At 35.9% G+C, this 72,089-nt stretch overlaps 1 protein-coding gene across 8 annotated transcripts; it reads right to left on the bottom strand.

Moving 5' to 3' along the window:
- Positions 1 to 28,290: 28,290 nt before the first annotated feature.
- PWWP2A (PWWP domain containing 2A) lies at positions 28,291 to 65,539 on the bottom strand. 8 transcript variants are annotated; one of them, XM_074212496.1, is made up of 5 exons: positions 64,855 to 65,539; positions 44,174 to 45,141; positions 32,430 to 32,550; positions 30,427 to 30,469; positions 28,291 to 28,994 (listed from the first exon to the last, which is right to left on the bottom strand). In XM_074212496.1, exons 1-5 carry the CDS (start codon positions 65,481 to 65,483, stop codon positions 28,917 to 28,919), a joined length of 1,839 nt encoding a protein of 612 aa, XP_074068597.1. In that variant the 5' UTR covers positions 65,484 to 65,539; the 3' UTR covers positions 28,291 to 28,916. The 8 variants fall into 8 exon arrangements, with proteins under 8 accessions (XP_074068597.1, XP_074068598.1, XP_074068601.1 ...); XM_074212497.1 differs by lacking the exon at positions 30,427 to 30,469 and having other exon boundaries at positions 64,855 to 65,538; XM_074212500.1 differs by lacking the exons at positions 30,427 to 30,469; positions 32,430 to 32,550 and having other exon boundaries at positions 28,909 to 28,994; positions 64,855 to 65,537.
- Between the last annotated feature and the right edge of the window lie 6,550 nt (positions 65,540 to 72,089).

The raw sequence follows: 72,089 nt of genomic DNA, 5'->3' as shown, positions 1-72,089 counted from the left end.
GAAATTCAGAACAAGGTCTAGCAAGGCCCCAGTCAAAAGCAAAGCAGTGGCAGAAACTTGACCTGGTATAAAATTCCAAATTAGAAACTAACATTGGAGAGATAATAAAGTAAACATCAATCAAAATCAGTTATTTAAATCAGAGACTCAAGAGAGGGAAATGGATTTTCCACAAGAATTACTTGAATAGATCAAGGAATAGTTTACCTGTCAGATCTATGGAAAGGGAAGCAGTTTATGACCAAGGAAGAGATAGATATCAACATCATTAAAAATATACTAGACAATTTTGATTACATTAAATTAAAAAACTTGTGCACAGACAAAACCACTGTAACCAAGATCAAAAGAAATGTAGTAAATTGGTAAACAATTTTTCTAACTAGTATTTCTGACAGACAACTATTCTAAAATATTCAGAGAACAGAATCAAATTTTCAAAAAAGGGGCAGAGCTAAGATGACAAGAGCGGATGGTGTCTTGGGTGCTCTCTCATAAAACTTCTAAACTAAGGACTCTTAACTAAATTTTTGAGAGACAGAACCCACAGAGGGACCCAGGGAGGCAGTTCTCCTATTCAAGTTAACCTGGAAAAGAGCAGAAAGGCTCTGATCCCTGGGGTTGGAGGGGCAGAACTTCAGCCTCCCATCCCTGATCCAGGAAACAGAAGTGGGGCAAGGCCGCCCCAGGGCATAAGCATGTTGAACCTAGGGAGGGGAGTGAAGAGAGACTGCAGAGCTCTGCCCCTGGGACAGGACTCTGGGGTTCTGACCACATTCAGATCCTGATTGCAGTCTAAGCCCCCCCATAGGACAGCAGGGCCCCCCCCCACCTCAGCCCCGTGGCAGAGGGGGGTGCATATGGTCAAGTCATTCACAGACCAGGAGGGAGGACAGAGCCTCATACACTGAGACCCTTGTGGGAGTGTCCCAAAAGCTCAGGAAGCACCCCAAAAACAGGCTAAGGCTGGGAAAATGAGCAAACAGAGAAACAAGAGGAAGACAATTGAGAAATATTTTGCCTATGAGCCCAAGAAGGATCAAAACACTCAGTCTGAAGATGAGGAAGCACAAGCTCCTGCATCTAAAGACTCCAAGAAAAACAAATTGGGTTTAGGCTATGACAGCTCAGAAAAGACTTTGAAAATCAAATTTAAAAAAAAAAAGTCATTCCCCCTCTTGACGAACAGTCAAAGGATATGCAAAAGCAATTTACAGATGAGGAAATTAAAGCAATCCATAGTCATATGAAAAATTGCTCTAAATCAGTACTTATTAGAGAAATGCAAATTAATGCATCTCTGAGGTACTACCTCACACCTCTCAGACTGGCCAGTATGACCAGAAAGGACATTGATCTATGTTGGAAGGAATATGGGAAATCTGGGACACTAATACATTGTTGGTGGAACTGTGAACTCATCCAACCTTTCTGGAGAGAAATTTGGAATTACGCCTAAAGGGCAACAAAAATGTGCATACCCTGTGATCTAGCAATAACACTACTAGTCTATATACCCTGAAGAGATGATGAAAAAGGGTAAAAACATCACTTGTACAAAAATATTCATAGCAGTCCTGTTTGTGGTGGCAAAGAATTGGAAATTAAGTGAATGTCCTTCAATTGGGGAATGACTTAACAAACTGTGGTATAATGTATGTCATAGAACACTATTGTTCTATTAGAAACCAGGAGGGACAGAATTCAGGGAAGCCTGGAGGGATGTGCATGAACTGATGCTGAGTGAGATGAGCAGAACCAGAAAAACACTGTACACCCTAACAGCAACATAGGGGTCATGATCAACCTTGATGGACTTGTTCATTCCATCAGTGCAACAATCAGGCACAATTGGGATATCTGCGATGAAGAACACCATCTGTATCCAGAGAAAGAATTGTGGAAATTGAACAAAGACCAAAGACTATTACCTTTAATTTAAAAAAGAAAAAGCCTGTTATCTTATTATGTAATTTTGCTATCCCTTATACTTTATTTTTCTTCCTTAAGGATATGATTTCTTCCTTAAGGATATGATTTCTCTTTCATCTCTTTCATCACATTCAACTTAGATCAATGTATACCATGAAAACAATGTAAAGACACAGATTACCTTCTGTGGGGGTTGGGGGAGGGAAGCAAGATTAGGAGAAAAAAATTGTAAAAAATTCAAAATAAAAATCTTTCTTTTACTTAAAAAAAAGTACTTGAATACTGAGAAAAATAGAATCGAGATTTTTTTTAAATGACAAAAACTTGAGGAAAGAATTTAAAGAATAAGTAGTTTAGAAGAGAAAATGAACTGAAATCCCTGAGAACTAGAATAGACCACAATGATTCCATCAGACAGCAAGAAATAATAAAACAAAATCAAATGATAGAAAAAATAGAACATTTGATATCAAAAACAACTGACATAGAGGAGGCTAGGTGGTGCAGTGGATAGAGCGCTGGTCCTTGAGTCAGGAGTACCTGAGTTAAAATGTGACCTCAGACGCTTAATAATTACCTAGCTGTGGGGCCTTGGGCAAGCCACTTAACCCCATTTGCCTTCCAAAAACCTTAAAAAAAACTGACATAGAAAATAGGTAAAGGTGGGGAAAAAATCATTGGATTCTTGAAAACCATGAGAAAAAAAAAAACCTGGACACTACACCTCAAGAAATCATAAATGAAAGTTGCCTGCTTCATTAGAGCCACAAGATCAAATTAAAAATAATCCATCAGTCTCTCAAAATGAAAAGTCCCAGGACTGTCTCAGCTAAAATCCAGAGTTTCCAATTCAAAGAAAAATGCTGGAAACATCTAGTAAAAAGCAGTTCAAGCACTAATGAACCATAGTATCACACAAAATTTGGCCATAACTCCTCCACCTAAGGGTTAGGAGAAGCATCTTATTTTCCACCTGGCTGCACTTGTAGTAACCAGGCATTTTTTTTCAGAACATCCAATGTTTTAATTTTTTTTCCTCCTTTATCTGAGGGAGAAGGGGAAAAAGTTCAAAATGAGTGTTCCCAGAAAAAATCAAAGGTCAATCTCCTCTTATGCAGAAAAGAAAATCCAAAATGAACTGTGAAAAATATGATAATATTCTTCTACTTTTCCATCTTAGGTTAGGGCATAATTAATGCATTTGTATAAGAGGTTAATGGACTTGTGTTAGAAGAGTGCTTGGGGCACCATGTTTGATTGAATGACAATTAGTTCTGGAGCCTTCTTGGATTTATACTTTTGAAATAACTTAAGGTTACTGTGTTTGGTAAGTGCTATTCTTATCCATGGGAAAACAGACAACCATGCTATGACCCATGTTTATTCTTTCTCAATGCCTGTTTACTCTTTTTCCTTACCAGAGGCTGTATTTCTGTGAAAGCTGCTATCTAATTCTATCCAAGATCCCAAAGAAAAGTACTCCTTGAATGTGTCATCTAATTTCTTATTTTTTTTGTTAAATAAAATTTTATTGATTTTTTTTGCTTTTTCCATTATCTACATTTCTCAATGTAGCTTTCCCTTCTCTTCACAGAAAACCATCCTTTGTAACATAGAATAAAAATGATAAGAACAGTTCAGCAAAACTAACCAACAATCCAATTTCATCTGAACATTCACTGTTTTAAAACAATTGTTTTTCTTCCAAGAAAAGTCACATCTTTCTAAAGTAGCTTCCAGTCACATCTTTCTGAAGTAGCTTTGCCAAACACTTTCTCAAGCCCCCAAAACTAACCACAAGCCATCCACTTCTCTCTCCTATTATATGACTTTTCCTCCCACTTCACTGAGAAAATAGAGATCATCCATCCTAAATTCCTGGTCTCCTCTACTCCATGACTCAAAACTTTCACCTTTTCATTCCTTTATTCCTATTTAGAGAAGGGATAATCTTCCTTGAAGATACTAATCTCTGTGTGTGCTTTTTATTTAGTCCTATTCTATCCCATTCTATCTCATCATTAATGGAGAGTTTTCCCCATCAATCATCTCATTTTTAATCTCATCTATTTTTCCCCCAGTCTCCACAAATATATTCCCATATCTTCCCCATTCTTCAGGAAAAAAAAATTAAAAAGTTAATTTAACTCTACTATCAAGTTCTTGTCTTAGATCTCTCTTGCCTTTCACAGCCAAAATCTTAAAAATCATTCATTTTTGTATGCTTACTTTTTCAACCCCTTGTCATCCGATCTTTGATTCCCATTGTATTAGAGTTGTTTCAGAAGTAGCAGTGATCTCTTAACTGTTAAATTTGATGACAACTTCACAGTCCACTTCCTTCTTGATTTCTCTGAAATTTAACAGTTACCACCCCCTCCTCCTGGATACTTTCTTTTTACTTGGTTTCCATGACATTGCATTCTCCTGATCCTCTAGTCTAATCACTCACTATATAATCATTCTCCTGCCTCCTAATTGAAGTAAATTTCCCTGCTAATGTTGTATCTTTAGCCCTTTCTCTATATCTGCTTCTATTTTCACTAATTTCCATGAGTTCAATTATCTCCATGTAAATGATTCACAAATACAGTTTTTCTCCATGTATAAGATGCACCCTTTTTCAAAAAAGTTGGGGTCTAAAAACTGGGAGCATCTTATTATACAGTGGTTGTAGGTTTTTTTACTTACATTTCCCACTTTTTCATGTTTATTGTCTTTGTGCTCATTGTTTCACATTTGTTACTGGTATTTTGGGTTACGTTTTGCCACGTTCTGCCCAGAAATGACTCAGAAAAGATTTTCGTACAGTGCTGAATTCAAGTTCAAAGAAATCCAGTTTGCAAAAGTGAATGGACATTGCACTCCTGAACCTCAGTTTGATCCTCCTCCAACTGAGAAAACAATCCGAGACTGGCTACAGGAAGAAATCCTACTGAGAACACCCAGACAGAAGAAGGGCAGGAGAGGCAAGTCAGCAAAATGGCCTGATTTAGAGAGGGAATTGAAGAGATGGATTGAAGAGCAAAGGGCCAGTGGAATTCTTGTATCCCCAGAAGGTTCAGCATGAGGCAAGAAGAATTGCTGATGAAAAAAAATAACTGATTTTAAAGGAGACCACAATTGGTGCTTCAGGTTCATGAAACAGAATGGACAAAAGAGCAACAAAATTGACCATGCCCTTTGGCCCTGCAATTCCAATTCTCGGTTTATATCCAGAAGAAATCATAAAAATTGGGAAAAGTCCCACATGTTGCAATATATTCATAGCAGCTCTTTTTGTAGTGGCAAATTGGAAATTGAGGGGATGTCCATCAATTGTGGAATGGCTAAACAAATTATGGTACCTGAATACTATTGTTCTATAAGAAACCATCAATGGTCAGACTCTAGAGAAGCATGCAATGAGTTATGGGAACTGATGCTGAGTGAAGAGAGCTGAACCAAGAAAACAATGTACACAACAGCAACAACACTGTGAGATGAACAACCTTGATGGAAGCAGCTGCTCTCAGCAGTTCAGAGAGCTAGGACAACTATATTAGACCGGTTATGGGCTATATTATCCCCATACAGAGGAAGAAAAATAAAACAAAACACAAAAAAAACCCTTCAGAATCTGATGAACACTTTATAAAAATGATCTCTTATGTATATCTTTCCCTTAACCCTAATTCCTCATACTGAAAAGCAATCTGTAAACATTTTTATCAAAATATGTATGTTCAAAGCTAATCTGACTATTTGCCACTGAGAGCAGGGGGTGGGAAGGGAGGGTGGAAGGAAATTTTGTAACTTAAAAATATACATGTGCATATAGAAAAGTTCTCTTTTCTTTGGGAATGGGATGGTGCTCTGCAATGGTTTCACCCAGACAGAGGGGTCTACTTGCCCAGTGAGCTCAAACTCTGGGGAATGTACCAACAGAGCAGAGAAGGCAAGCAGTTCGATATAGGTTATATATATATATAATCATGCAAAGCATTTCTTTTTTTTTTTTTTAGGTTTTTGCAAGGCAAATGGGGTTAAGTGGCTTGCCCAAGGCCACACAGCTAGGTAATTATTAAGTGTCTGAGACCGGATTTGAACCCAGGTACTCCTGACTCCAGGGCCGGTGCTTTATCCACTGCACCACCTAGCCCGCCCCATGCAAAGCATTTCTATAATTGTCATATAAAAAATGAAGACAAAAAACCTTCAAGAGAAAATTTTTTTAAAAGTATGCTTCACCTGGAAAGATTTGCATGAACTGATGTTGAGTGAGATGAGCAGAACCAGAAAAACATTGTACACCATAATAGCAACATGGGGGTGATAATCAACCCTGTCACTCATCCCTTCAGTGCAACAACAAGGGACAATTTTGGGCTATCTGCAATGGAGAATACCATCTGTATCCAGAGAAAGAATTATGGACTTTGAACAAAGACCAAAGACTATTACCGTCAAATTAGGGGAAAAAAAGCATTATATTATTATGCAATTTTACTATCTCATATTTTATTTTTTCTTCCTTAAGGCTATGATTTCTCTGTCATCACATTCAACTGAGATCAATGTATAACATGGAACCAATGTAAACACTAACAGAATGCCTTCTGTGGGGGGTTTGGGGTAGGGAAGCAAGAATGGGAGGGAAATTGTAAAACTCAAAAGAAATCTTTCTTTTCAAAAAAAATGTATACTTCATAGGGGCAGCTAGGTGGCACAATGGATAAAGCACTGGCCCTGGAGTCAGGAGGATCTGAGTTCAAATCAGACCTAGCTGTGTGACCTTGGGCAAGTCACTTAAACCCACTGCATTGCAAAAAAACAAAAAAAATTATTTCATTCCGTATTCAGACACCATCATTCTTTCTCTGAAGATGGCTAGCATTTTTCAAAATCTTTCAGAATTGTCTTGGACCATTGTATTACTGAGAATAGCTAAGTCATTCCCACCTGATCATCTTACATCTTACTGTTACTCTGTACATTTCACTTTGTAACAGCTTGTGTAAGTCATTCCTGGTTTAACAAAGAACATTCTCATTTTCTTGCTTGGGTATTAATATCTTGTTTTTCCCATGTCCCCTCCAACATTTGTCATCTTCCTTTACTGCTCTGAGCTAATAAGGATGGGATAATATCTCAGAATTGTTTTAATTTGCATTTCTCCAATCAATAGTGAGTTAGGGGAAGGCTAGGTGGCGCAGTGAATAGAGCACTGGCCTTGGATTCAGGAGTACCTGGGTCCAAATCTGACCTCAGACACTTAATAATTACCTAGCTGTGTGGCCTTGGGCAAGCCACTTAACCCCATTTCCTTGAAAAATCTAAAAAAAAAAAAATAGTGAGTTAGAGAATTTTTCCCATATACCTACCTATAGATAACTTTGATTATTCCATCTGAAAATTATTCAAATCTTTTGATTATATTATTAATTTTGGGAATGACTTATTTTTATTAATTTGAATTTGTTGTCTATATGTTTGAGAAATGAGGCCTTTATAAAAGAAAAACTTGCTTCAAAATTTTTTCATAATTACTATTTCCATCATCTTATTTCTCCCTCTCCACCCCATTTATTCTGTTCTCTCTCCTTTCACCTTGTCCCTCCTCAAAGGTGTTTTCCTTCTGATTACCCCCTGAATCTGCCCTCCCTGTATCACATTCCTTTCTCTTATCCCCTTCCCCTCCTACTTTTTGTACAGTAAGATATATTTTTATCTAGTATGCATGTTATTCCCTTTTTTGAGTCAGTTCTGATGAGAGTAAGGAACTCTCCCTCACCCCCCCCCTTCTCCTTCACTGTAAAAGCTTTTTCTTGCCTCTTTTATGTGAGATAATTTACCCTATCCTAATTCCTCTATCAATCATCCCTTAATTTTATGTCTGTAGCTATCCCTTCATATTCAACTCTCATCTGTGCCCTCTGTCTATATAAACTCCTTCTAACTGCCCTAATGATGAGAAAGTTCTTATGAGTTATCAGTATCATCTTCCTATATAGGAATATAAATAGTTTAACCTTATTTAGTCCCTTATGATTTTCCTTTCCTGTTTACCTTTTTTATACTCTATTGATTTTGTATTCAAAGATTAAATTTTCTGTTCAGGTTTGGTCTTTTCATCAGGAAAGTTTGGGAATCCCACAATTCATTGAATGTTCATCATTTCCCCTGAAAAATTATGCTCAATTTTGCTGTTGATTCTTGGTTGTAATCCCATCACTTTTGTCTTCCATAATATATTTCAAGTCTTCTGATCCTTTAATGTGGAACTTGCTACCTTTTATGGTTTCCTGACTGTGGCTTCACGAAATGTGAATGGTTTCCTTTCTAACCACCTGCAATATTTACTCTTGATCATGGAGCTTTGGAATTTGGCAATAATATTCCTGGGAATTTTCATTTTAGGATCTCTTTCAGGAGGTGATCTGTATATTCTTTCAATGTTTACCTTTTGGTAATATCAGAGGAGTTTTCCTGGACAATTTCTTGAAAGATGATATCTATGTTCTTTGTTTTATCCTTTGTTTTATCAGCTAGTTCAATAATTTTAAAATTATCTCTCCTTGGTCTATTTTCAAGATCATTTATTTTTCCAATGCATTCAGTATGTATAATCTAGTGATTCCGTGAAACACCAAGAAAAATAAAGTCAAAAGAATAGAAAAAAAGAAAATATAAATTATCTTTTCAGAAAAGTGACTGAAAATAGTTTAAGAAGAGATAACTTAAGAATTCATGATCAAAGAGCCTAGATATCACATAGGACAGCTAAAAGTGCAGTAGATAGAGTGTTAAACCTGAAGTCAAGAAGACTCATCTCCCTAAATTCAAATCTGGTCTCAAATATTTGCTAGCAAGTCACTTAACCATCTTTGACTCAGTTCCTCATCTTTAAAAAGAGCTAGAGAAAGGAATGGCAAACCACTATTGTATCTTTGCCAAGGAAACCTCAAATGGGATCATGAAGAGGTAGACATAACTGAAAAACAAAGATACATTTCAAGAAAATGTCAAGGAAAAGTGCCTGGATATCTTATATCCAAAGCATAAAATAGAAATTTAAAGAATCCACTGATTCCTTCTAGAAAAACATCTCAAAATGAAAACTCCCAAGTTATAGCCAAATTTCAGAGCCTCCCAGCTCAAAAGAAAAATACTCAAGCAGCCAGGAAGAAACAATTTAAATATTGAGGACTATAGTCAAGAATACACACACAAGATTTAATGGTTTCTACATTACAGTAGTGGAGGACTTGAAATATGATATTACAGAAGGCAAAGAAGCTAGCATAACAACCAAGAATCACCTACCCCCCAAAGCTTGGCAAAAATGGACTTTCAAGCCTTCTTCATGAGAGCTGAAGAGAAAATTTTAACATACTCAAGACTCAAGCATAAAAAGATAAACATGAAAGATTAATCATAAAAATCTCTAAGTTAAACTGTTTACATTCCTATATGGGAAGATAATGCATATAATTATTATTGGGGTAGTTAAATGGGTATGAGTCAATTATACTGGAATGATACCTCAAAAAATGAAGGGCAGAAAAATGAAAATGTACTGGGAGAAGGGTAGAAAGGAGAGGAAGAAGAATGGAGAAAAATTTTCTCACATAAAAGAGGCATACAAGGAAGAGCTTTTACAAAGGAGAGTGAAATGAGAGGAGCAGTGCTTGAACCTCATGCTCATTGGAATTGGTTCAAAGAGGGAAGAATACCCACATACATATACTCACAACTCAGTTGTGTATAGAAATACAACTTACTCTTAATAAGAAATAGAAGGGGAAAAGGATAAGAGAAAGGGGATTATAACAGAGCAGGTAGATTGGTAGTGGTTAGAAGCCAAATAAACCTTGAAAAAAGACAGGATAAAAAGATAGAAGAAACAAGAAAATGGGATGGAGAGAAATACACAGTTGTTATAACTCTGAATGTAAAGGAGATGATAAGTTCAGAAGCAAATAGCAGAATGGATTGGAAACTAATATGTTCTTTATGAGAGACAAACTTGACAATGTTGTGTGAGGCTCAACTATGATGGATTTAGATCCTCTTAGCAATCCTACAATTCTAAAAGAATTGTGATAGAAATACATACAAAGAAAAAGTTTTGGAGTCTGCATACAGATCAAAGAATACTATTTTTCACGTTTTAAAATGTTTTATTTTTTTTCTTTTTCTTGTGATTTTTCCCTTTAGTTATTTTTTTTAAGTTTTTGCAAGGCATTGGGGTTAAGTGGCTTGCCCAAGACCAGCTAAGTACAGCTTGGTAATTATTAAGTGTTTGAGATTGGATTTGAACTCAAGTACTCCTGATTCCAGGGCCCATGCTCTATCCACTGCGCCACCTAACTGCCCCCTTCCCTTTAGTTCTGATTCTTCTTTTACAACATTACTAATATGGAATATGTTAAATAAGATTGTACTATATCATAGGAGGGGGGAAGGAAGGAAGGGAGGGAGATAGAAAAACATGAATTTCAAAAGCTTAAAAAGAAAATTATTTTCCATGTAATTGAAAAAATAAAATACCAAAAACTAATCAAATAAAATAAAGTAAGAGACATACTTGAAATAGAAAGACACAGTTAAAGTAAAGGGTTGGATCTAATATGCTTCAGCTAAACTAAAAAAAAAAAAAAGGCAGGGGTAGCAATCATGATTTCAGACAGCAAAAACAAAAATGAACCTAATTAAAAGAGACAAGTATGGGGCAGCTAGGTGGCGCAGTGGAGAGAGCACCGACCCTGGAGTCAGGAGTACCTGAGTTCAAAATCGGACATCAGACACTTAATAATTACCTAGCTGTGTAGCCTTGGGCAAGCCACTTAACCCCATTGCCTTGCAAAAATTAAAAAAAAAAAAAGACAATAACAAAAAATTTTATGACAAGTTTGTCTAATGAAAGTCTTCATTTCTCAAACATATACTGAGTATAGAACTGAATCAAATTTATAAAAATTAGTCATTCCTCAACTGGTCAAAAGGATATAAAGAAGCAGTTTTCAGAAGAAATCAAAGCCAAATCACTATTAAGTTGAGAAAGACAAACTAAAACTGAGGTGCCACTTCAAACCTATCAGAAATGACAAATGCTACAGAGAGTGGGGGAAAAAATAGGTACACTTAATGAACTGTTGGTGAATTTGAAAATGGTTGAACAAGTTGTGGCATGTGATTGTGACAGAGTTCGCTATGGCAAATGATGAAGGGAAGTGGCTTCCGAAAAACATGAAAGGGAAGGATGGAAAGCAGAAAACTTTACAGAATGAATGTTGAAAACTATCTTTACATATAATTGGGAAAATTGTTTTAAAAAAATTTAAAAAAGGGGTGGCTAGGTGGCACAGTGGATAAAGCACCGGCCCTGGAGTCAGGAGTACCTGGGTTCAAATCTGGTCTCAGACACTTAATAATCACCTAGCTGTGTGGCCTTGGGCAAGCCACTTAACCCCATTTGCCTTGCCAAAAAAACCTAAGAAAAAATTTTTTTAAAGAAAAGCATGGCAAGATCTATATGAATTGATATAAAATGAAGTGAGAAGAACTGGAAAATCATTGTGCACAGTAATAACAAAGTTGTAACAATGATCATCTGTGAAAGATGTGGCTACTCTGATCAATATAATGATCCAAAGCAATTGCAAAGAATTCTTTTTTTTTAGGGTTTTTTTTTGCAAGGCAAATGGGGTTAAGTGGCTTGCCCAAGGCCACACAGCTAGGTGATTATTAAGTGTCTGAGGCCAGATTTGATCCCAGGTACTCCTGACTCCAGGGCCGGTGCTCTATCCAATATGCCACCTAGCCACCCCTCTACAAAGAATTCTTAATGAAAAATACTAATCACCTCCAGAGAAAGAAGTGATGCACTCAAAGTACAAAGAAGTCTACTTTTCTCATATCATTTTCCTGCATGTGTGTGTATACATATATATATATATATAATATATATATATATACATAGTTAATAGTGAAATATGTTTTGCATGATTTCTCATGCATAACTGACATATTGATTGTCTTCTCAGTGGAATGGGAGAGAGTAGTAGAAAGGGAGAGTATTTGAAATTCAACATCTAAAAAGAATACCAAAATAAATAAATAACAAGTGGAAATTTTTTTTATTTGTGTGAATTTGGCACTCCTCCTAATAGAATGCGAGCTCCTTAAAAGGGAGAATTGCCATATTTTTCTACTTGTTTTCCCAATACCCTAATGCCTTGCTCATAGAAAGGAATTAACAAAAATTTGCTGAGATTTTAGAGGATGGGAATACATAAGCATCTGAAACTAAACTGCAGGTTCCAAACCAATAATTCCAGTTTGTGGATTTAATCCAACCTTTGCTAGTACCCTGAGTTCCTGCCTGATCTCCACTGCTGATTATGATGAGCTAAAGAGATTGTCAAGGAAACAGCCAACTGAGAGATGGAGTTGTCAGGTGCAGGACTTCTGTGGTTCTCTGTCACTAAAGTCATTCTGACATATGTGAAGAAACCAAGCCAGAGCAGTTAACATGTGAAGGCGTCTGAAAACTATTGGCAATTTTGTGCCTCTTAAAAAGTAATTATATTATCTCAAACTAAAAAATGTTAATGTAATAGCTAACATTTTTACTGGGCCTAGTATGATGCAGGCACTGTACTAGCAAAGTGCTTTTACAAATGGCTCATTTGATTCAACACCCCTGGGAGGTAGATACTGATACTTTCCCATTTTATAGTTGAGAAAATTGAGGCAAACAAAGGTAAAAGAGACTTGCCCAGGATCACACAGCTAGGAAGTGTCTGACATCACATTTAAACTTGGGTCTTCCTAACTCCAGGCCAGGCACTCGATAGCTACCTGTGTCTGAAGGTCACTCTTATCATTGAGTCACCTACATGAATATTTGAATGTGTGCTTTTGGGTGGCCAGAAGGGCCATATTTTGATTCAAATAATTAATTTGGCAAGGGAATCTTAGAGAAAAAAGAATTTTGGAATTCAGCTTCACACTGTGTCATGAGGACAGAATGGGTACAGGTTGAAATTTTGAATCTTTAAAGATAACAATCAATCATGTTCATATGCCAGGGACAACCCCACTAGTCAGTGGTTCTTTTCAGGGTAGAATGAAACAATAATACAATTTGAGGGAAGAAATGAACACCTATTTCAGCTGTGAAACTTAAATTTTTGATCTAAAATTGACTAAGTCCCATTACCAGACAACAAAAATATATCACAAGCTTATCAAAAGCTAGAGCTGTCATGATGTGAAGATCTAGTACAAGCATTTATATCTATTTCACTGTAGGGTTTGAATAATTCAAACTGTACCACCTCCTGGTCAATGAGCTTTAAACATACTTAACTTAAAAAGCGAGCATTCTTTCCCATTGCACCTCCCAGAGTGCATCTGCCAAAATAGCATCCATGTCAATTGAAAAAGCAACAAGTAAGAAACAAGGAGTGTTCCTTAGTGCTTTTTATTCCCAATTAGTTTTATGATGAGAACTTGCATTCATCCTTCAAGCCTTTCAGTTATGCATTACAGAATACCTAAATGACCTTCCTTTTATTGTTCCCAAAACTACATTAAAGTAATGAACTGTGAACCTTAAATTCTCTATAAGCAGAGGAAATATTATGATTCACAGGGAAGGAATATGCATTATGGAATGCCCTAAAGCTCTGTCTGTGTGTGTTTGTGTGTGTATGTGTGTCCAGGGAAACTTTTAAAGTACTTGTGTTTGAGTAAAACCACCCTTCTGCATGATGTCATAACTCATGTAACTACAGTTAAAAAGTACATAATTTCATTGATCCTTTCTAGTATTGGATAGTAACTGATGGTTTAAAATGCCCAAAAGTGCTTGGGGCCTCTTGACCCCAGGACTGATGATCAGTCTGCTGAACCACTCAGCCACCCTACAGCACATTTTAAAAGATGGACAGAGTGAAAGGAGAGAGAAAATATAATATATGGTAGTGGGGAAGAATAGATGGAGGGAATTAGAATCAGCAACAGCAACAGTGCAAAAAAACGGAAGTAATTTTTATGATGGATTTATCATAAAGAATGTGATACAGGGGTGGCTAGGTGGTGTAGTGGATAAAGCACCGGCCTTGGAGTCAGAAGTACCTGGGTGCAAATCCGGTCTCAGATACTTAATAATTACCTAGCTGTGTGGCCTTGGGCAAGCCACTTAACCCCATTGCCTAGCAAAAAAAATTAAAAAAAAAAAAGAATGTGATACACCCAAGACAGAGATGATGGTACCAGAACAGACTGAAACACATTTTTTTTTCTCTTTACTTTATTTCTCATGAGATTCTATATTTTTTGGGGGGGAGGGGATATTATGTTTACTCTTAAATAACAATATTTTAGTAATGTATAAAAAAAATCACTTGTACAAAAATATTCATAGCAGCTCTATTTGTGGTGGCAAAGAATTGGAAATTAATGTAAATGTCCAACTGGGGAATGGCTTATCAAAATGTGGTATATGTATGTGATGGAACACTACTGTACTATTAGAAGCCAGGAGGGATGAACATTCAAGGAAACCGGGAAAGATTTGCATGGACTGATGCTGAGTGAAATGAGCAGAACCAAAGGAACATTGTGCACCCTAGCAGCAACATGGGGGTGATGACCAACCTTGATGGACTTGCATTCCATTAGTGCAACAATCAGGCACAATACTTTATTTTTCTTCCTTAAGATATGATTTCTCTCTCATCACATTCAACTTAGATCAATGTATACCATGGAAACAATGTAAAGACAGACTTCCTTCTGGTGGGGGTGGGGGAGGAGGGAAGAAAGATTAGGGGGAAAATTGTAAAAAAATTCAAAATAAAATAAAATTAAAATTAAAAATAAAATAAAATGCCCCAAAGTGGTATAGTTTCTCTTCATGAACCAACTCAGAGTGAATCATGATCACTTGTGAATGATCTGATGAACGCAAATTCAAGATTCCTGATTCTCCTATCTGTGAACCTTTGGTTGCTAATTTTGGCTCTAGTTGGTTCAGTTTGTGGTGTTAAGGATAGCAATAAAAAGGCTTTGTTGGAAGTAATCAAAACTGCCTGGCACTGGTTAATAAATAGAGTAATAGATAAGTGGATTAGAGTAGATACCAAAAAAAAAAGGTGCAAATTACCTTAGTTATTCATAGTACACTATATACATAGAATTTACTAATTAATAAACCCAAAGACATTAATTTTTCAAAAAAGAATTCACTATTTAATGAAAACTGCTGGGAAAACTAGGCATAGACCCATATCACACAGCCTTTATCAAAATAAGGTCAAAATAGGTACAGGATTAGGGGTGGCTAGGTGGCATAGTGGATAAAGCACCGGCCCTGGAGTCAGGAGTACCTAGGTTCAAATCCAGTCTCAGACACTTAGTAATTACCTAGCTGTGTGGCCTTGGGCAAGCCACTTAATCCTGTTTGCCTTGCAAAAACCTAAAAAAAAAAAACCCCAAAAAATAGGTACAGGATTTAAACAGAAAGGGCAATAACATAGACCATTTAAAAGATTAATAAATACTCTGTTGGATCTAAATAAAGGGGGGGGAGAATTTATGACCAAACAAGAAATAAAGAAAAGTCTCACATGTTCAGGAATATTTATAACAGCTCTTTTTGTACTGGCAAAGTATTGGAAATTGAGGGGATGTTCCTCAATTGGGGAATCACTGAACAAGTTGTGGTATATGAATGTTTTGGAGTACTATTCTATAAGAAATCATGAATGGTGGGACTTTAGAGAAGTAAGGAAAGAATTAAATGAACTGATGTTGAGTGAATTGAGTAGAATCAAGAGAACATTATACATAAAAGCAAAAACATTGTAAGTTGCCAACTATGATAGATGCAGTTCCTCTCAGCAGTTCAATGATCAAGGACAACTCTGAGAGACCTATTATGAACAATGCCATCCACATCCCAAAAACTCAAGGAATCTGAATGTATACTAGGTTCATTTTTTAAAAACTTTTCTTACATTTTTCCTTCTAGTCTCATGGTTTTCTTTCTTTCTCCTTCCTCTTACACAAAATGACTAATTGTGAATATGTTAAACATAAATGTACAAGGTACAACTTTTAACAGACCGTTAGCCATGGAGAGGAAGAAGGGAAGGAATGTTGGTAAAAAAAAAATTGAACTTAAAAATTTATAAATGGATGGAAGTTGAAAAACTACTATGGCATGTAATTGGAAAAAGATCAATTTAGAAAAAAATGTAAGAAAATTTTAAGTATCTCACAGCAAAAACAACTGACTTGGAAAACTGACCAAAGAGAAAAAAAATCATTGTAATATGCCAACAGCTTGATCGAAAAATGAGCCTGGTGCAGAACTGTTGAAAGGAAACTACTCACATCTTCTAGAACCAGAGAGCAAAGTAGAAACAGGATCCAACAGTTTCCTCCTGAAAGAAATTCCAAAAGTAAGACTCCCAGGAACATCCTAGTAAAAATCCAGGACATCTAATCCAAAGGAAAAAAAATAATATATGCAGGCAAAGAAAGAATTCAAGTAACAAGGAACCACAGTCAGGATCTTACATGACAGCCATCCGTAAGGAATACAATATTCCAAAAGATAATATATTATCCAGCTAAACTAAGTATAATGAAAACTATGGGGAAAATGGACCTTTAATGAAATATAGAGCTTCCAAGCACTTCTGATGAAAAGATCAGAATTATGGAGAAACTTTGAAATGCAAATACAGGAATAAAGATAAATATAAAAGGTAAACATCATTGACTCAGGAGGACCTGAGTTCAAATCTGGCCTCAGACACTTAATAATTACCTAGCGGTGTGGCCTTGGGCAAACCACTTAACCCCATTGCCTTGCCAAAAAACCTAAAAAAAAAAAAGTAAATATGAATGAACCAAAGAAGATAAACTGCTTACATTCAAATATAGAGATATGATATGTGCTTTACCTCTGAACCCTATCATAAATAAGAGTTCATAAAGGGAGTCCAATTAGACCTGGGAATAGTTCTATTACGTCTTGATGATTTTAATGGAAATTAAGATGAAAAGGGAAAAAGAGTGCATTTTGAGGTGGAGGAAGAGAAAGGAGATTAGGGGTAATTATCTCATATAGTCAATATACGCAAAAAATCTATACAAACAAGGAAGGGGCTAGGAGGGAAACTGTCATTTGAACCTCACTCTCATCTGAGATGATCGAAATTAGAAAGAATTTACACACACACACACACACACACACATATAATTGGATACAGAAATACATTTCATTCAACAGTTAAAGAGGAGGGAAAGGGAAGAATAGGAGCAGAAGAATTAGAAGGGAGGGATTAATTCTAAGAAAAACAAACTCTTAAAGATGTATAAAAATATTTATAGGGTCGCTAGGTGGCGTAGTGGATAAAGCACCGGCCCTGGAGTCAGGAGTACCTGGGTTCAAATCCGGTCTAAGATACTTAATAATTACCTAGCTGTGTGGCCTTGGGCAAGCCACTTAACCCTGGTTGCCTTGCAAAAAAAAAAACAAAACCTAAAAAAAATATATTTTTAGCTCTTTTTGAGGTGACAAAGAATGGGAATTTGAGGATATACTCACAAATTTGGGGAATGGATGAACAAGTTATGGTATAAAAATGTGAATAAATACTATTTGTTGAAATTTTTTTATCTGTATAATGATCACCTTGGATTCCAGAGGCCTACTGATGAAACATACATATTACCTACTTCCTCATAGAGAGGAGGACTCAGAATGCAAAATGAGATAAACACTTTTTTGGACATGGCCAATGTAGAAATTTATTTTGTTCAACTATATATATTTGTACTGGGTTGTGTTTTTGTCATGTTTTCAACTGGGGGGGGGAGGTAAGAAGATTAACATATAAAATTGAAAAAATGGATCTAGGATGAAAAAGTATTTTTTAAATATCAAAATTTTAATAAAAATTTCCAAAATAGGGTTAAGCAGAGGATAAGGGAGGGAACCTTGAAGGGGAGGGTAGATTAAGAAATAAGAGGGCAAAGTAGTAACTAGTAGGAAGCAAAGAAGTAAGGGATAAATGGGTAAGAATAGTGAGGAAAACTAGGAGGAAAATACACAAGTAGCTTAGAATATAAATGGGATGAATTTATCCATAAAATGGAAATGGATAGCAGACTAAAAATTTGAATTCAACAAAATGTTGCTTTTCAGAAAACACTATTAAAATAAGAGATATACACAAAGATTAAAATAAAAAGGCAGAAGTGGAATTTATTATGTAAAAAAAAAAGGCTAGTAATCATGATCTCAAATAAAGTTAAAGCTAAATTAGATTTAATCAAAAGAGAAAATAGGATAAACTGTTCTGTGTCAACAATATTATTCTATATTGTTTTTAGGCCCTTTAAAACACAGAATAAAAATACATGAGAATATACCTGTCAAAACAAGCACAAGAACTACATAAACAGCAATATATAACATTCTTTGTACAAATAAAGTCAGATCAGGGGCAGCTAGGTGGCACAGTGGATAGAGCACCAGCCCTGGAGTCAGGAAGACCTGAGCTCAAATATGATCTCAGACACTTAATAATTATTTAACTGACATTGGGCAAGTCATTTAACCATATTTGAAACAACCAAAAAAAAAGTTGTCTTACATCATTTTTTTTCTCTCTGATGTTCTTTTCTTCCATTTGGATTTGAATCTTCTTTTACAGCATGATTAATATGATTAAAATAAAATATACTTTGCTTCTACATGTAGAGCTTATATTAGATTGCTTTCCATCAGGGGAAAGGGAGAGGGAAGGGAGGAAGGCTGAAAAATGTAAAACTCAAAAACTCGCAAAAAATTGAAAACTATCATAGCATAGTGTTGGAAAAAATAAATAAAATATTTAAATTAGAAACAAAACAAAAAAATTAAAGTCAGATCTAAGTAACTGAAGTAATATTCATTGTTCATTGATAAGTAAAATGGTATAATAAAAAATGATAATTTTATTTAACTACTGTTTGTCCTTCATTTTCAAAGAAGACAACATCAGGGTGGTGATACTATGACCAGTATGAGAACTGGATTTGAGTGAGGGGGTGCTGTGCAGTCACCAGTCTCACTTTCTCCTCCAGAACCATCTGGGTCCAGTGGTCAGAAATGAAGCAAAACAACTGGAAATGATCCTGGATGTGAGGCATCAAGGTTAAGTGACTAACCCAAGATTACTCAGATAGTGAGAGTAAAGTGTCGGAGGTCAGATTCAAACTCCTGTCCTCCTGACTCCAAGGCCAATGCTTTATCCATTATGCCACCTAGCTGCCCTTTTTTGTAAAACTAATCTATTTATTCAATGCTGTTCCAATTAAATTACTTATAAAAAATCTACTTGAATTAGAAAATATAACAAAGTTCATCTGGAAAAACAAAAGGTCAGAAATTTCAAAGAAAAACAGGGGGGAAAAGTTGTAAATGAAGCAGATTCAGTAGTATCAGACCTTAAATTCTATTCCAAGGTGAGACCATTACTGAAGTGTAAAATGGGTAATTTTTATAATTTCATATTAAAATTTTCTTGTGACTTGAGGGGGGCGGAGCCAAGATGGCGACATAAAGGGATGGAGTCTTAGGAGCTCTCTGATAAAAACTCATAAGCTAAGGACTCTAACTAAACTTTCGAGACACAGAACCCACAGAGGGACCCAGTGAGGCAGTTCTCCTACTCAAGGTAACCTGGAAAAGAGCAGAAAGGCTCTGCTCCCCGGGGTCGGAGGGGCGGCCCACCAGAGGGGTGGCCCGCCAGAGCAAAAGAACTTCAGCCTCCTGGAGGCAGCCCCAGGGCGCTGGGAGCCACGGCTCACAGCAGCTGGGGAGTCTCCTGAGCTGCACCCCAGGGAGCACTGAGCACAAAGTGGGGGAACAGCGGGGGGGGGGGGGGGGGGGGGACCTCTGCCAGAGCGAGCACGTGGAGCCCAGCCCTCAGGGCACACAGTCAGCAGCCCAGACCTGGAAACCAAAGCAGGTGGAGCCGGGTAGCAGGAGCCCCGAGGGCATGAGCCCATTGAGCTGAGGGAGGGAAGTGAACAGAGACTGCCAAGCTCTGTCCTCTGCCCCTGGAACAGGACTCTGGGGCTCTGACCACATTTAGATCCTGATCCCAGTCTAGGCCCCCCCACAGAACAGCAGGGCCCCCCCACCTCAGCCCCGTTGCAGAGGGGGGGCGCTTATGGTCATTCACAGACCAGGAGGGAGGACTGAGCCTCACACACTGAGACCCTTGTGGGAGTGTCCCAAAAGCTCAGGAAGCACCCCAAAAAACAGGCTTAGGCTGGGAAAATGAGCAAGCAAAAAAACAAGAGGAAGACCATTGAGAAATATTTTGCAAATGAGCCCAAGAAGGATCAAAATACTCAGTCTGAAGATGAGGAAGCACAAGCTCCTGCATCTAAAGACTCCAAGAAAAACATAAATTGGGCTCAGGCTATGACAGAGCTCAAAAAAGACTTTGAAAATCAAATGAGGGAGTTAGAAGAAAAACTGGGAAAAGGAAGGAGAGAGATGCAGTAAAAACATGAAAATGAAGTCAGCAGCTTAGTCAAGGAAATCCAAAAAAATGCTGAAGAAATAACATGCTAAAAACCAGCTTAGGTCAAATGGATAAAACAGTTCAAAAAGTTATTGAGGAGAAGAATGCTCTCTGAGAACAAATCCTTCAGACAGAATAGAATTCAGGGAGATTGATGAATTTACCAGAAATCAGGAATCAATACTTTAAAACCAAAAAAATGAAAAATTAGAAGAAAATGTGAAATATCTCATTGAAAAAACAATATGGAAAACAGACTTAGGAAAGATAATTTAAAAATTATTGGAATACCTGAAAGTCATGATCAGGAAAAGAGCCTTGACATCATTTTCAAAGAATTACTACAGGAAAATTGCCCTGATATTCTAGAAGCAGAGGGCAAATGGAGAGAATCCACCAATCCCCCCCCCGAGAAAGAGATCCCAAAAAACCAACCCCCAGGAATATTATAGCCAAGTTCCAGAACTCCCAAGTCAAAGAGAAAATATTACAAGCAGCCAGAAGGACACAGTTCAAATATCATGGAGCTGCAGTCAGGATCACACAGGACTTAGCAGCAACTACATTGGAAGCTCATAGGGCTTGGAATATAATATACCGGAAGGCAAAAGAGCTTAGAATGCAGCCAAGAATGAACTACCCAGCAAGGCCGAATGTCCTCTTCCAGGGAAAAAGATGGATTTTCAATGAACCAGGGGAATTTCAAATGTTCCTGTTTGAAAGGATCAGTGCTGAACAGAAGGTTTGATCTTCAGATACAGGACTCAGGTGAAGCATGGAGATTGGAGGAGAGGGGGGAATTATGAGGGACTTAATGAGGATGAACTGCATGTATAGAAAAATGATACTGATAATATTCATATGAACCATCTCAGTTAATAGAGCAGGTAGAGGGAGCTTTTATAGTTGAAGCACAGGAGAAAGCTGAATTCAAAGATAAAATATGGTGTAAAAATGGAGTCAATAAGAAAAAAAGGGAAATGGAATGGGAGAAAGAAAAAGGAGAGGGGGAATAGTCCAAGCCATTTCACATAATAAGATTTTTTTTTATTACAATGAGCTATTGCAATGATACGGAAGTGGGGAGGCAAGGGGGAATGAGGGAACCTTTGCTCTCATCAGAGATGGCTAGGAAAGGAAACAGCAAATATACTCAATGGGGTATAGACAACTGGAATAAGAAGGAGGGGGAGCAGGGGGAAGGGGTGGGGATGTGAATAAAGGAGGAGAGGTTAGACCATGGTGGGACAGTGGTCAGATATAACACATTTTCTTTTTTTACGTCTTGCAAGGGGCTGGGATTGGATGGCCTGCCCAGGACCATAGGGTCAGGTGGATTCTGGGTCTAAGGGGTGGTATGGGGGCTTAGGGCTTCTTGGCCCCAGGACCAGGGATCTGTCTGCTGCGCCACTCAGTGACCCTATAGCAGAGTCAGAGTGAAAGGAGAGAGAAAATATAGTACATGGTAGTGGAGAAATAAGAAAGGAGAGAGTTGCGATCAGCAATGGCAACGTTGGAAAAATATGGAAGTAACTTTTGTGATAGACTTATCATAAAGAATGTGATCCACCTATGACAGAGTTGTTGGTGTTGGAACAAAGACTGAAGCACATTTTTTGTTATTATTATTTGGGGGAGGGTGCAGGGCAAGTGGGGCTGGGTGGCCTGCCTGGGGCCATATAGCAGGGTGATCTTTGGGTGTCTGGGGCCGGATTTGGACCCAGGTGCTCCTGGCTCAAGGGCCAATGCTCTGTCTGCCACCCAGCCACCCCTACTATTATTATTATTTTATTTTATTTTATTTTGGGTCTTTTTTTTCTTCTTTTTGGTTTTTGCAGGGCAGTGGGGATCGGGTGGCTTGCATGTCACACGGCTGGGTGATTGTTGGGTCTACGGGGCTGGATGTGGGCTTGGATGCTCATGGCTCCAGGGCTGGTGCTTCATCCATTGTGCCACCTGGCCATACCTACAATTATTACTATTATTTTTTTATTTTAATTTTTTTCTTTCCCCTTTACTTTTTTCACCCAAGCAAGTCTATCTATATTCATGGGGGCAGGGGTATTTTGTTTACTTGTAAACAAGAATATTTTATTAATGTAAAAAAAATTTGTACAAAATGAGAATAAAAAATAAATTAAAAAAAACTTTCTTGTACAAATAAAATATGTATCCAAGAATAGAAGAAATGCAAAAAAAGGTATATTACTGTGTTGTATGAAATGATGAGAAAAACACGGACTTGGCTTTATAAAAGATGCTTTTCACTTTCAGAGAAGCAGATAACAAGTGGAAATAAGCATTAGTATAGATTTTAGATGTATGTATATTAATGTGTATACCTATACATATGTATATGTATATGCATGTGTATGTATATATATATATATATATATATATTATCCGTGCTTAATTATAACCTTATTTATGATAGGGGAAGAGGTAAGAAAGAGGAAAAAATAAAGTAAAAGGGGCACAGCAGAGAACAAAAGAAAACCTACAAGAAAGCAAAACTGGGAAGCATTAAAAGCAATGTATGTTATTTATTATCTAGGTTTTCTTGATAAAGAAATTTATTTTTATATTCTATGTACATAGCAATATTTATTTTTTCTTTTGTTTTCCATTTAAGTTTAAAATAAATTTTAAAATTTACCCCCCAAAAAGAAAAGAAAAAAGAAGGATATTTATAGCAGTTCTTTTCTGGTGGCAACGAAACTGGAAATTGAAAGGATGCCCATCATTTGGGAAATAGCTGAACAAATTGTGGTATGTGATTAAGATGAGCCACTATTCTGTTATAAGAAATGAACAGGATGCTATCAGTAAAAAGCTTGTATGAGCAATGGGAAGTATACTACATATAAAATAATAGCAATGTTGTAGGATGATCAGCTGTGAATGACTTTTTTCTCGGCAATGCTAAAAGAACTTGGAAGGACTTATATAAAGAATACTATCCCTCCCAAAGCAAAACAAAAAAATTCCAAAAAAGGGTTACAAATAGCAGTTTTAAGAACCCCTCCTCTATAGGTAGTATTGACTTTTAAAATTTTTATTTTAAAATGTTAGGCTCTGGAAGATAATACAGATTATAAGACATTTGAGAACTCTAATAATCAAATATAAAATAGAATGAAGCAGAATTTTTACATCAGCAGAGAATTTTTACCACTAATAGAGAAATCTCTGCCTAGGGACAAAGTGATATAAATACAACATTCAAAGGCAGATAACAAAACTATTCCTGTCATTTCAACTGACTGAGGAATAGCATTAAAAAAAATCAACTGTATGCATGATACTTTAAATCTAATTTTCCAAGTACATGTGGAAATAATATATATGCCTATTATGATGAACATTTTACAGATCTCATTTATTTTATTAAAGATTAACATTACAAAATGAATCAAGAATCTGCAGTTACCTTTTTCTACCTCAATTTACTCATCTTAAAAAAGCATGAAAGATTACACTGCAACAAATTTATCCAAAAACTAGTGAAAAGAATGTTGGTTTTACTACTTACTGTGTGATCTCAGAAAAAGTCATTTAACCTCGGAGCAGCTAGGTGGCGCAGTGGATAGAGTACTGGCCCTGGAGTCAGGAGTACCTGAGTTCAAATGTAGCCTCAGATACTTAATAATTACCTAGCCTTGGGCAAGCCATTTAACCCCATTGCCTTGCTAAAGGGAAAAAAAAAAAAGACAAGAGGACCTGAGTTCAATTTTGACCTCAGACACTTACTGTGTGATCTTGGGAAGTCACTTAACCCTGATTGCCTCATATCCACAACCATCTCACGGCCATCTCCAGTCCAAATGACTCTAGAGGAAAAAGTGGGTCTGGTGACTTAGCACAACATTACCTCACTCAAATCCAATTCAATGTGCTTGTCATGGCATCATCTCCCTGATGTTGTGGTCTTCTTCAAAAGTGAAAGACATTTCTAGTGAAAAAGAATGCTTATTCTACCTGAAGTTAATAATGTGGTGACATTGATGTAATACGTAAGTTGCAATGTGCTTATTTTTCATACACTAGCTTATTTAATCTTTTTTTTTAACTTTTTCCAATTACCTGTAGAGATAATTTTCAACATTCAAGAGTTCTTAAATGTTTGTTAAGAATTATCTCTACATGTAATTGGTTACCATAGAGCTTGGCAATAATAGACATTTAATACTTATGGACAAAGGAAGTTATCTACAAAGTATCATCAGTTACATTCCGAAACAAAACAGAATTTTAACAAGTAGAGAAATCTCTCAATTTATACAGCTCTGATGGATATATCCTATCCATCAAAAAGGAAGGTTGAATTAAGAAACTTATAGAACTTGCAGTTTTTTCCTGTTTCAAACACTCCATCTCAATGGTAAAATGATCCCTTCTCTGGGCTTTATTACCATATCTCTAAGAGGGTTCAACTAGATCTTCAGTTCATAATCAAGATCCATTAACTTGGGGGGGGGCTATTTTGATGTAAATTTCAGTATACTTGGTTTTCTTTGTAATTCTACTTAGTTCTATGAATTTAAAAATATGATTTGAAGGGGTCTACTGATCAGCTTGTCCAAAGGATTTGTGACACCTCTGAACCAGATAATCTCTAAGGCTCCTTTCAGCTCAAAAGTTTTGAACATTTTTGCTGCAGTTCTCATTTTATATATGAGTGAATGAATCTACATATTATGTAATGCAAATTTGCTCTCAGAATGGGAGAGAGGAGGCAGAAAGGGAACTGGTACATGGTTCCATGGCCAAAGCCAGTTGTGTGTGGACCCTGGCCAGAAACAAGAGGAAAAGCATGAGCTGACACATGGGGGCTAGACAGATAAGAGGAGACAGGCAAACACAGGATCCAGAGACAAACATGCAATACCTGAGCATAGCATCCTCAGTATAGACAGAGGGCAGACACCCAGGAGGCTGGACAGAGTAGATAGCAAAGGTCTCCTCTTTCAGGCTGGAGGTCTTAAGCCAACCTACCCATTGGCAATGGAGGGTCATTCTGCTTTCTCTTGGAGGGTCTTTTTTTTTTTAAGAATTTATTTTGAGTTTTACAATTTTTCCCCTAATCTTGCTTCCCTCCCCCCAATAGAAAGCAGTCTGTTAGTCTTTACATTGTTTCCATGGTATACAATGATCTAAGTTGAATGTGATGAGAGAGAAATCATAGCCTTAAGGGGAAAAAAAAGTAAGAGATAGGAACATTATATAAGATAATTGTTTTAAAAGTTAAAGACAATAGTTTTTATTCTTTGTTCAAACTCTACAATTCTTTCCCTGGAAACAGATGGTATTCTCCATCACAGATATCCCAATTGTGCCTTATTGTTGCACTGATGGATTGAGCAAGTCCATCAAGGTTGATCATCATCCTCATGTTGCTGTTAAGAGTGTACAATGGGGGCAGCTAGGTGGTGCAGTGGATAGAGCACCAGCCCTGGAGTCAGGAGTACCTGAGTTCAAATCCAGCTTCAGACACTTATTACCAAGCTGTGTGGCCTTGGGCAAGCAACTTAACCCCATTTGCCTTGCCAAAAAAAAAAAAAAAAAAACCCTAAAAAAAAGTGTACAATATTTTTCTGGTTCTGTTCATCTTGCTTATTAGCATCAGTTCATACAAATCCCTCCAGGCTTCCCTGGATTCCCATCCCTCCTGGTTTCTAACAGAACAATAGTATTCTATGACATACAGATACAGTTTGTGAAGCCATTCCCCAAATGAAGGACATTCACTTGATTTCCAATTCTTTGCCACCACAAACAGGGCTACTATGAATACTTTTGTACAAGTGATGTTTTTAGGAGATTCTTTTTTAAAAGATTTTTTCTTTTAGGTGTCTTTTTTTGGGGGGGGTGGGGAGGAAGGGTCAAAGAGCAGGAGTGGAAAGAAAGCATAGCACTATATAATATAGTTAGCATGGTGATGGATTTCTTTCAGAATTCTTTAAGTAGAATTTGCATAATGGAAATTTACATAAAACCCAAGATGTCTGTAGTTATAAGGTATATTTCTAGTCTTCAACTTCCTTAAAGATCAATCTCAAGATTCTTTCATACTTGAATGTGCTTTTAAAAAAACAAGGAAATTTCAAAAGAAAACCATTTATTTTAATTTTTAAATATAAAAAAATTCAAGACTTTATTGGAATAAATGTTACATGACATTCTTTAACATTAAACTCTGAGCAAACAAGAGGTGATGCATGTGACCATTTAAAATACAGATAAAAGTTAGCATGAAATAAAGCTTAAATATTAAGCAACTAAAGCAAAGAAAGCAAAAACCAACAATATAGTACAACTACATTTTAAATATCATTGAATTTCATTTTTAAAGAAAATGAAAATCTGATTTGTATTAAAACAGCTTCAGTAACTGATCATTATAAAAATTTGTGTTCATTATCTAATTTGTCAGTTTTTTTTCTTATTATTTGTTCATCCCCCCCAAGCCCCAATCAAGAATCCTTATTCTCCATTAAAAACCATGATTTTACAGTCTCCATATAAGTCAAACTCCATCAAATCCCCAAGAGTTCTGCCTGTGTGAAAGAATTGCAGGAGTCAGATACAGCCCCAGTAATGGGTGCTATTGGTTAGTGCTGGTGAGAGAACAAGACCACCTGAAGTTAAGCAGGTAGGAAAATACACTGCAAGGTTGTCTTCCTAAAATGTGCATGATTTAATCAGGGTACTTCATTTGTATTATTTAACATTCCTGCTGTTCCAGGCCCTGAGCTTACCTTCCATTATATCAAAATGGATACTTTTGTAATAGGAGAAAATATCCAGGAGGCCAGAACTAGGGCAAAAATTCAAAAAAATTTTTTATTTTATAATCTCTAAGCTTTCCAGAAGCAAAAAACTGGACACACCTTATTTGAGATGCAAAAATAAATGCTCCAGAACTCATCCAGAACCTTAGATATTCATTCCCGAGCATCTGGGCATTATTTAAAGGTAATGCCACATGGACCAAAAAGAATCAATTTCCAGATTTATAATAGATTATGAAATTTAAGTAATTTGAGCTAAATGCTCAGTTATCTGATATGTTGCTTTAAATGAAATGGGTTTTAAATATATATATATATTATTTATTTATTTATTTATATGTGTACATGTGTATATAAGTAGGTGCTACAGATTCTCTTTCTGGTTTTAAAAATAATTTGATATTACCACTAAAAAAATTTCACGTTTATTATAAAGTATGGCACCATTAAATATAAAATTGATTTAGAAATTTAGTACCTCTAATAGGTCCATCTGGTTATTCTAATAGTTTATTATGTTTTACTTCTTCAACAAAAAGGGAAGGGAGATGGAAATGGATTTCCATCTACATACTTACCTCCCCCCAAAAAGCAAATAATTATGATCATTATCATGAGGGATTCATGCTCCATGCATGAAAGGTTTGAAGCTATCACTATGGGTCCATTATTGCAGTCTTCCAAGAGGCTTAACTCCCACTGAAGCTAGTAGGAATTTTTCTTGCATTTAGAATGGAAAGACTTCTTCCCAAAAGATGTTCTCTCCAGATATATCTTCTCCAAAACCTAGAAAAAGTAGATTTTTCTCCAAACTAGGTAAAATCATCAAATCCCTTCAGAAAAACAGAAATTAATTCTGTACACATTTTAATTCCCAAATACTAATTCTCACCAGTGAGAAAAACCATCTCCTTACTCCTATTCATAATTTGGATTAAAAAGGTATTTAATTGTTAAAAGGTGCACAAAATGTTAAATACTGGTGGCAAATAAATAAGTTTTTAATATTTTTTAACACACAAACCTTTCTATTTAGAATGCTACATCCCTGCTTTGGAGAAAGGGGGGAGGAATTCCCAGGAGATGTAAAGTTGATCATTATCTCTCTACTAGGAAACCTTGGTCTTGGCTAAACCGACTTACAGCTTCAAGTACTTTTAGAAGCACCATTTGCTCATATCTTCATTAACATAAGCATTGGAGGAAACACAAAATGTAACAAAATCAAAGAAAGTTGAAAATGAAAAACAAAAGTCTAACAGTTTTTGCCAATATCCCATGTCTTGATCTTCAGGGATTTACATCTAAATGGACTGATAAGAACTTCACAAACAAAAGAAATTCTGTCAGTTTTTCTTCAGACTTAAAATTCAAATTAGTCCTTGTGTGTGCACTTCATATCATTTTCCTCCTCATCTCATGCATTATTTATTGCAAAAAGTTTTATCAAATATTCCCAATACCATTTCTTCAGGGAATATAATAGAAACAATTTACAATTTACAAGTACCCCTTTCAGGTACATTGGATTTGTTTTAGTCACAGCTCTTAATATTTACTTCTTGTTAAAGATGTAAAAAAGGAAAAAAAAATCAGTCACTAATTTCTTTCAGTCCTGAAGAGCTAGTATTCTCTTGTGGCAGTGTAATGAGTTCCAGGAATCCAGCCTGCTGTTAATGTCTTTGTGCTGAAAAAGAGTAAAAAGAAAAAATAATTATAAATTTATTTAAAAACAAAGTCCTACTTAATTCAAGATTTAACTCTATTTTAACTCCAACAACCCAGGTTAATGTCATCTAATTTATAAAACCAATGAGTGTGTTCAGTTAAACTTCAAGTGTCTAAGTTTTACATTAAACTCAAAACACATCTGATAAAAAGAACATACATTGCTAAACAAAAGATATCAACAAAGACAAAACAAATACTCAAGTTGCACCTTTAAACTTCGTCTTTCTACTGGGCATCTAACCAAACAACTAAAATATTTGTTCCTGCAGTAGACTTTTTATGTCAACATAGTCAGCAAATATTCTATTTTCCAATGTTAAAATGCATTTTACATAAATTTTTGCTTATTAAAAGCCACTATTATTAGCTATCATTGAAAATTTTGAATGCAAAATTTTTGTTCAAATATTATCTAAATATTTTTAAAAGGGAATTCATCCTACTCTTATGTATTAAATATATAACAATATAAAATACATAACAGGACCTCCTATAGGCCTGAGCATCTATTTCATATAAATATTGTGTATACCAGCTTTGTACACATATATTTACCAATATTTATCTTTTAAAAATATATTTATGTACATTAATATACATACATACATACATACACACATAACAAGATATAAAAGATATTAAATACAATAGACATCCTCAACTACTTGGTACTTCTGGGAAGCAAAAGCAACACATCAACCCTTAAGTGCAGCAATAATTGGCAATCAGTACACAATTGTTGGATGGTGATATTCATTGAATTTTTATTTAAAAAGACTAGCCATAAATCTTAAAAGCAGAGCAACAAATGACAAAAGCCTCCATAAAATCAGCTAAAAATTAAAGGATCCTTGTGTGAGTGATGTAGAGAAAGGATAGCAGCTTGCTTCGCAATCTCTTGCAACATACAATAACATACTTAGAAGCATCACCATCTAATTATATTATCTTCTAATGCCAAGACTGAGAATACATAGATAAATCTAGAAAGCAAGCTAACTGCCTTTAGCTACTTTGTTTTCATCTTCATTAATTTGTAGGCATTTTATCCCAGCAAAGATATCCACTGAAACAGAGAACCTTTGACTATAACAAATACAAAAGCACATAGCATAAGCATGTGTATACCTTATGCTGATGTGGTAAACCATCCCTATCAGAAGTAGCTTTTTCTCATAGATCTCACTAGAATGCCTAAATGTTATCTCTATCCCACCTCATCCCCATGGGAGAAAAAAAAATACAGCATGAGTATTTATAATATTTCCTCAAAAAACTATTATGGTCACTGAATGGTTCTCTTTATATAATATAGAATAATGACGACTGAAGTCAAGACAGTAACATAAGAAATTAGATATTTAAGGGAATTATTGCTATATCATTACCCCTTCCAGGATACGATGATCCACACAAAGCTGAGCTCCAAAACTGAAGGTCCAAGAGAAAGAAAGAGAATTTTGAAGCATATTTTCTAACAAATTAAATGACATTTACTGCTACCTAAGAAAAATAAACTAGACATGGTACATAGGATTTAAAAACATCCCCACAATATTATATTTCAAAAGTTTTAAAACTGATTTATCATTTCTACTATTTGCCAGATTGCTTGATGTTACTGCTAACACGCAACAGGGGCCTTGTGCTTCATCCGTTTGCTGGCTCAAGGCCTGTAAAAAATAAGGCTACCATGAGAGAAATATTACATAGCACCCTGCATCATTTTCTACCCAGCTAATGAGAAATATGTTTCTGCATACTATGAAGTATTGGGTCCAAGTTTAATCAATAGATCCAACCCACTCAAAAGGACTACTCCTTTTTGGTCGTAGTATTATTTCTGGAAGCTAAGTTCATAGATAGCATGTAACAAATAACTTCTTCTGAAAAAATATATTAGTAGGACAATTCAAAAGATTTTTGTCCCTTGACACACAAGTCACAATTTTAGGAATGTAGATGCATGCTTTATTATTATAATTATAATGCTAATAGTCTTTTATTCATATAGACCTTAGGTTCAAATGTCTCACGAGGCCTAGAAAACTTTTTTTTGTTGTTGTTGTTTTTGCAAGGCAAATGGGGTTAAGTGGCTTGCCCAAGGCCACACAGCTAGGTAATTATTAAGTGTCTGAGACCGGATTTGAACCCAGGTACTCCTGACTCCAGTGCTGGTGCTTCATCCACTGCGCCACCTAGCCGCCCCTATTTTTTCTTTATAATAAATGGAAAAACAATACAATGAAGTTAAATGTCATGCTTAAATCACATTAACAAGTCATGATAACATCCACAAAGCTAGTGATTTCCAGTGCCCCCATTTTGCTTAAAAATTGCACCACATCCAGTTGTGCATACACACACACACACACACACACACACACACACACATATAAACACACAAGTTCTTCCCATGTGTTTCTCAGTGACTATTTTCTTCATGAACCATTTGGTTTCAAATTCAGTTGAAGGAACTGAGTGCAAAAGATTCATGCAGTTAATACTATTTTGGAACAACTAAACAAGCTTATTCATTCTAGACCAAACAAATCACCTAAAAGCCACCTTATATGGATCACACTTGATCCAGGATGTTCCAATTCATCTTCTTACAATTAGAGCCAATATGATTTTATACTTCCAATAAGGTGATACTCTTAAAAAGCTTCTCAAAAATTCCAGAAAGTAAGCAAGTATACAAAGCATATCCAAATCTTAGGACAACAATTAAATTCAAAAACCTTTCCTACCAAAGCAAGAGCCTAAAGTTAGCCTAACAAAGTAAGAACTAATCTCTTGCACCAAAACCTTTCAGTCATTTATCAGGTGTCTCATTTAATAAAATAAAATATACAAACTAGATTACAACAAAAACATTTAATAAAGTAAAATTAAAAACTAGATTTTAACCATTACCCTTTGCCACCCTCTCAGATTCTATCCCTTTTATGTAGACTTCCAAAGACAAATGACCAAGAATATGCACAAGTAATTCAAGCAAACAACCAAAGAAAGCAAAACCTGTAGTGATATAAAGAATATCAAATTAAAATAAAAAATAAAATGGCATTTTAGAGAGTTGAACTAGGACTCCACTGTTATTCATTATGATTATATGACATAAGGTCCTGCAAACCAACAAAAACAAAGTCCAAATTTTCAAAAGCACACACACAAAGACTCCAGTCTTATTCTCTGAGCAAGGCAGCTAGCCTCAAGTAGACTTTTATCAGTCTAAAATCTACATGAGGTACAGAGGTACCAGTGTCAATGAAAACAAGAAAAATAACTGATGAATTCATCAACTCTACCCTAGACTATTTGGGGAATGATTAAGTGATGATATGAAGCCCCCTTCATTTTGGGGCAGGGCTTAAAACAGACAGACCTGCCCGTTTCACTGTTAACTTCAATGCTCCCAATCTGAATCCACAGTGGTCTGTCAGACACTGTAAGGGAGCAGCAGGACTCGTCACTGTATGATGTAATATGCTGCCATTTGTTGAGACCTATGGTAGAAAAAATCAAGTTAACAAAAATAAAGTATTCATTCAAAAAAAATTTTAACTCATTTTACAAAAAAAGAAAAAAAGGTTTTTCTTTTTTTAAGTGACTAGACTTCAGTTGTCATTATGCATTTATGCTGAGTAACTTTTTGGCTTCACAGAATGTGAATGATGCTATACAGAACACTAACAAAAGACTATAAGGGACCTATGCATATAGTTGCAACTAAACTATAGAATAACATGGACCAATCTGCTTCCATAGCAAGACAATTGGTATAGTAAGTTGCTCACAAAACAAACTTAGAAATACAGGAAAAGTGGCAACTGTCCAATTTAAAGTATACTTTTGACTTGAGTTTTGTTTTAACCTAAGAATAATTACAGCATATCAACACAGGATGGAATGTCTTAAATATCCATGAATATGCTTAGAGTGTCTGTTGCACAAAATGCCCTGACTACTTGAGGCCCTTTCCTCTTAATCCAGTAACCACATAAGCATATTTTTCCATGCCTAAAATTCTTATCACATGAAGTAACAATTTTACTGGGTTTCCCTAAGTTTTTCTGAACAAACTTCTACTAAATGAAAATAATGAAAATAAGTTATTCATGATGATTAAAATGACACTAAATAAAGATATTGATGTTGATGCTTTATTTTATAAAACAATATATAAACATAATTCCATGAATTTGCATGTATCCAACAGATATGGGAACAAAATTTTTATTAAGAACTCATTTCCTTTGCCTTTTAGAAGCCATTATGGAAAATAACCACTGCCCATAGCTAATGTGACAATTATTTTTAAAACAGCAGAAATTCAAGCGAGAAAAAAGTTTTATCTCCCCACAAAACAAACCTTAAAAGGAAAAATTTTAAAAAACCTGAACTAAAAATGGAATTTAGCTAGAAATATAATAATTACAGATCCTAGGAAGAATCTTTTTTAAAGGATTTTTTAAAAGTGACTAGAAAAATAGCAAGATTTCATCAAGGAAATTTTGGTTAGGTATTTTATTTTCCCTAAATCAACAATAATCACAACAGGGTTTGAAAGGATTTGAAGGGGGCAGCTAGGTGGCACAGTGGATAGAGCACAGGCCCTTCAAATCCAGTCTCAGACACATAATAATTGCCTAGCTGTGTGACCTTGGATAAGTCACTTAACCCATTGCCTTAAATTAAAAAATAAATTGTTTTAAGGATTTGAAGAACTCTATAGCTATTGCAAAATTTGTTTTACAGGTCCCCCTCACACCAAGTAGTACTAATATTGATCACTTAAGATAGTCCATAAGTATTCATTGTATTGCTAAACTTCATTGCCATCCCATTGGCTTTTATAATTTTACTGAATAAAATGCAATTGAATACAATGTTGGCAATATACAAAGTGAAATCCACTTTTGGTTACTAGGTATAAAGTAGTAGAGGTAGTATTTAAATATAGCTAGACAACAGAACAATCATGCTAGTCCCGCCATAAGCCCAAAGGAAAACTAAACTATAGAAATGAGAATAAAAGTAATCTCTTGGTCTCAAAACGACTCCAACTCTCTAGGAAGTTATTTTTCCCATCTCTAAAAATCAAGGTTTAGGTCTAAATGAAATCTGAAAGCTTTTATATCTCATTCTCTCAGTAAAACAGTGAAATGGCAAGGACTCACTGATTGGAAGTTGAGATTTATCCTATTAAGGTTTGTGACAGGTTTCACTTCACTATAATTTGAGATCAAAAAGCCTTTGCCTAGGGGGCAATCTCCTGTGTTAGCCACTAAAAGGAAAAAGACCCCCTGGATGGGCAATACTTAAGCAAAGTGGTCATAGTATGAGAAGATCACTTTTTTTAAAGAGAGTTTTAGGGAGAAAAAGAGCAATAGTAGTAGAGAAGAATGTGATTTAATAGATGCTACATACTGAAGCTTACTGAGTAAAACCAAAAATAACAATGGTAGTTATTGCTGTGCTAGAAAGAGAAAAAGGGGCAGTGGGGAGTAACAAAGAAGACTACAAACCAGTCCCCTTCCAATGATGGGGGGGAAAAATAGAGAAGGCCAAGATCTTTGGATAGGTCCAGAAGTAAAAATAAAACTTTAAAATATATACAGGAATTCTTCTTATAATTAAAATGCAAAGATATCATAAGTATTCTCTGCTCCCAACAGTATAATTGAAGATGGGCATGCAAAAGCAACCTTTTAATTTACAACCCATTTTCAAAAGGTGGACTTTTCTATACTGTAGTAATCAGTTATTTCCTCAGATTTAAAGAACATTGAATGTAGTTCTACCCCACCCCAGGTTCTAACTTGAAATTAAGCACTTAAAAGAGAATCAAATGTTAAATAAGTAGTCCTCCCATTAATACTGTCTCAAAATTGGATCCGGTCCTTGCCAACAATTAGTACTTCCCATGAAAAAAAAGAAAAATGTTCTTTCCTATTTGTCAGCTCTTCCCTCCTTAATTCATGAGGCTAAAGTTCTTGTGATGTGTATGCATCTCGGGAAAGAGGGAAAGGAATCTTCCACTTAATCCTGACCAATGACCAAAAAAGGGGAAAGGGTGAGTTTACAGGGCTTTACAAAGAATTCCTAAGAATAACTACCCTGTTGTTTTTAATCACTCTTGAACCAGTAATATAATTTAGAATAATGAAATATCAAATTTCCAGCTGAAATGCCTTGATTCATCCATCTAGCAATATTTGATAGTTATATATATACATATAATCATATTTGTTAACAACCTGTTTAAAAAAGGAATTTTGTCATCATCCCTTATTCTCTCCAATTTTGCAGTGGATGAAACAAGTGTAATACTACAGAGCTGAGATCTGAAAAGTGAAAAAAACTTAGAACACATAAGTGATCTGTAAATTGATACTACAATAGACAATACTCAATTTCTACCTACTATATTCTTCAGCAGTCTTTGTAACTGGACCCTGGCCATCTTTTTTATTCTAGTCCTTAGCTTCCACTTCAACTTGTAGGATTTTATCTTCAGTTCTGGCAAATTTTCCTAATTTTTTCTTTTCTTCAGGTTTCCAGGAAGATGCTTGATAAAATAAAATACCTCAGATACTAAAATAAGCTATCTAAAGACAATTCAACAAAAAGGAAAAAAGAGTGTGGTACAGTAAGAAAGAGTGCTAGATATGGAGTTGGAATCCCAAGTCTTCCAAGCTTTGACCTTTGACACACAGATCATTTAACTTCTCAGGACCTGCTTCTTCACGTCCCAAGTCTACATTTCTGCTCCCTTTAAAAACAGTTTAAGGAAGATATAAGGCAGTCATGAAGAGTAAGTACAATGGATCTGAGTTGGAGAAACTAGGCTTAAATATCATTTTTATCATTAACTGTCAAAGTCAATAAATAAATATTAATTAATCCCCTACTATGTGACAAGCACTATGCTAATTTGAGAATATACAGAAGGCAAAAAAATTAACCTCTGCTCTCAAGGAGCTCAGTCTAATTGAAAAGACACCGAAAAAAAAATATCTAGTATTAAGGGGAATGGCAAAAGACTTTATAAAAGCTTTTATTTAAGTTGAGACTTGCAGTCAGGAAGCAGAGATAAGGAAGGGGAATATTCCAGACTGAGGGGACCTGAGCCAGTGAAAATACCTGTTTGACCTTGAATAAGTTACTAAAACACCCTGGGAATGTTTTCTCATCTATAAAATGAGAATAGTGATCAGATGACATTTAATGTCATTTCTAGGCTAAATCTATCCAATGATCAAATAGACTTTTGCCCCAAAACATCTCAAACCTCCCCTGAACAGAGATATATAATGTGCAAACACTATTCGGGAACAGATCATATGTTCTTCCCTTCTGTGGATATATACAGTCCATTATCTGACCCAAGTTCAGTTATATATGAATGTTTTATATAGATTGGGGGAAACAGGTTAATGAATAGGCTACTTGACAATAAACTTATTTTGGACAAAGTGTCATATACATCTTTACAAACTCACTAGGCTTTGGATATAATGTTCAACAAATATTTTTTGGATGAAAGGAGGTGGAAGGTGAAATTTGCAATGTCCATTTTTTTAAGGCAAGATTCACCTCACTAAAATTCCAGGTCCTCACCCATTATATATACAAAACATTTCTCTAGAGTTGTGATCTCACACTCCAACAGAATGTATTTCTTTAAAATGTATGAATAACTGGAATTTTGAAATTAAAGAATAATAAAGCCATTTTTGGACATTTTCCTATTAAACAAATAAGCATATTCACTACTACATAATATCCAAGTTATATAACAGAGAAAAATATTAAAATACTTTTATATCATTATGCTACTATATAACAAGATATATTACATACCTAACAAAATCAGTAGATTAAGCAGAAATTTTACCTCATTTGGAAGGATCCTTAAATACTAATCTAGAATGGTCTTAAAAAGTTCTAAAGGGTCAAGTGTGACAGGATTACAATTTTGGATGGAATATTATGTCATCTAGTCCATTCTTCCTATATTTGAAATAAGTTAAATGAGATCTCAAAAGATTAAATGACTTTCCTAAAGTTACAAAGGCAATTAACAAAGTTCGAGCTTACAACTAGGTTGCCCTAACTGTAAATATCATACTTCATACCACCATTATTTATTCCTCACATACCCTGAATCAAAAAATTATAATCTTAAATTTTATTTACCCTAATTTATAAATGGTTTGAAATTAATCACTGATTAATGCTTACATGTAACTGTAATCATGCTAACATATAATCAAAAGGCTTATAAGTAACTATTTCCTGTCTTTACATGAAAAGAATGAAATGAAAACAAGAAAGAGTATTTGTGACAGCTCATCAGTTATAGGTTCTAGAGGTAACAATAGCCACTCCACTCCAATTCTACACTTAACAGGTTAGGAATTCACTTATTATTTTTCTACTTAGATGAAAAGTCCTAATATATTCTACCTAGGAAAAACAAAATTTCAGTAAGTTGAGATATTTTACAAATTTGCTTTAAGGGGCAACTACAAAAATTCTGCTTAAATATGAACTTATTTCTAAAAGGAAAAGTGAAGAGTCTGAAAAACCTTAACTGTTATTTGTTCATTTCTATCTAAGTTTGAAAATCAATACAACCAAGTCTACTAAAGCAAGGGATATTCCTTTCCTTAGATTTGCAGCTCAGATCTCTGAAGAATGAAAAGAATGTGATAAATGGACCCTTCTAAAGTAACGAACAAACTATCACTAGTGTTAGATGTACTTTTTCCTCATTATTTCTGGGATTTTATTTTATTTTTTAGTTTTTTCCAAGGCAAATGGGGTCAAGTGGCTTGCCCAAGGCCACACAGCTAGGTAATTAAGTGTCTGAGGCCGCATTTGAACTCAGGTACTCCTGGCTCCAGAGCCCATGCTCTATCTACTGTGGCACCTAGCTGCCCCTATTCCTGGGATTTTAAAAAGAGCTGGAGAAAAATTTTTCTTTGGGGTAAGTCTTTAATTCTCATCTTTTAAAGCTTATTTTTTAAAAGTCTATTTTCATTACCACCAGCATTTTATGACAGCACGTTTTTTTAAAGTTATGTACATTCAATTTAAGGAAAAAAATTACAAATATTTTAAAAACTGCTGACTTTTCTTTCTAGATGTCACAGTTTATTCTCATCAGCATGAGTCTACTCTAATTCTTTTTTTTTAATCCTGGACAGAATCTTCCATTCTTGTCAGTATAATAAAGAAGCCATCTCTCAATAAATCATTTTAAATTTAATAACTACAAGCCTTTTTAAAAAAAAATTCAAACTAGAAACTCAAAATCAAGATTGGAATTGCCACTACTCAGTATATATCTCTTCAAAAACCTAAGAAAAGTGGGGCAGCTAGGTGGCGCAGTGCATAGAACACCGGCCCTGGAGCCAGGAGTACCTGAGTTCAAATCCGGCCTCAGACACTTAATAATTACCTAGCTGTGTGGCCTTGGGCAAGCCACTTGACCCCATTTGCCTTGCAAAAACTAAAAAAAAAAAATTAAGTACACGTGCAATTTACATGTCATACTTGTATTCAGACAGAAAGTAAATTGAGTTTCTAAATAAATTTTAGATCTTTAAAGCTCTGAAGGGAGTTTTTACTAATGATGTAGAATTCCCTTTACTGATTTATAAATTATGTACCTTTGTACATGAAAATATGAAAACATGAACAATCTAATTATTCTGACATTTTCGATTTTTAAATTGACAAATTTTTAAAATGACAACATAGTAAGTTAAAAATCTACATGTAACAGGAAAAGCTCAATTTTGCCAAGAATTTAACTTATCCTACAAATTCTTTCTATATATGATGGTACTTATAGTCAGTAAAACAGAGGAAAAGAAGGTAAGAAATAGAAAAATAAAAAAACTGAAAATAAATATCCAGAAACTAATTTGGAATTAAATGTATCAATTAAATCAATTTTAATTATTACTGGTTTCTGTATGCTAACTTTATTTCCCATATTTCTCAATGTGGAATTGTTTGTAATCAATCCTATTGTTAACCATCCCCCTTTGGAAATTCAACTTATTTGTGATAAGTTATAAGAATATCTGATGAATTTACAATCACCATTAGTGACAGGAAGTACTCAAATTAATAAAATCACAGGTCAATAAAAATACACAAAAAGGATCTAATATATATAACATACATATGTATAAAATCAGCAATTTTGTAAAATTAGAGCCCATTTAAATGTTAACATAGCAACTCATGCATACATTATGATAATTCAGCTTATATTCTCTGACACATAGTAAATACTTATTATTCGTTAAGAGTTCCAGGCCAGATCACCTGAAATTACCCTATTTATTCAAAGATCTTATACCAACTAAAAACCCCATCATTATTAGCATATATATATATATATATATATATATATATATATAAAAAAATAATAAATCACAATTTTCAGATATAAGTCTAATATGACTCAAAAATGTTAATCTCCTGAAATGGACAGTTCATTTTTCTTTGATCATTACAGCATCCAAAATATTGTATGCTAAATATCCTGATGCTAAAATCCTAAATCACTACCATATTTCCCAATAATCTGAGTACCTGATCTGAGACTTAATATACTAAGCTTTAAGGACATTTCAGAAGCAATATTTCACATTTAATAAAGTTAATTCAAACTTAAGGAATAATACCATGATCCATTGGGTAAAATTAGGCCTAGTAGATAATTATCAAGAGTATAGATGTCACACAATTCATCAGATCACTATTTAGTGTTAAAAGCATATAAGCCATTGCAGGAAAGGTATACGTTTTATTGGAGTACAATATATTCTCTCCTTAATCTATACTGTGACCCCAAATGATAGCTCTACAATACCATCTTGTTTTAATGAAATTACAATTATCTAATGTTTGTTATAATTATTTATAGATCCAGTCATCAAATATTTATTGAGTACCAGGCATTGTAAGAAAACCATAAAAACTTTACCTTGCCCCCAACAAGAGCAAAATTGGTCAAAACTAGTGATCTTGAGATTAATGGGAAATAGCCTGGTAGGAATACAGACATAGGAATCAGACCTTCTTCACTAAGCTATTACTTTGTATACATCAGTCTTTCAATTGTTTCATAATATGTTATGTGAAGGCATTAATAGTGACTTCTATTTATCAGCAATCTCTAAATCCAAAAGCACTTTATTCCTTACCTTCCAATTTCAAGGTATATCATTCAGTTCTGAGTCCACTGGGACAGGAACATTTTCAAAATCAAAACAAGGATTCCCTTTCCTGCCTTGACCTGTTTCATTTTTAGTTTTTAGATCCCCTCTTTAATTCCTTTTATATTCATTTTTCCTTGTCTTTCACATTCTCAGTATCTGGCCCCATTAAGCATTTTCTTCTTCTATGCAGGGAAAGAACACCCATGTAATTATGAATGCATAAGGGGAAAGAAAATAAAATTAATTTGTTTTGTAACATCCCAAAATGTGCTCTAAAAAAATTCATTAGGATTACCTAATTCAGCTCATTCTCTTTTTATGGTAAAGGGAATTCTATTAGAGCAGAAAACTACACCTATCAGGATATAATGCTCTGAGAAAATACACTAAAGTAAAGGAGCACCAAGTTTATATCGATATATTTACCATAATGAGTCATTTTGGTGTCAATTTAACAAAGAACTTTTTGAGATGAAAATAATATCCTAAAGGACATAAGCTTTAATGCCCATATTTTGTAACAGGCAATTGTTGAACTTGGCAATTGAGACTGCAAATATGTGGTTATGGTTCTTTGCTTACCTCAGAGATGAAGATTATATAAAACTTAAGGACAGTTTTTTTCCCCACCCTTTCCCAAAAAATGTATTAGCACACCCTATAAAATACCCATTTGATCGACGAGCACTGATACTTCTATTTTAATCCTCCAAAATTTATTGCAAATTTGTTTCACATTAAGCAAATACCTGTCAAAATACTATTACTGAGGTGATAGACATTAGGTAATCACTATATACACAATGTATTTGGGACACTAAACCTTTAAAAATTGACTATTAAAGGTGATTATTTTTATCCTTGTCAGTGAAATTCAAACCAAAACTCCTCACAAAATTTATGCTGATAGCCCTACTACAAATTATTCTAATGGCCACAGGGCAATCAATAATAACACTATGGATTCAGTTTCTAGATTATCAAGTTACTTTAATTATGGAATCTTAGATTTAGACCTCGAAGGGCCATCTAGTCCAACCCCCTTATTTTACAGCGAAGGAAACTGGGGCCCAAAAAAGTGAAGTGATTCAAAGTCACACCAAAGGTGAGTAGTAGCAGGGTTTAGATTTGAACCCAGGGTATGACTCCTGAGATTCAACACTTTCCACTGCACCAGTCACAACACTAAAAATTTATAAATGCAGCGCAAATGATTCCTGAAATATTGCAGTTGTTTCTGTTTGCAGGAAAGAATACATGTTATATAAGTGAAACAACATCTTATAAATTTTCAACGTGTGTTTACTACAATCAAAAAGCATTGAGTTCTCCTGGAAGTTACTTAAAATTATCCAGCAGAAAATCTGGTTTTTGTATTTTGTGCACAAATAATTGTAAGCCTAACAAAATTGATAACTAATCAAATAAGTACCAATAGGCAACACATAAAATAAAATGTTTAAAACTGGGTTATTTGGCAATCTACACAAGTAATTAAAGTATCTAATTCTGCCATCCTATAGATAACAAAGTCTTTTAAAGTGTCAAATCTTCTATCAATAAAATTACATAATGCACCTGTTTGAAAAAAGACAAAAAACATTAACATAAAAAATTGTCTTTGTATGAAGCAACTAGGGAAAACATGTTATATAACTTGCTCTGATCTATAGGCAAGTGAAATTTCCCCAAGAAGGCAAATCTGAAAATAAAGGAGAAAACAACAAAGTCAAATGGGCATGAATGGGGAGAATAACAAAAGGAAAGACGCCCAATAACCAGATTTAGAAAGAAAAAAAGCCCAATTGGACAATAGTATTGGGCAAAGGACCAAATAAACCAGGAGACTAAATTTAAATAACTCCTTGTGAAAACTTAAGCAGCATTATGATGAAAAATTAAGACTTAAAGAATTAAAACTCAAACCATTATAACAACCTAGAAGTATACTGGACCCTTCTTTGTACTATACAAGATCCAATTTTAAGGACTATGTATTGAATAATGTCTTATCATGAGCTATTAAAAAATATTCTGTGGTAAGGGCAAATGAGAAATTAAATTTTTGATCTGTTACTATCTTCTAAGCACTACATAGAAAATACTCATTTCCTAATAGTCTGGTATTTATTTTCAAAGCTTTTTGAGAAACACACACAAATAATTCAGATTTAGTCAATTTTATTTACATTTTTTTGTACATCAGAGCATTACACAATTACATTTTCTTACTTTCTGACCTGCAAACAGATACCTTAAACGGAAATACTTTTTTTCAAAATTACGAAATTAGGTACATCCAAAATGCAACAATTACACATGACAAATAATTCACAAAGTGTAATTTACTAGGACGTATCCTAAAAATTTAGAACCAGTCAGGAGAAAATCTGACCAATTTAGCAATCAATTATTTACATTTTTCAAAACAAACCTCTTTATCTAAACTCCCAAGTCAGAACCTTGAAAGATTTTTTCAATGGAAGAAAAACAGGAAGTTATGATTCACAACTATGCAGCATTGACAGCCCTTGATCCCAAACTCTTGAGCAATTTTGCAGCCTGTCTCTGAACAGTGAGCATCCATCCCTATTTCAGCTTGTCATAAACTGAAGTGTCAAACTTATGCCCTTGTGTGCATAGAAAGGCTTATGTGTTCTTTAATTTATAAAAAAACAAAACAAAATAAAAATAAAATAAAAACAAGTGGTCACTAAAATCCCAAACGTTCCTACTGGACCACCCCACTCACAGCTATTACTACGATCGCTCATGTCTGTAACCTGTGTCACATAGTAATAGGCTATGTATTCGGAAGAAACTGATGCATATTCCCTGCAAAAAAATGCCTTTCAATTGAGGCTATGGCTCCTATGCCTTGGGGTAAGGTTGAGGAATTTAAAAATGCAAAAATTTTACTTGAAAATATTGCTAAAGTTTTCATGTTAAGAAAAAATTTGAATACATGTTCAATTGGTTTAGTTTGCCTGTCAAGAAAGTTATCAAGAGATCAATTTTAGTAGTAAAAAAAGCAGCCAACTGAGTGCAATTTCTTTTTCTCTTCCTGGTTTTGGCCAAGTCTACTTTGTGTAAGTTATTTCTAACTAGCCTAATAAAATTTTGTGGAGCCTCCAAACTTTTCTTGCCTACCTTACTGTCCATGTTCACGTTTCAAATTGTGTCAACAGGGCCCGCACTTCGGGAGTCAACTGCTTTGCAGCCTTAGCTGCCTCTGTGATAGCCTTGCGATACAAGCCCTTTCTCTTCTTATTAAAGCGTGCCTGGAAGTTTTCTAAAAAAGGGGACAGTTGCGATAGTGCAAGGAAAGATGTTGTTGGAGACCCAAACCATGAAATACGGGCCTCCTGTCGGACTAACAGGCCATTATCTTTCCGGCTTACAGTTATAGTAAGAATACGGGCTGGCCACCATGGGAAGCCATAAATCTTGGCCCAAACAATGTCCCCTACACATATGGTCCTGCCATCTGGTGTGATGCATTTTGAGACGTTTTTGGAAAAGACTTTCATTTTCAAGGAATTACTGAGCTTTTTCTCTTCCTTTGAAGAGGATGAAGTGGAAGAGGTGGAAGGTGCATGCATACTGCCTGGAGGAAAATCAAAGCTTTCAGTAGAACTACACTCTGAATTGGAAGATTTCAAATCATCTGTGCTATCAATACTACACACTGATGCACTGGAAGAGTCAGATTTCTTTTGATTTAGGGTCATGTAAACAGTGATATTGCTTTTGCTGCCCTTTTTGCCCAATGTCTGCTGTTCATCCTGCTCACCAGGCACATGTACTTCACTTGTGTCCTGAACCTCAGTGTTGGCCTCTTCAGGACCTTTTGAGGGATTCTGATTTTCTGAAGGGGCCTCACCTGCTGAGCGGGTAGAGGTGCAGCGAGACTGGGGTTTGGGTGCCATCTTGCCACTCCGCATTTTCTCAAGTCCAGCCTTCAGGGAAGAGTCGTTTTCTTCATTCCTGTATCTTTGCGGCTTCAAACGCAACCGGGGTGGAAGGGAACCTGAGCTGGTGTTCTGAAACCGACGGGTGAAATGAACCTTAGAATGTGCATTTTTGGAAGTGGAAGTTTCACTCTGCTTCTTTTGTGCCTTTTCTTTGGCCATTTTCAACACTTCCCGAGCTTTTGCATGATCCATGTTCTTACTCTGAAGCACTTTTTTAGTACTTAATTGAGCTTTTGAAGTATTTGCCTGAGCAGACACTTTAACTACTCTGCCTCTGCTGTGAGCAATATTTGAAACTTTGACCACAGCATTTCTTTTCTGGCTTTCATTTTGGTTTTTCCCATCCATTTTATGGTCAGTTTTAAGTTTTTTATTCACAGTAGTTACACTTTCATTTCTCCGTTTTTTGTTATCGTCATATTTAGATGAGTCACTTGCATTGCCACCTTTTTTAATTTCTTTTTTTTCTGCAACAACACTGTTTTTACATTTGTCACATAGGACTTGTCTGGGTCGTAGTTTGATAGCATTCATTATAGAAGTGGGCTCCTCCCTGTACATTTTCCTTTTAGGTCGTTTAATTTTCCGAGGAGGAGGCTGAGGTATTGATTGGTTATATGTGTCCCTGATAAACAAAGGGGGAGGATAAGGTGCTCCTTCATGAAAGAGAGGAGGTGGTTTAGAAGTCCACAGGCTTTTAGCAAGGCTAGGTTCTGGTGGCTGAATGGAAGAATGGTCATCAGGACCAGAACCATTCAAGTCACACTTGATTTCTGTTCCTTCTTGGAATGATCTACTGTGGAGCTGCATGGCTTCAGGTTTATCTTTGTATTCTCTTTTGGGGAAAATTGTCACAGGGATTCCATGGGGCCCAAACCTTTGGGGGGAAAAAAAGAAATAATTAAGTTAATATTTAAGGGGAATTCAACTTCTCAAACCTACATTTTAACTTAAGTTGGCCAGTCCTGGAAGCTATAAAAGATGTTTTTAAAAATACAGTTATAAGCAAGAATTCCTTTCTCACTTTTTCATTAAGGGAGAAAAAAAACTGTTCACTCTAAAACTACCCTCTCTCCATATGTGACTTTACTTTCCTCTGCATAGTCAGCTAAAAAAGTACTCATGACTTCCCATGCTACTCCAAAATTTACAATCTTTAAGCAGGCTTTTTAAGGTGCTTTGTAGTGTAAATGGTTCCCCTCCCACAACAATAGTGCCTAACTTTAAAATTTTGTGCTATAATGGAGCATTACATTCACTGAATGAGAAGGTAATAGTTCTAGAAGCACTTCCTACAAATTTAAGAAATATCATCTAAAAAACCTATATTTTCAAGATGATTATGCCTTCGACTACTCAAAACAAATCAGAAAATTCAGTCACAGCTAGCATTTTTTAAAATTAATTCCCATGAGCACATAAAATATTTAATGATCTACATAAACTATTTAACCCTGTGATTACATGATTGTAATAGAAAATCAGAAATAACTACATCAAAGCAGGAATATAGCCCAAACCTCTGAATATGAATTCATAATCCAAGGTGCTAACCTGCCTCCCTAATTAAAAACGAGTAACAGTTTTAAATATTCTTATGAAAATTTCAGTTAGCAGTGGTAGGCAACTTTTTATAGATTTGAGATCTTTGGACATCATAAATCATGACTTCCAGTCCCACTCAATTCCATAGTCTATACCCAACCTAAATCTCCCTCATTTAAAAAACTAGAAAACATGGGTCTAATCACAATAAATATTATGACAAATAAAATCGGGGGGGGGGGGGGGAATTGGGGGAAGAAGTCTATATTCTACTTATCTAAAGCAATATTTGGTACAATAATAGCTATATATATATATATATATATATATATATATATATATATTATCTTGCATTAGCTTTAAAACAACCCTCTAACCTAAATATTTCAAGCTTATTACACCTCATTTTAAAGATGAAGACAAAACCTAGGTTCCATGGGATTAAATTTGTCATGATTACATTGCTACAAAGCCTAACAAGTCTATGGTGTGCCTCTCAATAAACCACCATATTTCAAAATTTTTTTTGGATACCTTAGTTTGTTACATCAGAATTTGATTTTTCAAAAACTGGTATCTTAGTATGTAATCTTGCTATCTCTTTCTTCATTAAGGATATGATTTCTCTCTCATCACACTCAACTTGAATCAATGTATACTATGGAAGCAATGTAAAGACTGGCAAATTGCCTTCTGTGGGGGGGGGGAGAAGCAAGATTAAGGGGAAAATTGTAAAATTCCAAATAATTTTTTTTCTTTAAAGATTTTAAATACCAGGGGAAAAAAAGAATTTTATTTTTCTTACCTGCCACCCATATAATTCACATGTATATTTCAGTCCTGAAATTAGGCCCCTAACCTACATGTTTGTGATTTGTGGGTCAATAAACATTTCCCAGTATATGCCAGGCCCGGTGATAAGGGCAGAAAACACAAATATAAAATGGAAAGACATTCCCTGCCTACAATATAATGGGAGAAGACAATATACAAAAGGAAGCTGAAAGTGGGAGGGAAGAATATTCTTGTCCATAGCTAATATAGGAGACATTAACAAACTGACTAAATCTAATAACCAAAAGTAAAATGGTCTTGTTTATGGGTTGTATATTAGGTATATAAAAGGTTGTAAATGGGGTCTTGTTTAAGCATGGTCAAACAAACTACCTGATTATGGTCCTGACTTCTTCAAATAAGAGTATTAAAGAAAGCTACTATATACATCATTTCAGAGCAAATGGAGTCATAGGATAGTGGAGCCTAATCTGGGTATCTCTTCCTGAAGATATATTCTCCTGTTTGTAATCTTACCAATTAATCTTTTCTCTTCCAACATTTTTTTTTTAGGTTTCTGCAAGGCTAACGGGGTTAAGTGGCTTGCCAAAGGCCACACAGCTAGGTAAATATTAAGTGTCTGAGACGGGATTTGAACCCAGGTACTCCTGAGTTCCGGTGCTTTATCCACTACACCACCTAGGCGCCCCTTCTTCCAACATTTTTTATAAGGAATAATCAAACTGCAAAAATAATTATTTATAATAGAGGTTTTAAAATATGGAAGGTTTTTAATTTTCTGGTTACATTAAACAATAAGATTCACTCAAGAAAAATGAACTAGAAAATATAAAACCTTGATACTGAAGTTACTGAAGCATGTTTAAGCCTTAAGTTTACATTTTGTATTCTGGTCTTAGGACAACCTTGGAATACAATTCAATAAATTTTCACATGAGTTGTCATTTACTTTTGACTAAGGGATGGAAAAGAATTACTAAAACTTTTATTAAATAGTGTTTCTTCCATGTTTATAAAAGTAAAGAAACAGGGCAGTTAGGTGATGCACTGGATGGAGCACCAACTCTGTAGTCAGGAAGACCTGAGTTCAAATCTGAGCCTCAGACATTAAAAAAAAAAGTTACCTAGCTGTGTGACCATGAGCCAATCACTTAACCCCACTAGCTTGCAAAAAAAAAAAAAGTAAAGAAATAACATGGGTAGAACTTTAGGGAGTCATTTTTTTTAAATGCCAAAATTATCCTCCCTAAGATCTTTTGAGTTTTCTTCCAAGGAATATTTTGATATTAAGATCTCTCCCATATAGGGGACTTACCCTTTTAACCTGCCAGTAAACTAGTCAATGATTTTTGACCATGGAATTCATGCCATCATGGGTTTCCACAATAACACCATTATGATTTCAAAAGAACATTGCCTAAACCCCAGCTTTTCCTTGCCACTATATTTATGTGAAAAATTATTAGTTTTCTAGTGCTCCACTGAATAAACTAATACTATATAAATATACTTGTATTACTAATATATGGAAATAATAACCTACACTTATATTATAAAGCACTATATAAAATTATATATCAACTCAGAATTAATATTCAAAATAAGGCTAAGAGACAACAGTTCAATTATTACTGCCCTCATTTTTCAGATAATTAAAGTTCAGAGATAAAATAAGGTCCTTCTTGAAGTATATAATGCTCCCCTCAAGAAAACTAAAATGTTGCTCCTTTTGTAGTACAAAAACTATACATACCACCTATTCTCAGGGTAATTCAGCATATTGGTATGTTCATTATAGGAGGTAAATGATTCTATGGAACCATTAACAACTTTCAAGATTTCTAGAATCACATAAAAGGGGGAAGACAGGGTGTCTGAATTTCTCTGAAATGATACTATACTGAAATTAGCTCAATATTCTATCTTTTTCATTTCTAATAAAAATACAAGCTTATTATCCATAATTCTAAGGATTCAAAACATTCAAGAAATAATTTTCCTACAATTTTTAAACCTTTTCCTATGTAGTCCCCATGGTATGACTGAATTTTCCAAATTACTACACACATGAAATGTTTCAAGCACCAGTCAATTAAGACAAGATCAATCTGAGTAAATGGAGACACTCATCAAGAGAAGATTGGTTCCCACATAATCATAATTTTTTTTTATCTATGGCAACTGAAGACACCTAGTTTTGATCTGTGTCAATGGAAAGAGTATTTTCACAATGTAATTACTATATTTTCAAAGTAATAAAGTAAAAAACTCATTTGCAGAACATTCTGATTTATTAAGTGCTTCCCTCTCAACCACCCAAAGACATAAGTAGTCTAAAAAATCACCAACCCCATTTTACAGACAAAGGAACAGACACAGAGAAATGATTTGTCCTGAGTTTTATAACAGTGTCAGTCAGGACTTGAACATTCAAGTCTTATGACACCAAGACAAGCAATTTCCAGCTTCTCCACAATGTTATGCTGCTAATATCCTTTTTTTTAAGATTTTTCAAGGCAATGGGGTTAAGTGGCTTGCCCAAGGCCACACAGTAGGTAATTATTAAGTGTCTGAGGCCAGATTTGAACGCAGGTACTCCTGACTCCAAGGCCGCTGCTCTATTCACTGCGCCACCTAGCCACCCCTAATATCCTTTAAAAGTATGTTAAAAGCTTAATAAAAAAAATTTTTAAAAGGCAGTTCAGGGGTGGCTAGGTGGCTAGGTGGATAAAGCACTGGCCCTAGAATCAGGAGTACCTGATTTCAAATCCAGTCTCAGACACTAATTACCTAGCTGTGTGGCCTTGGGCAAGCCACTTAACCCCATTTGCCTTGCAAAAAAAACCCCTAAAACAAAATAAAACCAATATTAAAAAGGCAGTTCAATTCAACATAATTAAGTGCCAGCTATGCTCAAGGTACTACCCAAGGTCAAGAAGCTAACTTTCTACTGGGAGGCACAATCTTGGTGTAAGAAATAAACACTAAGTAATTTCAGGAAGGAGAAAGTATATACCCTTTGTATTTGGGGAACTCTGAAAATAGCTTCCTATAGGAGGTGGTACTTAAGGTGAGCTTTGAAGATAGTTAACTATTCTAAATGGCAGAAAGAGGGGAAGCATTCCAGGTGCTAGTTCTGTACCAAGCCCTGATTTGAGTTTCCATAAAGAAAGCTCAGGCTAGGTGGTGCAGTGGATAAAGCACGGGCCCTGGAGTCAGAAGTACCTGGGTTCAAATCCGGTCTCAGACACTTGATAATTACCTAGCTGTGTGGCCTTGGGCAAGTCACTTAACCCCATTTGCCTTGCAAAAAAAAACCTAAAAAAAAAAGAATGCTCAGAGGAATACATGTATGTAGCCCATTTTGACCAGAATATAGAGGAATTAGAATGAATTAAGTCTCAAAAATCAGGCTGTGGAAGGCTTTAAATGCCAGGTTGAGCAGTTTATATTTTATCCTGGAGGAAAGAGAATCACTGAAGATTTTTTTCTTAATGGAGAGATAACCTGCCATTTAGAAATATTCATTTTTCAGTACTTCATAGTATTGTGGATTATAAAGGTTAGACATTGAAGAAAGGAAAGAAATTAAGAAGTTACAGTTCTAGTTCAGGTAAAAAATAAAAAGAAAATTGATTTTAGGTTAATGGATTTCTTTTTTTTTTAAGGTTTTTGCAAGGCAAATGGGGTTAAGTGGCTTGCCCAAGGCCACACAGCTAAGTAATTATTAAGTGTCTGAGACCGGCTTTGAACCAAGGTACTCCTGACTCCATGGCCGGTGCTCTATCCATTGAGCCACCTAGCAGCCCCCTGGTTAATGGATTTCTAAGTTAAAAACAAAGGAATACAAGGAGGAAAAATATGTAAGCTTTACCAACTGGCTGTATAGATTTTGATGACATTAAAACAGGAGTTTTAGTAATGCTAAAATTGCTAATATCAAAATTAACTGTTTTAATTTGGAAAAATTTTTTTACAGAGATCTCACCTAATTCCCCTCACCCACCCAAATAGTATTTGCAAATCCATAGAACAAACAAAAAAAGAGGCTGGATGATAATCTTCCCAAATTACAAAGAACTGGAAAAGACTGACCTATTTTGCCAGCAACTAAGTTTTGCTTCATATTTATATGGTTGAAGTTAAATGTATTACACAATGTGAACAGCACTTAATTACTTAAATCCTAAGGAAAGTTCTAGAAAGAATTCTGTATCCAAATCCAATTAAGCCCCTTTAACATTCATGCAAAATATAACTCAAAAGACAAAGCACAATCAGGTAGTCTAAATACATGGATTAGATCATTCTAGAGAGCTGTCTATTCAAGATATTTCACAGGTTATTTATAACAATCGTAAGTTTTGAAAAAAATTTTATAACCTCCTAAAAAGTCTTTTTTTCCCCTAGTGTTACATTTTAGAACAAATGGTAAAATAATGGAAAGACACATGGTTAAGTGCTTAATATAGGTCAAATTTCCTTCAGCTCTACTTGTAACATAAGCTGAAACATACCCTTGGGGTTTCTGTTGTTCCTAAGCTATCTTGTACTTTAAGCAGTATTTGTCTTTAGTAGAGCCCATATTCACTGAGGAAGTCTTATATAGCTAAGTGACATTTTGTATCAGAGCTAGAGGTAAAAGCTTAGAAGTAACAGGCAAGTCAAAGAAAAGGAATAATGAACTTATGAAAAATGAACAGAGTGAACTAAAAAATGGTTAAGCAGTATATGCTATGTCAAATTTAAAAACAAATTAAAAGGTCTGTGGTATAGCTAAATAACCTTCCAACTAAATTAATTTAAAATTCAATACTTATTCTGAAGCTAGCTTATTTCTAACTATTAAGATACTGTCCTAAGTGTTATTTGCTAAAAAAGAGGGCTATAATCCTGGTCACAATCCTAGTCACCTGACCCCTCTCTCTTCTGTCTGCATTAGTAAGGTCAACACAACATTGTTACTAATGGAGAGAATTTCTAACACTTGAAATACACTTATGACATAAGGGCAAAAAATCCAAACTAAACCAAAACATAATCAGCCAAGAGGACTATTCTCTCCCTTTAAAAACCAGAGATGTGTGCTCCTGACTCAAATTCTTAAGTGGTATTGATGGTAAGGTACTGCTCTGTTCAAATTGCTCATTAGCATTAGCCTCAAAGCAACCTCAATCCAATCATACTGTCAGACCTGGATCTAGTTTCCTCTAGTTCCTGTTTAGATCAATTTGTCCATGCTGAACTGATTTGTCTTTATAGGCTTCACCCCAATTAAAACATTTTTTCTAGTTAGCATAATTTTCCTTTAAAGTACTAAAATTACAATTATTAGAGAAATGCAAATCAAAGCTTCTCTGAGGTACCACCTCACACCTCTCAGACTGGCCAATAACAACCAGAAAGAATAATGATCATTGTTGGAAGGGTTGTGGGAAATCTGGAACACTATTACACTTTTGGTGGAGCTGTGAACTCATCCAACCTTTCTGGAGATTAATTTGGAACTGCGCCCAAAGGGCAACAAAAATATGCATACACTTTGATCCAGCAATACCACTACTGGGTCTATACCCTGAAGAGATGAGGAAAAAGGGTAAAAACATTACTTGTACAAAAATATTCATAGCAGCCTGTTTGTGGTGGCAAAGAATTGGAAATCAAGTAAACGTCCTTCAACTGGGGAATGGCTTAACAAACTGTGGTATATGTATGTCATGGAACACTATTGTTCTATTAGAAACCAGGAGGGACGGGAATTCAGGGAAGCCTGGAGGGATTTGCATGAACTGATGCTGAGTGAGATGAGCAGAACCAGAAAAACACTATATACCCTAACAACAACATGGGGGTGATGATCAACCTTGATGGACTTGCTTGTTCCATCAGTGCAACAACCAGGGACAATTCTGGACTGTCTGCAATGAAGAGTGCCATCTGTATCCAGATAAAGAACCATGGAGTTTGAACAAAGCTCAAGGACTATTCCCTTTAACTTAGAAAAAAAATAACATTATCTTATTGTCTGATCTTGTTATCTCTTACACTTTTTGTTTCTTCCTTAAGGATGTGATTTCTCTGTCATCACACTCAATTTGGATCAATGTAGAACATGGAAACAAAATAATGACAGACTGCTTTCCTTGGCGGGGGTAGAGGGAGGGAAGTAAGATTGGGAGAAAAATGGTAAATCTCAAATAAAATATTAGAAAAAATGAAGAACACCACACAAAAAAAATAAAGTGCTAAAATTACTATGAAGAGGCAGTTAGTAATCAACTCAAGGCTCAAAAACATCATAGGAAGATTGGTTTTACAGATTTCCAGAAGGTAATAGATACCACCTCTTCCTTCAGCAAATAATAAAGATCAACAAAAGTCAAAAGGAACGTATTTTCCTCCCAGAATTCACTACTTTTTTTTTTTAGATTTTTCAAGGCAATGGGGCTAAGTGGCTTGCTCAAGGCCACACAGCTAGAATTCACTACTCTTAAGAGAAAGTACAGACAATAGAGTTATCTGGGTTGCACATTGAAACCTTGCTTAAAAATTCTCCCAAGATATATTCCCTTTCAAGAAGTATTCTACAAACTGCTCAAGTAGAAGTATTAAAAACTAATCATAAGAGGCAGCTAGATGACACAATGGTTAGAGCACAGGCCATGGAGTCAGGGGTACCTAGTTCAAATCTTGCCTCCGACACTTAATTGCCTAGCTGTCTGACCTTGGGCAAGTCACTTGAACACAATGCATTGCCTTAAATAAATAAAAAACTTTAAAAAAACAAAAAACTAATGATAAACTTTATCATAAAATTACAAAGTTTCAAAAGAAGTGATGTGATATACAGAAAAGAAAAAATCCACTATTTCAGAATGTAAATCATTCAGACTCATTTCACAAAGCTACTAGTTAGAGCCAAAGACTAAGAGCTATACCTGGAGTCAGAAAAACAGATTCCAGTTGGACTCAAGACACTTTACTTGTTATGACCACTATGTGGAGTCACTGCCTCAGTTTCAACTGTAAAATGGGAATTATAACATCTGCCTCCTAGGACTGTAGTGAAAATCAAATGAGATAACAATACTTAATACTGTGCTCCAAACACAGAAGTCACACTATATAAATGCGTTCTTTTATGATTACTCTTATTATGACCTTAGCACTATGGAAAAGGGCATTTTGTTACAAAAAATTTTTATCAATAAACTGATCTTGACTACTGAAGTCAGAAAAGATAATGTATGTAAAATTTGTCATAATCCTTAAAAAATATAAGTTATTATCAGTGAACTACAAACATTAAGGTCAGTATTCAAACAATGAATGAGTTAATTACAACCACAACACAAATCTATGAGCACCTAACCTACCTAGGCCTTGTGTAAAGGCTTTGGAAGAATACAAAGCCTGAAAATAAGTTGCTGCCCTTAGGGAGACTGACTGAGATAAAGGGAGTGTGGGGTAGACTGAAATTCCTTTTAAAAGATTAAGAACAATCAACTAAATTATATATTCAGTGCCTAAAGAAAGGTAAAAATAACTACAATTCAAAGTGGAATATTTCAAACTTTATATAAGAATACATAGAATAAGGCTTAAATCAACCTAATAATGATCTCCCTTTTTGTAATCCTAAACTTTAGAAAAACACAGGGAAATCATATTAATTTCAGTCACTGAAGGTATACAATCTACCTGGCTAAGAAACTGGAAGTTAAGAGTGAGACAGGGACTTCCCAATTTTCAATCCACAACCACCATCTTGTATATGCAATGACTCAGTTATTTAATTTCCTAAGAAATGTTTTGCATGACTTCACAACATATAATTGGTATCACATTGTTTGCCTTCTCATTGGGTGGGGGGAAGGGGAAAAGATAATTTGGAACAAAAAAATTTTAAATGTAACACACAAATAACTTTCTGCAGCTTTTCCCCCATCTATCAGGGAGAGGACCTCTCACCAAACTACCCAGTATTTATTCTGCATATAGTTTGTGTGTACATCTAATGTATATTGTGTATAGTCTCTGCCATTAGAATGAACCTTTAAACCTTTAGAATCTTTAAAAGGTTTGTTTCCTCTCCTAAGAACTCAGCACATAAGTTTTGCCCCAATTCTGGGACATAAACCAAAAAAAAGTATCCTTTAGGCAAGGGATGGGTGGAGCACAGCAACTGGAGGAGGGTGGCCATGGACAGAGTTTAAGGATTTATGAACTTGGATAGGAAAGTGGATTACATATACATTATTTTCATTAATCTCTGATAGTCATCATTTCTTTCCATTATCAATTTTTTTTTTAGGTTTTTGCAAGGCAAATGGAGTTAAGTGGCTTGCCCAAGGCCACACAGCTAGGTAATTATTAAGTTTCTGAGGCAGGATTTGAACTCAGGTACTCCTGACTCCAGGGCTGGTGCTCTATCCACTGTACCACCTAGCTGCCCCCAATTATGAATTTTTTTAAAAAGTCTGAGGAGGAGTCCATAGGTTTTACCACCCTGCCACAGGGATGTGTAACAAAAAAAAAAAAAGAACTCCTACTTTTAAGGTAAAACTATTTATCCATGGGAAATTATTTTAAAGTAGAAAGCCTTCTTTTCATTACTTCATCACAGGAATCACAAGTAGGGAGATGATTGATGGCAGAAGACTCCATTTGAAGAGTTAAAGAGCACAACAGATTTAAAGCTCCCAACATGTGATTTCAGAACAACCTTTTAAAGAAAACAGGACAAACCAGGAAATGGGATAAAAATACTAACAATTTAAAGGTTTTTTTTTAATCAATTAACATTTATTAAGGACTTACTTACTATTGAGCTAGAGTTGGCAAAAATAGGCCCATAAAACAAACTTTAGATCAGATTTTCTTAGGATTATCCCTATCACTGAAGTGCTTCATTCACTATTTCCTGCTATTCCCAATTGTGAGTTCTTTCATAATTTGCTTTAGGTCAATAAAACCTGATTAAACTTTTCTATCAAGAAAGAAAACACTAGGGGGCGGCTAGGTGGCATAATGGATAGAGCAAAGGCCTTGGAGTCAGGAGTACCTGGGTTCAAAACCTCAGATACTTAATAATTACCTAGGTGTGTGGCCTTGGGCAAGCCACTTAAGCCCATTGCCTTGAAAAATCTAATAAAAAAAAATTTTTTTTTCAGGTTTTTGCAAGGCAAATGGGGTTAAGTGGCTTGCCCAAGGCCACACAGCTAGCTAATTATTAAGTGTCTCAGACTGGATTTGAACCCAGGTACTCCTGACTCCAAGGCCAGTGCTTTATCCACTACGCCACCTAGCCGCCCCTAAAAAAGAAATTTTAAGAAAGAAAACACTAATCTAGAAAAGATCAGTAATTATTAACTAGATACCTAACATTTCTTCAGAAAACCAACACTTCAGTCAAAGGACCTTCTTGTTAAATACTGTAAACAATCACAAAACTTTTCAAATACTTGGACAGAACACCATTAAGTTTTAGCTCTGGACTTTTAGCTATCAAAAATTAATTTGGCCTTTTATTTTATTTTAATTTATTAAAATAATATAAGTGTGTTCATTTTAAGAGTTAAGATATGCTTGGAAGAATCAATCAACTATTAAAAGGATCAATTATTCCTCAGGAAATGGTCATAAATAAAACATCTTTTTCAAATGGATAATTTTATATCATTCCTATTTTACTTTAAAATGATCTATTCCTATCAAGTAAATGTCCTTCAATTGGGTAATGGCTTAGCAAACTGTGATATATGTATGTCATGGAATACTATTGTTCTATTAGAAACCAGGAAGGATGGGAATTCAGAGAAGCCTGCAGGGATGTGCATGAACTGATGCTGAGTGAGATGAGCAGAACCAGAAAAACATTGCACACCCTAACAGCAACGTGGGGGGTGACATTCAACCTTGATGGACTTGCTCATTCTATCAGTGCAACAATCAGGGACAATTTGGGATTGTATGTGATGGTATATACCATCTGTATCCAGAGAAAGAACTGTGGAGTTTGAACAAAGACCAAGGACTATTACCTTTAATTTAGGAAAAAAAAAGCCTGATATCTTATTGTCTGATCCTGCTATCTCTTATACTTTGTTTCTTCCTTAAGGATATGATTTCTCTCTCATCACATTCAATTTAGAACAATATATACAATGGAAACAATGGAAAGACTGGCAAATTGCCTTCTGTAGGGTGGGGGGGGTAGGGAAGTAAGACTGGGGGAAAAATTGTAAAACTCAAAATAAAATCTTTAAAATAAGAAAAAAAAAAGATCTATTCCTTAGTTTCTAGTCAATAAAAATGTGAGGTTCTTTAAAGAAGTAAGGACAAATGGGAATTAAGAGTTCACCAAAGGAGCAGCTAGGTGGTACAGTAGTGATATAGCATCTGCCCTGGAATCAGGAGGACCTGAGTTCAAATCCAGTCTCAGACACTTAAATAACCTAGCTGTGTGACCTTGGGCAAGTCACTTAACCCCATTGCCTTGCCAAAATAAAAGAAACCAAGAGTTCAGCAATTACTGAGTTCAATTCTCTCCTTTACACATAACCTTTAACTTGGCTCCAAGGTGACTAGCAGACTTCAAGGTCAATGAAGTATTATTCTCTCCTTGAAATTATTTTACTTGGATGTCATGAGAGGCAAAGGGAAGGATTAAATTCCTAGAAATGTCCAATAACTCTAGACTAAGAAACTTTTAAAAAAAGAAGTTATCTTTAGCTAGATCTGTCATTTCTATAAAGTATCAAAAGTCAACCAAAAAATCTGTAACTAAAGGAAGCTGTCTAAACCAAGGTATATCTAAGTGTATTAAAAGAAAGGCAGGAGGCAGTTAGGTGGCATAGTGGAGAGAGCACTGGAGAACTGAGGAGAGTTCAAATTCAGCCTCAAGACACTTACTTAGCTGTGTGACCTTAGGCACTTAATACCATTGCCTTGCAAAAAAAAAGGAAAAAACCCTATAGACTAAGATAAACCATATTTGAGAAAATTATTCACTAGATAAATTAAAAATCCATTCTGAATGCTCATCTCATTGATATGAGCACTCCCACTCATTCCATAGTATAGATTACAACTCACCTACTTCTAAAATAAGATTTGCCATCCCAAAGTTCTATACTTTTTTGGTACTACTTTCAAATACCCAAGAACATTCAAAGCAGTAGTACTTAAAACATTTAGGTTATTCAATTACTTTGGCAAGATAATCTAAAATATGTCCCCTAAATATTCCTATTTGAAATTTCACTAAGGATTATGAATTCAGTTAATTTCTATTACAAATATGCCATTGGAGCAATATAGACTTTTAGTAGACTTTAAATTTTTTTTTTTAGGTTTTTTTGCAAGGCAAACGGGGTTAAGTGGCTTGCCCAAGGCCACACAGCTAGGTAATTATCAAGTGTCTGAGGGGCGGCTAGGTGGTGTAGTGGATAAAGCACTTGCCTTGGAGTCAGGAGTACCTGGATTCAAATCCGGTCTCAGACACTTAATAATTACCTAGCTGTGCGGCCTTGGGCAAGCCACTTAACCCTGTTTGCCTTGCAAAAACCTAAAAAAAAAAAAAAAAAATATTAAGTGTCTGAGACCGGATTTGAACCCAGGTACTCCTGACTCCAGGGCCGGTGCTTTATCCACTACACCACCTAGCCACCCTTACTTTAAATGTTTGAAAGAAAATAATCCACTTCATAAATGCAACCAATAGAATTCCCAAAACGCACACTCTTCATTTTTATCAATGTATTCAAAAGCCTGCCACATTAACCTTATGAATCTAAGTACTATTTTTTAAAAAATGTATTGATACGGGGCAGCTAGGTGGTGCAGCGCATAAAGCACTGGCCCTGGAGTCAGGAGTACCTGGGTTCAAATCCGGTCTCAAACACTTAATAATTACCTAGTTGTGTGGCCTTCTTGGGCCTTGAAAAAAACCTAAAAAAAAAAAAGTACTGATATAAATTACCTCAAGAAACAGCATTGGAGAATTGGCCTTGAGGCTAATAAAGACCTGTATTCAAAATACAGCCTCTGACATTAACTGGTTGTATTACTCTAGATAAATTAACTTATTATGTATTTAACACAACTTTAACTCATAATTTAAGCTAATTTATCAAATTAAAAAAATTACAGAACTTGGTAGGGGTAATCTGATCTCAAGAGTTGGTTATATTGAATATCACAGGTCCAGTTCCTATCATTAGTCTTACTGCCTTTTGGAATGAGTAACATTACAATACAAATGATCTGTGAATTAGGAAATCTGATTGGATTCAATCTGGAAGCTAAACAAGTTTTCTACCAATCCAAAATTATTTTCCAGTGCAAAATTTTTTTTCTCTTTTAACATAAATATAAACAACTCGAAAAGCAATGGAAGATTCACTGTGGACAAACAAAAGATCTCATCAATTCAAATGACAAATTTGCATGCAATAAATATTTTGTAAGTCATTCTCTAGGATATGTATTAATGAAAAAAATAGATGGGCCAAGGCTAAGTAGAAAACATTGCTATTTCTGAGATACTAAAAAAAGGAGGTATCATACAGACTGAGTTGATATATTTTATGGAGGATACATGAGAAAATTGACAAAAAATCAGACAGCAAGGGGTGGCTAGGTGGTGCAGTGGATAGAGCACTGGCCCTGGAGTCAGGAGTACCTGAGTTCAAATCCACCCTCAGACACTTAATAAATTACCTAGCTGTGTGGCCTTGGGCAAGCCACTTAACCCTATTTGCCTTGCAAAAAAAAAAAAATTCAGACAGCAAATGAAATTTCAATTTAGTTTGTTAAAATATTCAATAGAAATTCTGAAATAATTCACACTTCAAAACCTCTTCTATGAATTGCATAATATAAATTCGAAAGAGGCATGGTGTTTTGTTTAGTTTTTTAATGTAATTAGGCATATCATTTTACTTGTATAAATGTAAATTATCATCTACACAATTTTCTGTTATGGCACTAGGCCTGAAGAACTAGATTCAAAATGTTCCTTCCCTCAAACACATGGCTATGTGATCCTTGACAATATAGTGTGCTTCCAATGGACTAAGTTTTTTATGTTTTTTATGACTAGAAGTTGTAGGAAAGGTGCTGGCTTATCTGCATTGGTAGAAAAGGAGTTAAATATACCAATGAAATCATCGATTTAGACAACCTGAGCACCCCCCCCAAAAAAAGCTTTTGTTTGTTTTTCTCATATGCAACAGCACAGAAGACATATCTAATCCACATGTCCTCATGGTATAGATGAGGAATTTGAGGCCCACAAAGTAAAGTGACTTTCAGAAAGTAATTAAGGGGCAATACCAGGATGTGAATGTATGTTTTGATGCTAAAGCCAGCCCTCATCCCATTGTACTATGTCTGGCACAATAAAAACAAAAAAATCATTTTCTTGTATATATCAAATTATTTTAGATTTTTACAATACTGTTAAAATTTCAGGAATTCATCTACACACAAAGATCTTTCAACTTCTGAGTGTTTTGCCTCTAACATATGGTCACATGGGATAATAAAATAGTAGCATCCATAGTACAAAACTACTGTATGCTCAATGGGAAAAAGAACACTGATTTTTAATTTATCTTAGTAGTGAGGCTAAAACCTTTTTGAACAAGAAAATGTTCTGTATGTGCCCATTATAGTTTACTACAGAACATAACTTATAAGTTTAAGATCTGGATGAAAAATAACAGTAATTTTTAAAAAGTTTTTTTAATGGGTTTAAAAATAAAACCCAACAATAAAATTCTAGCAAACTAAGGTCCACGTTATCAACCTTGGTGTTGCCTTAGTTTACACTACGGATACTACTACTCACTGCTTCACCAGACTGGCTGCATATAATTCCCACCAAAAGTAAGGCTAGTGCACCATGGTCTCTGCAAAAAAAAAAAATAAAGATCATTTCTTGATTTATTACTTTGAAAATATATATAATCTAAAAAACTTGTTAAAATTGAGTTGGCTACAAATGATATCTAAAAATATCTACAACATCAATAGTTCTTTAAAATACAAAACCTCTGAATCATAATTTGAATCTTCCCAAAAGGTAGAAATTCATTAAAGATGTTTGTTTGAAATTAAGATTCTCAGAGGTACTGCCTCTGTAAACCCTTAGTTCATTTCAGTGAAAAAAAAAATTAATATAAAAAGTCAAAAAAGGACTTGCTGATTACCAAAATAAAACCATTTATTTGGAAACTGAGGTATATATATATATACACATATATATGTATATATATTATAATTTACCCCCCCAAAACAGCAGGATTGTTTACTTAACTAAAACTATAACTCAAATTTTTGGACACCAGGCCATTGCTCTACCATAATCGTTATTGTGAAATACCATTGTGTATACATGCAATTTTTTTAAATAAAGTGTTTACTTGTTCTAACTTTCACAAGGCTAAGACTTGGAGAACTTACTACTATGAAAAAGTGATTTCCTCATGTAAATAAATTCAGAAAATTATTACTATAGAAATAACCTGGGAATCAGAGCCTAAGATTTTAAGTTCTAAAGGATACACAGCAGCATCATTCTCTCACACAATGAGCAGCAGCCCATTCTGCCTTCAAAGTATTCAATATCTGTGTGAGGGAAAATAACATCAAAATATTACCCCATATTTACATAATTCATTTTCATCATGGCTGATTTTACCCCATTGCTTTCAGAATACTCCAATAGATGGGGAGACGGGGAAAGGCAAATATACAAGTGTCCATGAGAAATCAAACAATATTTTTAACAAATACTTTCTCTCTCCTAACCACTCCTAAAAAAATTTAAAAAAAAAACCTTACAAGATCCTGGTCATTTTGGCACACATTTCAGTTTGATTCACATTTACTCAGTGAGAAGAACTCATTGAAAATAAGGCAGTCATTAGTTTTGGAAGATTAAAGAGGAAAAACAGAAATATTCATACCTCAATAAAATTCAATACCTTTACTGACTGGATGAACACAAATTTCTGCCTGATTCAACTTCATTCATGTTGACATATTAGAACTGAAATCTGTCCCCTATTATTTGACACTTTATGCCATGGAAAAATGGAACAGAAAGACCTGGCTCTGTGGCTCATGCCTATCTATAGTCGATGTTCCAGGAGGAAGGGACCATTTTTCTAATTCTGAGCTACAGTAAAGCTAAAACAGAATGGGTCTTCATACTAAATCTATCATCAAGGTAAGCTCCTCCTGTCCCCTGCCCCTACAGGAGCAACTAGTGGCTGCCTAAGGAGGTAGGAAAAGATGTTAGTATTCAGAGACAAAATAAATCCTTTCTCTTCCTGTCAATAAAACCCACCACGTATCAGACCATTTCCATCCCCAATAAATTTCCTTTTGCTTTGTTGGAAAAAGTATGATGTCCTTATGCCTGTTATTTCATATTTATTTCTACTGAAAGCCCAATTATTGTTTTTAATTTGACTAAAAATTTGTAGTCTTGCTAAGAACTAAAGACAAATAACTCACTAACATACAATAGCTGTTATGTCACAATTGATGATGTATAAAGTGTCAAAGGATTTAAACATTTAAAAAAATCGATTTAAAAAATTTAATTTAAAAATTTAATTTTTAAAAGGGGCAGCTCTCACTCCCCCAAAATAAAGGGTTATACTCCTTACTTTGATTTCTTAGGTTCTTTCAAGTCTCACTTCAAGTGCATTATCAAAGTTCAAGATTCCTTTATCAGTGTTATCTTCCATACCTTTAAATTCTGTATCCTTATCTATATGCTTGATATCCTTTCTTCTCAAAAGAAATTAAGTTGAGATTATTTTGTATATCTAAACAGTTCAAATACCATATTCTATATAGGTTTTTACTATTAAATTACCCAAATAAGTGTTCTCTATCCCATTCATTTAGTAATTATTTTACCTTTACTCATCCATAGGTTTCTTTCTAGTAGAAAATAAACTCCTGAGGATAAGAACTGTTTTGCAAGTCTTTCTACCAACTCCAGGGTCTAACACCATGACTTGGTATAAAACAGCTCTTAATAATTGCCTGTAGGATTGAGTCTAGTCTCTTAGTGAGACCCTTTCATATATCAGATAGCTACTTTGTCCAAGGTGCTGATTATTTAGAAAAAATTCTAAGTTAAAAACTAAACTAAGTCATTTCTCTACCACTGACCTCTATTCCCAAACCAAGCTTCTGGAGGGGACTAACTCAATCCTATAAACTTGGCACTACTATTACTGAATGAATAATTTTGAAAATGTAGTTGGTTCATTATCCCAGGTTCATTAGACAGAGGACTTTTTAAGTCACCATTTCCTGGGAAGATTTATTCATCTTTCTTAAAAAGAATAGTCAACTGCAAAAGCTGGAAGTGAAAAGTAATTTTTTTTAATTAAAAAAATGTATTATCCTAATATTTTAAAAGACTAAACCAAAATACCACTACCACCTCAGGTTTTTTGAAAACACATGGAACCTATTTAGAGGAGTAACTTACCTTTTTGTACCTTCCTTTTGCAGATATTAAGTCCAGAGTCTCATAATCATTGGTCCTCTGTTCTGTTTTATTCAATAGCATACACACTGCTGAATGATTTGCACAGCAAAAGCTAGTAGATGAATCTGCAACAATTTTAGTCTCTCTACCATTTTCTCCAACACCAGAAACATAGTAAAAAGTCACGTTTTAAAAGTTCTAAAATTACTAGAAGACAGTAAATAACTGTAAAGCCTCTCAGTCTTTTCCTAGAATCTAAAAGTGAGGTTTTTAAAAATCCTACTTTCAAGAACACAATGTTCATCTCTTTTTAAAATGCAGTGTATATATCAGGTTTTTTTTTTTGTGGTGGGAAAAGAGGATTTCAGGTAGGAAGTAGGAAGAAATGGGCATTCTAATGAAAAGAGACAAACTAATGAACCATTTAGAAGCAGGTGAGATACCTATCAACGGAATGTATGCTGTTGAAAGAAACAGAATGGAGAGCCATGAATGAAAGGCTCTGCACTTCAGATCTGCAAAAGAAGGGAATAAGAAAGTTAACACTGAACTTATAAATAGAGCACCTATTTCACTTTTATACTGTACACGATATACAAACAGATGTAAATTAGAAGTTCTGGTTATAGTTCTATTTTGTTGAAATTATGGGTCCAAAATATTTCAATCTTCCAGTTTTAGAATATGCACCCCTAGGCTACAATCCTCAACACTCAAAAGACATATACCATGAATACTCCACTGTCAATTCTTCCTCTCCTTCAATTTTGAACATTTATTAAGCACAACTATGTGCTGAACACTCTTAAGACACTGATGGAGCTATCAAAGGTTTATAATGAGGTCCCTGACTTCATGGAAGCTCACAAGCTAGTTTTCTAGAGAGCCCAGATAAATCTTTATCACGTCCCGTAAGTATTCTGAAATTTCTCCATAAGGAATATTATCACTTTTAAAATTTTCCATGGAGCCAAATTAAAGGAAAAAAACATTTATAATAATGTTCATCTGTACCATATACACGTGCATAATTTCTTTCCCTGTGAGTAGAACTAGCTTAACAGCCAGAAAAATCTACTTGAAATCTAAAAGTACCTTGGTTCAACTTAAACGAATCCCCACCCAAAGGTTCAGTGAAGCTTTAATGGGGATCCCGACTAAAATCTCCACCTTATTAATTGGTTTTTTAACCGGTTCCCAAAATGTTGGAAGAGAAATGGCTTTGATATGGTACATCCAATCACCTCAATGGCATTATAATCTTACCAAGGGTGACTACCCCACCCAAAGGTCTTCCCAAGGCCATCTAAATGAGGCTACTTCACCACAACTTCGCTCCCCTTGGAGATGCCCCGTCCCTCTTTCCAAGGGCAAGATGCCATACCTGTCCCATTCCAGACTACTCTTAAAGAGGAAAGATGGGGGGGGGGGGTATTCTTGAGCCCTCCGGGTAAATGGCAGGGGCTTTGTGGAGCCCCCAGGCCCGCCTAGCGCCCCTCCCTTCTCCAGGCGAGGTGAGAGCCGCCGGGGGGAGCTCCGACTCGCTCGGCCGCGGCGGGGGGCTGCGCCCCTTCCCTCCCTCGGAGCATCGCCCTCCGGGCGGGCTCCCCTCCCGGCGCCTCCAAGCACGTTGCGGAGGGCCGGGCCGGGCGGCTCCGGCGGCCGCATGGACACAAGGGGGCGGGAGGCGGGCCCGCCGCCGCGGGGTGCCCCGGCCGGGAGCGGTACCTTTTGGACAGATCCATGAGAACCCCGGAGAATAGCTTCTCCCCGAGGCGGAAGGACACCACGAGCGCGTCCTCGATGATGTGGTCCAGGGTGACCCGCACCTCCGAGCCCGGGATCAGCTGGGCCACGGCCGAGTCCCCGCCCGCGGGCGGGACCAGCGCCGGGGCGGCGGGCTGAGGCGGCGGCGGCGGCGGCTGCTCGGGAGCCCGTTCGCTCCCCTCCTCGGGCGGCGGCGGCGGCGGCGGCGGCTCGGGTCCCCGCGGGGCTGTCGTCGCCTCCCCCTCCTCCTTCGGCTCTCTCCCCTCGGGGTGGGCGGGAGGCTCCTCCTCGGGCTCCGGCCGGGGCTCGGGCTCGGGCTCGGGCTCGGGCCCCGCCGCCGCGGGACTCCGGGCGGGCTCTCCCGCCGGCGGCGGCGGCGGCGGCGGCGGTTCATCGGCCTGAGCGGCAGGCGGGCCGTCCGCTTCGTCGAGCACCAGGGCTTCGGTGGCGGTCACGGGCAGGGGGTCGGTGCCGGCCTCGGCGCCCGCCTCGCTGCCGGGGATGGGCTCCATCTCCGGCTCGGCCTCGCCGGCGCCCCCCTCCCCCGGGGACGCTGCGGTCGCTGCCGCCTCCGCAGCCACGGCCGCCATTTTCTTTCCGGCTTCTCCTCCTCCTCCGACTCGGGCGGCGGCGGCGGCGGCGGCGGCGGCAGCAGCGGCGGCGGCGGCCGTGGCTGCGGAGGCGGCAGCGACCGCAGCGCTAGGTTCCAGGGCCTTCCCCTCCCTCCTTCAGAGAAGCACTTCCCGCCCCTTTTCTTCTCCGTTCATCTATGCCGCTGCCCCACTGGCTGACTTGGACACCCCGCCCACAGGTAGAGCGATCTATTGGTCGAAATGGATGCCCATCACTTCATCGAGTCTCCACCCAGAGCGGGAACTTCTCATTGGCCGGACGAGTTGTCAAACGTCGAGGGTTAAGCGATGAGGGGGGGTGCGGGGGGAGGCGGGCTCAAAACGGGAAAAGAAGAGAGAGGAAAGAGGCAAGGCCGGGGACTGGAAGAACTGCCAAGTTTTCTATTGGCTGCAGGAGAAATGAGAGGTCTTGTGGTTTGTCGCTGCATCTGTCCGTTCCTCTCCGGGTGTCCAAGCAGAGGGCCCAAGGAGGGAATCACATGGCTTGCCAATTATTTCAGCGGCAGCCGAGGGGAAGTCAAGGTGGGGTAGGAGAGGAGGGGAGGGAGAGCGGGCCCATGATGCACTGCGCCAATCCCTTAGAATAAATGTTATTTCTAGGCACTGATCTATCTCCCTTCACATTTGGGGCAAAGATGCGCTTGTTTAGGGAGTGAACAAAGTTTGGTAACACAGGACCAAGAAGAAACCTTTCAAAAGGGTCTTCTCCCTACACATATCTTCATCTTCTTTCTCACCAGAGGGAAAAAAAGAGTTGGGTTTTTTTTTTTGTTTGCACAAATGGGCCAAAAGGAGATAACATTCAATGGACTGGATAAGGCCTGATGTGCCTGGATTTTTCAGAATGAAGGGACTTTGCCCAGGAAGCCCAGCTTCAGCCGATTAACTATAGACGGTATTCTTTGGATTTGGGCATCTTTTTTCTTTGTAGGTTCACAGCATAATGGAAACCACTCTCCTTATTTGAATCCCAACCCCTTCTCCATCAAGTAAACCCAGCTGACCTTATATTCCTCTTCTCCTAGGTACCCAGTTGTTCTCACCTCTCTTCCCCTTTCTCCTTGGCTATGGTCTCCTTCCTTCCAACAATCTCCCTATCTTCATTTCAACTACTCCTCAAAACCTACCTCGATTTCTTACTAAAGTGACACCCCCCCCCCCCAAAAAAAGGAAGGCGGTTGAAATCAGAAACTTTGAAGGAGAAGAAAGGATGAAGTTCATCTCCAGGGAAGGAAAACAAATTCTGAAATTTTATTTAGAACAAGCATCGTGGTTTCTGCAAGAAAATTTTATGATACTTTTGGGAAAATATTGAAAAACATCACTACTACAATTAATGTTCTTTTTCTAACTAAATTTGAAAAAAAGATGAAATTCTATACATCACTGTGGAAGCTTAATAGATTGTACATAGTGTCTTTTTTTATAAAGCTTTCTGAGCTAAGTTCTGGTATTGCCTTATTCTGTGGCAAGAAAGCAGTCTCCTAGTTACTCCTTGTGGGGACTAAACAGCTAGTTTAGCCTTTACTTGTATCATTTTCCAAGTTCATACAAAATTGGGCACTAAAGCACTACCGTTATTCTGTCACTCCTTGAGATTATGTAGTCCAATCCCCTCCTTTTATAGATGAGGAAACTTCAGCTCAGGTGGATTGTTACATTCCCAAAGTCAATAACTAATAAGTTACAGAGCCAGGATTCAAACCTGCTAATTCTGATCCAAAATCTAATATCCTTTCCCATCCATCATAGTTGGAATCCCAACTCCAGCATTTACTAAGTATATGACCTTTGTTGAATCACTTAAACCTCTGAGCCCCAGTTTCCTTATCTGTAAAATAGGTAATACTTGTATTATATGCACCTCTGGATTGTTTTGTAAGGAAACAGTTTTTTTAAATCTTAAGTATGCTTTATAAATTAAGAGTTGCTATTATTAAACCATATTTCTCAGTTTTATTTCATGGATTGTGGCAAAGATGAGAACACACAAATGCCATAGAAGTACTCCAAAAGTGGGATCCTAGAAGCCTCCAATTCTATGGAGCAAATTCTACAGAGGTTTTGTGGAAAAAACATATAGGCAAGATTCACACAAGATGAAAAGACATTGATAACCATCTACACTGTGTTGGAGGCAGTACTCACTTAGATGAGGTCACAGATCTATTGCCATAAATCCTACTTTTCAACCTACAGACCAGGCAAATCCAAAAAATTTCTTCACAGTGCTCTACAGAGGCTATACTTGGTCCTGTGGATGCTTACTATATTGTACCTAAAATGTTTTTGCTCCTTTTATTTCCCCTTGTCTTCCATTTCTTCCCTTATTTTATTCCTAAAGACCTATATAAAGGTGAAACATGAAATCTATCTCAGCTCTTACAATTTATATAATTCTCTGAGTTTCCATAGCATTTTTGTAATATTCAGGTTAACATTTCTGTGTTCCCTAATTGTTATGTTTGGGGGACCAGTTCTGTTTTAATCATATTGCCAGTCGCTTTATTAAAAGGATTAAACTTTTTGTTTTGTTTGTCTACTTCCGATTTCTATACAGTGGAGGGCATGTAGCAAATGCTCACTAAATAATCATTAACTTATGGAAGGTGCCTTGTTTTACTGCTTGGAAAGACACCTAAGTAAGTCAGGGGTTCTAAGCCAAAGTTTCTGAGCAACAATTGGAAGCTTTGATTAAAGAGTTGAATAGTTCTGGGGTCAACCTCATAAACCTGAAGCCAGAGATACAGTGTAATTCAGTAGAAAGCCTTCCTCATATAAGATTCAGAGGACCTGACTAGTTCTTCTACTACTTATTTTATAATCTGCTACTTATTTTATAATTAATTTAAAAAACAACCTTTCATATCTATATCCTTATGAGCTTGAGGCACTTGAGATTTTTTCTCTGAGAAAAGTATTTTTGTTAGCTTTACTTTCCTTATTTGGGAAATAGGGACTTGTAGAAGTCTTGTAGAAGGTGATGCTTAAAAGTGCTTTGTAAATTCTAAAACATATCAGTTTATTGTAATATAACTGTTCTTTATCAGCACACAAAATAGATTTTTTTCTAATGTGTCTGATGCATAGAAAAACAGAACTTGCAAACAAACACATAGCAGGAATTCATCCATTCCATAAAAATTTCCTGACCATTTCCTATATTCCTCGCCTTATACCTGGACATTTGCATAGCTAAAGACAGATACAAGAATTGAGTAGAAAACATTTAAACTCATATTTCATTTCTCTATCTAATACTTTGAGGTCTGAATTTCTTTTCTTTGGATCCAATGGGGATAACTTTTAAACATGTTCCTATGAGGGAAATGTTTCCTGGGATTTGATGTGAAATATGCTGTTACCATTCAAAAACTACAGGTCTTTGGAAAGATTACATTTTTAGCTCTCTTTTGCTTTATAGCAAATTGCGTGTTTGTCTGTGTGTGTGTGTGTGTGTGTGTGTGTGTGTGCCGCTCTCCTGCTGAGTGAAGGAAAGAAGCAACTCCCTTAAGGTTTTTCGAGGACTCTAAATGATTCATAAAGAGCTTTCAGATTCAAGGAGAACAGATGTAAGAACTAGGTCTCTTTTTTCCCTTTGGATGGAATGAGAAAAATTCTAGAAGGTGAATCCTTCCTTAGGAAGTGGCATTTCCACTAAAACATAGTTCCCAAGCAACCTCAGCCCACTAAACCAGAGTGGTAGATGCTGACAAAAGCAGTGAGGAGGAAAAGATGTCAGTACCCACATAGCTTCTTTGTTCCAATGACCTTGAAGCAGCTCAGCAATCCTCACAGTATTATAAGAAAATAAATCTGAAGTGAAACACTTTGGTTACAGAGTCATAAGTTACTCTTCCCTGGGATCAGTTTCCACAGTGATTTCTTTCTAAGGTGTCCAACTTCTGAGCTCTTAACATCAGAGAATCTCACAACTAGAAGAAGCTATAGAGATAATTTAGCTTACTTGCCATTCATATTATTACCTAGTCTTTCTTATCCTTTGAGGAGCACAGAGTCCTCTGTTATTTCACTCTTATAAAACTGAAGAGAACTGAGAAGACTGAGACTTGAAGAAATCAAGTGACATATCTAGAGTTTAGAACATTACAAATAGAGCTAACTAGTTTTATGGTCCAAATTCTATCACCTACCCTTGTAGGTAGTAGTACAATTACTGAGTTGTACTGATTCACAGTGAGTAACAACCAGAAACAATACTCAAATGTCCACAATGAAGTAATTAAAGAATACAGTCATATTTGAAAGCAAATTATTGTTTATCAAGGACTTGATCTATTTCAATGTTTTATACAGAACTTTTATGTTATTTGTCCCCCACAAATATATATATATATATAATATATATATTATATATATATATATATATATATATATATATATATATAGTTGATAATGGTAAAAACTAACTCTTAACTATTGACCTGAATTCACCTAATGAGTAGATATAATAAACGGTTAAATGCTTCATTGAATTCATGATAGCCTCAATGTGAATATTCTTAGCATTTTGCTGATGAAAACACTTCATCCTCTTGGATAACCAGACAAGGAAAGTGAGCAGAACCAAAAAACAATTTATGAAATAATATTGTAAAGACTATTTCTAAACACTTTGACATTCTAATCAACTTAAAAATCCACCCAAGATTCCAGAGAACAAGCTATACTTTCTCTCTGTCTCTCTTTTGCTTTCCATATATTTTATATGTGTGCATATTGTTGGACATATACAATTTGGGAATTTGTTTTGTTTGACAATACATGTTTGTAACTAGTTTTTTTGTTTGTTTTTGTTTGTTTTTTGGTTTGGGTTTTTTTGCAAGGCAATGGGGTTAAGTGGCTTACCCAAGTCCATACAGCTAGATAATTATTAAGTGTCTGAGGCCGGATTTGAACTCAGGTACTCCTGACTCCAGGGCCGGTGCTCTATCCACTGCACCACCTAGCTGCCCCACTAGTTTTATTTTTTTCTCAATGTCAGGGAGGAAGGAGATGATTATTCATTGACTGAAAAGAATTAATTAAAAAAAAACCCAGCCTTTCATATCTATATTCTATCCTTATGAGCTACTTAAGGCATTTGAGATTTTTCTTTGTCTTTTAACATTCTAAAGTTACCAGTTCAATTTTCTGTTATCCTTCACTTATCTATAAATTATCTCAGGATGGTCTACCTTAGTTGTTGTTCATCTGTCATCTCTGGCTCTTTTTGTCATTGTTGTTCCAGTCATTTTAGTCCTGTGCAACTCTTCATGACCCTAGTTAGGGTTTTCCTGAAGTAGTTAGCCATTTCTTTCTCCCTTTCATTTCACAAATGAAGAAATGAGGCAAATAGCATTAAGTGACTTGCCCAGAATCACACAGCTAATATGTCCAAGGCCAGATTTGAAACGGAAGTCCTTCTGACTTTAAGACCAGTTCTGTATACACTGTGCTACCTGGCTGCCCCAACATCTTATTGTATGACTAGACAACCTGGTTTTTTTTTGATTATGTATTTCTTAGTATCTTTTGGAGGAGTCTGTACATTTTTAAAGTCCTGCTTAGTTACAAGCTCTAGCCCACTCATACCTACAATGTTTTCCATTGTCCTTTTAGTCACCCACAATTTGATTCAGGAGAGGAAGTGGTGCTCTATGTTTCTCAGCATTTGGCATCATTGGAAAAATAATGACATTTAAAATACTGGGGTTTCTATCAGGCTATAGTTTAGGACTCTTGAAAAGGCTGTGCAGAAGTAATCTGACAACCATGGTTCAATGGAAAGATGCTAAATTTGGAGACAGAGGACCTGATTTCAAATCTTGACAGCCACTGCTTATGTGATGCAAGGCAAGTCACATTCTCTAGGCTTTAATTTCTTCATCTTTAAAATGGAGGGGTTGGAATAAATAGCCCCCAAGATAGCTTTTAATTCCAAGTCCAAGAACCTAAGTATAATCACTATGTGCTAGAGAAATTAAATCAATACATATTCTTATCTTTGTCTACATTAATTTTTATTACTGCATTCAGATCTCTCAAGGTTCTGCATACTCTAGACTGATTTATCAAAGGTAGTGCTCTCTTTGTTTATAGCTGGGGAGAAAGACATATAAGCCTTAAAAATCATATTAGGAAACCCTAAGATTTCTCTCTCTCAGGTTAGATAACCTGAAAATTGGCAAAGAATTATCTGTTTTTCAGGACAAGAGGGGACCCCAAAGGGGCTATATATTAAACTAGCTTATGATCTTGTTGTGATGTTTTTTGATATGAATAAATTATAACTAGGTAAGTTCTCTATGAATGCATGCTATATCTCTCTGTACCTTCAAATCCTCAACTGGACTATAAAATGTTTAATTTCTCAAATACAATCCAGCCTGCTTTCTTCTTGCTAATTCTCATTCTTCCTGATTCTGAGCCCAGGTTGATGACTATCTATACTGCCAATCCAAAAAAAAAACCATATTGAATTAATCCATAATAACTAATTCAATGGATAACTTATCTGAAAGGAAGCTATATTCTGGACAATTATCATTCACAATTTGATCA

The sequence above is a fragment of the Macrotis lagotis genome, chromosome 1 (genome assembly GCF_037893015.1).
Source record: "Macrotis lagotis isolate mMagLag1 chromosome 1, bilby.v1.9.chrom.fasta, whole genome shotgun sequence".
Taxonomy (NCBI): domain Eukaryota; kingdom Metazoa; phylum Chordata; class Mammalia; order Peramelemorphia; family Peramelidae; genus Macrotis; species Macrotis lagotis.
This window is presented reverse-complemented; position numbering and strand designations above follow the sequence as displayed.

Excerpts from the sequence above, each read along its gene's own strand:
- PWWP2A (XM_074212495.1), bottom strand. The coding sequence starts at position 65,483 with ATGGCGGCCGTGGCTGCGGAGGCGGCAGCGACCGCAGCGTCCCCGGGG. Across the intron at positions 45,142-64,854 it reads CTCATGGATCTGTCCAAAAG|GTTTGGGCCCCATGGAATCC; the intron begins GTACCGCTCCCG and ends TTCCCCCCAAAG.